General features: G+C 38.1%; 1 protein-coding gene and 2 pseudogenes across 1 annotated transcript; 2 read left to right on the top strand and 1 right to left on the bottom strand.

Moving 5' to 3' along the window:
* Positions 1-22,004: 22,004 nt before the first annotated feature.
* Positions 22,005-23,448, top strand: LOC111142925 (annotated as a pseudogene).
* A 7,242-nt stretch (positions 23,449-30,690) lies between these two features.
* LOC111142924 lies at positions 30,691-40,304 on the top strand (annotated as a pseudogene).
* Positions 40,305-40,799: 495 nt separating this feature from the next.
* On the bottom strand, positions 40,800-60,953 carry LOC111143068 (down-regulator of transcription 1). The gene is made up of 3 exons (XM_022496518.1): positions 60,022-60,953; positions 51,354-51,517; positions 40,800-43,330 (listed from the first exon to the last, which is right to left on the bottom strand). The coding sequence occupies exons 1-3, from the start codon at positions 60,239-60,241 to the stop codon at positions 43,187-43,189; spliced, it is 528 nt and encodes a 175-aa protein (XP_022352226.1). The 5' UTR covers positions 60,242-60,953; the 3' UTR covers positions 40,800-43,186.
* Between the last annotated feature and the right edge of the window lie 11,136 nt (positions 60,954-72,089).

Genomic DNA, 72,089 nt, shown 5'->3' with positions numbered 1-72,089 from the left:
CTGATACTTAATATTATCAGTCTTCCTAATTTTAACATTCTAGTGGGTATATGATGGTATCTCATTGGATTTTAAGTTTGCATTTCCCTGATGAACAATGATATTGAGCATTATGTCATGTACTTATTTGCCATCCATATAGTTTCTTTGGTGAGGCAACTATTTACATTTCCCTTGCCTATTTAAAAAAAATTGGTTTATCTTCTTCTCATTGATTTGTATGAGTTCTTTATGTATCTTAGATACCAATTTTTTATTGGAAATTTGTTTTGCAATTTTTTCCCAGTCCATAAGAGTGTCTTTTGAAGAGCAAAATTTCTTAATTTTTATAAAATCCAATTTGTTCTTTGTGGTAGTCAGTTTCTGAAATGGCTTCTAATGATCTCCACTTTCTGGCATTTTTGCCCTTGTGTCCTTGCCTTTTGAGTGTGAGCTGGACCTAATTTATTTCTAATGAAAAGCTTGAGGGGAAAGTGATGGAACTTCACTTTCAAGATTTTGTTATGAAAGTCCACGACCTCCTTCCTGTGTGTAGCTTCTTTCTGGCTTTTCTCTCATTCTTTGATGAAACAGGCTGCTCTGTTGTGGGCTTCCCTATTGAGAAGCCCACGTGGGCTGATGTTGGCCTCTGGCCAATAATCAGCAAGAAACTTAAGACTTTTTCAATACCGTTGAGAAACTGAATCCTGCCAACAACCATGTCAGTGAGCTTGAAAGTGATCATTACCCAGATGAGCGTTCAGATGAAACCACAGCCACATGGACAGCTTTGATTGCAGTCTTATGAGAGACTCTGAAGCAGAAGGCTCAGCTAAGTCATGCCTGGCTTCCTGACCCACAAAAGTCATACTGTATATTGTTTTAAAATCACTAAGACTGGAGGTAATTCTTACATAATAGCAAATAAATAATACAGTAGGCTTTTTTCTTTTATGCTTTTTGTGCTCTTTTAAAGAAATCTTTGCTAAACCCAAAGTCATGAAGATGTTCTCCCATGTTTGCCTTTAGAAATTTTAAAGTGATAACTATTTATTTATTTATTTATTTATTTATGAGAGAGAGAGAGAAAGAGATAGCAAGCAGGGGTGGGGGAGGAGGACAAAGGGAGGGGAAGAGAAGGTCCCAAGCAGACTCCAAGCTGAGCAGAGCCTGACTTGGGGCTTGATCTAATGACCTTGAGATCATGACCCGAGCTGAAACCAAGAGTCAGTGCTTAACTGACTGAGCCATCCAGGCACTCCTAAAGTATTAGCTCTTATGTTTAAGTCTACAATTCATTTTGAATTAATTTTGTATATAATGTGTATACAGTGTGAAGTAACAGTGTATGGCATGTGTGTAGTGTGAGGCTCATTACATCATATATGGCTATCCAATTGTTTTGGCATCATTTGTTTGAAAGATTACGCTTTCCCCAGTGAATTGCATTAATCCTTTGTGAAAGTCAATTGACCATATTATGTTTGGCTCTAATTACAAACTCTCTACCCTCTTCTATTGTCTATTTTTACACCAATACCATAGCAACTTGATTACTGTAGCTTTATAAGGCTGGAAATTAAATAGTATAAATCCTCCCCAACTTTATTCTTTTTCAAAGTTGTTTTGACTGTTTTAGATTTTTATTTACATATACATTTTAGGATCAGCTTGTCGGTTTCTACAAAAATTCTGTTGGCCTTTTTTTATTGGGATTGTATTGAATCTATAAGAAGAGAATTGACATCTTAACAATATTGAGCTATTGATCCATGAATAGGCTATATTTCCCCATTTATTTAGGTCTTACTTAATTTTTCTTAGCCGTGTTTTATCCTTATCAGCTTTCAACATCTTTCATCAGATTTATTTCTAAAAACTTCATATTTTTAATGCCATTAAGACTGGTAGAGATTTTTAAATTCTGAATCCTTACTATGGCTAGTATTTTTATATTTTTTCTATATCGACCTTGTATACTTCAATGACAATAACTCACTTCCTAGGTATAGGAGCTTTTTAAAAATAGTTCGTTAGGGCACCTGAGTGGCTCAGTCAGTTAAATGTCTGCCTTTGGATCAGGTCATGATCCCAGGGTCCTGGGATCAAGTCTCACATCTGGCTCCCTGTTCAATGGAGAGCCTGTACTATCCCTCTGCCTGCTGCTCCCCCTGCTTGTGTTCTCTCTCTTTCTCTCTCTCCCCCTCTGTCTCTGTTAAATAAATAAATAAAATCTTTTAGATAGTTCCTTAGGATTTCTTTTCTTTTTTAATTTTATTATTATTTTTTTAAAGTGAGGCTTGAACTTACAATCCCAAGATCAAGAGTCACATGCTCCAGCATCTGAGCCAGCCAGGAACTCCATCTCCTTAGGATTTTTTCAAAGATGAAAATGTTGTGTACAAATATAGTTTATGTTCTTCTTCTACAATTTACATGTTTTTGTTTCTTTTTATGGCCTTAATACAATGCTGAATTTAAAAAATGAGCATGGTATTTTTTGCCATGTTTGGAACCTTAGAGGGAAGGTATTCAGTCTTTTATGATTTTCCATGAGGCTAGCTATCATTTTGTTTGTTTTTAATGGACTTTGTCAGGTTGACAAATTCCTACTTTTTTGGAATGAATATAAGTTCTGTCAAATGATTTCTATCTATTGTGATGAATGTGTGGGTGTGTGTGATTTTCAAATGTTATACCAGCCTTACTTTCCCAGGATAAACTACTTTAGTCATAATATATTATCCTTTGTATCCATTACTGGATTTAACTTGCCAAATTTGTCTAAAGCACTTTGCATTTATGTTTATGAGGAATATTAGAAGGTACTTTTTTTCTCCTATTGTTTTTGTCTGGTACCAGGTTAGTGCTGGTCTCATACAATTAATTAAGAAGTATTCCTTCAAAAAAAAAAAAAAGAAGAAGTATTCTCTCCTCTTCAATTATCTGGAGGAATTTTTATACAATTTTAATTATTTCGCTTTTATTTATTTTTTTAAAATTTTTAAATTTTTAAATAAACATATAATGTATTTTTATCCCTAGGGGCACAGGTCTGTGAATCGCCAGGTTTACACATTTCACAGCACTCATCATAGCACACACCCTTCCCAATGTCCATTTCCCCACCACCCTCTCCCATCCCCCCTCCCCCCAGCAACCCTCAGTCTGTTTTTTGAGATTGAGTCTTTTATGGTTTGTCTCCCTCCCGATCCCATCTTCTTCCATTTTTTCTTTTCCTACCCCCCAAACCCCCCACATTGCATCTCCACTTCCTCATATCAGGGAGATCATAAGATAGTTGTCTTTCTCCAATTGACTTATTTCACTAAGCATAATACCCTCTAGTTCCATCCACGTCATTGCAAATGGCAAGATTTCATTTCTTTAGATAGCTGCATAGTATTCCATTGTATATATATATACCACCTCTTCTTTATCCATTCATCTGTTGATAGACATCTAGGTTCTTTCCATGGTTTGGCTAATGTGGACATTGCTGCTATAAACATTCGGGTGCTTGTGCCCCTTCGAGGCACCACGTTTGTATCTTTAGGATATATACCCAGTAGTGCAATCGCTAGGTCATAGGGTAGCTTTATTTTCAGTTTTTTGAGGAACCTCCACACTGTTTTCCAGAGTGGTTGTACCAGCTTGCATTCCCACCAACAATGTAGGGAGGTTCCCCTCTCTCCGTATCCTCGCCAGCATCTGTCATTTCTTGACTTGTTAATTTTAGCCATTCTGACTGGTGTGAGATGGTATCTCATTGTGGTTTTGATTTGTATTTCCCTGATGCCGAGTGATGTGGAGCATTTTTTTCATGTGTCTGTTGGCCATCTGGATGTCTTCTTTGCAGAAATGTCTGTTCATGCCCTCTGCCCATTTCTTTTTTTCCCCCAAAGATTTTATTTATTATTTATTTGACAGACAGAGATTACAAGTAGACAGAGAGAGAGAGGGAGGGAGAAGCAGGCTCACTGCTGAGCAGAGAGCCCGATGCGGGGCTCGATCCCAGGACCCTGAGATCATGACCTGAGCCAAAGGCAGAGGCTTTAACCCACTGAGCCACCCAGGCGCCCCTCCTCTGCCCATTTCCTGATTGGATTATTTGTTCTTTGGGTGTTGAGTATGATAAGTTCTTTATAGATTTTGGATACTAGCCCTTTATCTGATATGTCGTTTGCAAATATCTTCTCCCATTCTGTCAGTTGTCTTTTGGTTTTGTTAACTGTTTCCTTTGCTGTGCAAAAGCTTTTGATCTTGATAAAATCCCAATAGTTCATTTTTGCCCTTGCTTCTGTTGCCTTTGGCGATGTTCCTAGGAAGATGTTGCTGCGGTTGAGGTCAAAGAGGTTGCTGCCTGTGTTCTCCTCAAGGATTTTGATGGATTCCTTTCTCACATTGAGGTCCTTCATCCATTTTGAGTCTATTTTTGTGTGTGGTGTAAGGAAATAGTCCAATTTCATTTTTCTGCATGTGGCTGTCCAATTTTCCCAACACCATTTGTTGAAGAGGCTGTCTTTTTTCCATTGGACATTCTTTCCTGCTTTGTCGAAGATTAGTTGACCATAGAGTTGAGGGTCTATTTCTGGTCTCTCTATTCTGTTCCATTGATCTATGTGTCTGTTTTTGTGCCAGTACCATACTGTCTTGATGATGATAGCTTTGTAATAGAGCTTGAAGTCCAGAATTGTGATGCCACCAACTTTGGCTTTCTTTTTCAATATTCCTTTGGCTATTCGAGGTCTTTTCTGGTTCCATATAAATTTTTTTTTTTTTTGGTTCCATATAAATTTTAGGATTATTTGTTCTATTTCTTTGAAAACAATGAATGGGATTTTTATAGGGATTGCATTAAATGTGTAGATTGCTTTAGGTAGAATAGACATTTTCACAATATTTGTTCTTCCAATCCATGAATATGGAACATTTTTCCATTTCTTTGTGTCTTCCTCAATTTCTTTCATGAGTACTTTATAGTTTTCTGAGTATAGATTCTTAGCCTCTTTGGTTAGGTTTATTCCTAGGTATCTTATGGTTTTGGGTGCAATTGTAAATGGGATTGACTCCTTAATTTCTCTTTCTTCTGTCTTGTTGTTAGTGTAAAGAAATGCAACTGATTTCTGTGCATTGATTTTATATCCTGACACTTTACTGAATTCCTGTACAAGTTCTAGCAGTTTTGGAGTGGAGCCTTTTGGGTTTTCCACATATAGTATCATATCATCTGCAAAGAGTGATAGTTTGACTTCTTTGCCGATTTGGATGCCTTTAATTTCTTTTTGTTGTCTGATTGCTGAGGCTAGGACTTCTAGTACTATGTTGAATAGCAGTGGTGATAACGGACATCCCTGCCGTGTTCCTGACCTTAGTGGAAAAGCTTTCAGTTTTTCTCCATTGAGAATGATATTTGCAGTGGGTTTTTCATAGATGGCTTTGATAATATTGAGGTATGTGCCCTCTATCCCTACACTTTGAAGAGTTTTAATCAGGAAGGGATGCTGCACTTTGTCAAATGTTTTTTCAGCATCTATTGAGAGTATCATATGGTTCTTTTTCTTTCTTTTATTAATGTATTGTATCACATTGATTGATTTGCAAATGAACCAACCTTGCAGCCCTGAATAAATCCCACTTGTCGTGGTGAATAATCCTTTTAATGTACTTTTGGATCCTATTGGCCAGTACTTTGGTGAGAATTTTCGCATCTGTGTTCATCAAGGATATTGGTCTGTAATTCTCTTTTTTGATGGGATCCTTGTCTGGTTTTGGGATCAAGGTGATGCTGGCCTCATAAAATGAGTTTGGAATTTTCCTTCCATTTCTATTTTTTGGAACAGTTTCAGGAGAATAGGAATTAGTTCTTCTTTAAATGTTTGGTAGAATTCCCCCTGGGAAGCTGTCTGGCCCTGGACTTTTGTTTGTTTGGAGATTTTTGATGACTGTTTCAATCTTCTTACTGGTTATGGGTCTGTTCAGGTTTTCTATTTCTTCCTGGTTCAGTTGTGGTAGTTTATATGTCTCTAGAAATGTATCCATTTCTTCCAGATTGTCGAATTTGTTGGCATAGAGTTGCTCATAGTATGTTCTTACGATTGTTTGTATTTCTTTGGTGTTGGTTGTGATCTCTCCTCTTTCATTCATGGTTTTATTTATTTGGGTCCTTTCTCTTTTCTTTTTGATAAGTCTGGCCAGGGGTTTGTCAATCTTATTAATTCTTTCAAAGAACCAGCTCCTAGTTTCGTTGATTTGTTCTATTGTTTTTTTGGTTTCTATTTCATTGATTTCTGCTCTGATCTTTATGATTTCTCTTCTCCTGCTGGGTTTAGGGTTTCTTTCTTGTTCTTTCTCCAGCTCCTTTAGGTGTAGGGTTAGGTTGTGTACCTGAGACCTTTCTTGTTTCTTGAGAAAGGCTTGTACCACTATATATTTTCCTCTCAGGACTGCCTTTGTTGTGTCCCACAGATTTTGAACCATTGTGTTTTCATTATCATTTGTTTCCATGAATTTTTTCAATTCTTCTTTAATTTCCTGGTTGACCTATTCATTCTTTAGAAGGATGCTGTTTAGTCTCCATGTATTTGGGTTCTTTCCAAATTTTCTCTATTGAGTTCTAGCTTCAGAGCATTGTGGTCTGAAAATATGCAGGGAATGATCTCAATCTTTTGATACCGGTTGAGACCTGATTTATGACCCAGAATGTGGTCTATTCTGGAGAATGTTCCATGTGCACTAGAGAAGAATGTGTATTCTGTTATTTTGGGATGGAATGTTCTGAATATATCTGTGATGTCCATCTGGTCCAGTGTGTCATTTAAGGCCTTTATTTCCTTGTTGATCTTTTGCTTAGATGATCTGTCCATTTCAGTGAGGGGAGTGTTAAAGTCCCCTACCTACTATTATTGTATTATTGTCGATGTATTTCTTTGATTTTGTTATTAATTGCTTTATATAGTTGGCTGCTCCCATTTTAGGGGCATAGATATTTAAAATTGTTAGGTCTTTTTGTTGGACAGACCCTTTGAGTATGATATAGTATCCTTCCTCATCTCTTATTATAGTCTAATTGATCTGATATAAGGATTGCCACCCCAGCTTTCTTCTGATGTCCATTAGCATGGTACATTGTTTTCCACCCCATCACTTTAAATCTGGAGGTGTCTTCGGGTCTAAAATGAGTTTCTTGTAGGCAGCATATTGATGTTTGTTTTTTTTTTTAATCCATTCTGATACCCTGTGTCTTTTGATTGGGGCATTTAGTCCAGTAACATTCAGGGTAACTATTGAGAAATATGAATTTAGTGCCATTGTATTGCCTGTAAGGTGACTGTTACTGTATATTGTCTCTGTTTCTTTCTGATCTACTACTTTTAGGGTCTCTTTTTGCTTAGTGGACCCCTTTCAATATTTCCTGTAGAGCTGGTTTGGTTTTTGCAAATTCTTTCAGTTTTTGTTTTTCCTGGAAGCTTTTTATCTCTCCTTCTATTTTCAATGATAGCCTAGCTGGATATAGTATTCTTGGCTGCATGTTTTTCTCGTTTAGTGCTCTGAATATATCATGCCAGCTCTTTCTGGCCTGCCAGGTCTCTGTGGATAAGTCCACTGCCAATCTAATGTTTTTACCCTTGTATGTTACAGACTTCTTTTCCCAGGCTGCTTTCAGGATTTCTCTTTGTTGCTAAGACTTGTAAATTTTACTATCAGGTGATGGGGTGTGGACCTATTTTTATTGATTTTGAGGGGCATTCTTTGCATCTCCTGGATTTTGATGTTTGTTCCCTTTGCCATATTAGGGAAATTCTCTACAATAATTCTCTCCAACATACCTTCTGCTCCCCTCTCTCTTTCTTCTTCTTCTGGAATCCCAATTATTCTAATGTTGTGTCGTCTTATGGTGTCACTTATCTCTCGAATTCTCTCCTCGTGGTCCAGTATTTGTTTGTCTCTCTTTTGCTCAGCATCTTTATTCTCTGTCATTTGGTCTTCTATGTCACTAATTCTTTCTTCTGCCTCATTTATCCTAGCAGTAAGAGCTTCCATTTTTTATTGCACCACATTAATAGCTTTTTTGATTTCAACTTGGTTAGATTTTAGTTCTTTTATTTCTCCAGAAAGGGCTTTTATCTCTCCCAAGAGGGTTTATCTAATATCATCTATGCCTTTTTCGAGCCTGGCTAGAACCTTGAGAATCGTCATTCTGAACTCTAGATCTGTCATATTACCAATGTCCGTATTGATTAGGTCCCTAGCCTTCAGTACTGCCTCTTGTTCTTTTTTTTTGTGGTGAGTTTTTCCACCTTGTCATTTTGTCCAGATAAGAGAGAGAGAGAGAGAGAGAATGAATAGGGGAGGGGCAGAGGGAGGGGGAGAAGCAGAGTTCTTGCTCAATGGAGAGCCCTACAGGCAGCTGGATCCCAGGACCCCAGGATCACGACCTGAGCTGAAGTCACCCGCTTAACTGACTGAGCCACTCAGGTGCCCCAGGTTTTTTTAATTCTAAAAAAAAAAAAAAAAAAAAAAAAGGTCATTGAAATTTTGGTAGGGATTGCACTAAATCTGTAAATCACTTTGGGTAGTATTGATGGCTTAACAATAAAAAGTCTTCCAGTCTATCGACACAGGTATCTTTGGCTTATTTATGTTTTCTTAAAATTCTTACAGCAATGATTTGTAATTTTCATTATACAAATCTTTCACCTCCTTGGTTAAGTGAATTCCTAAGTATTTTTTATGTCATTGTAGATGGAATTGCTTTCTTAATCTCCATTTCAGATTGTTGTTACCATATAGAAATGCAACAGATTTTTATGGGTTGACTCTGTATCCTGCTGCTTTGCTGAATTTGTTTATTATTTCTCATAGGTTTTTTGGGGGGAATCTTTAGGGGTTTCCACATATAAGATCGTATCGTCTTTATACAGAGATAAATTTATTTCTTTCCTTTTAATTTGGATGCCTGCTATTTCTTTTTCTTGGATAGAACCTCCAGTACTATTTTGAGTAGAAGTGTTGGATGGGTCATCCTTATCTTGTTCCTGATCTTAGAAGAAAACTTTCAGTCCTTCACTATTGAGTATATTTGCTGTGAGTTTTTCATATGTGGCCTTCATTATGTTGAGGTAATTTTCTCCTATTCCTAGTTTTATTGTGAAAGGGTGCTGATGGATGTTTTTTCTACATCAGTGGCATATTACATTGATCATTTTTCATTTTTTTTGAAGGATCCTTACATTCCAGGAATATCTCCCACTTGATAATGTCATATACTCCTATTAATATGCTGCTGAATGAGAAGGTACTTACATTAAAATTTTTTATTTAACAAACACAAGTTATATTTTATGTAATCACTCTTCTAGATATTTTACAAATATTAAGTATTTTAATCTGCATAACAACTCTAAGAAGTAGGTATTATTTTTATCCCCATTTTATAAATGAGGAAAGTGAGTCACATGGAAGTCAAGCAAGTTTCGAAAAGTCACTTGGCCAAAAAAGGACAGGCTAAGATTTAGATACAGGTAGGCTTGGTTTCAGAATCCAAGTTCTTTACTATTGCTTTGTGCTGTCTCCCAGCAAGCCTTTTCATCAAATGCTATTTTGACCTAGATTTTCCTCCTGAATCAGTTTTAGGTTTATAATATTTATTTCCTTAAGTGTCCATTTGCAGGCTGCCATTCTGTTAAATAATAGATAAACCCATAATCAGCTTTCCTACACACCCTGGAGTGAGAGCCAGGCTGTTATTTCTATCATACATGACACATTCCACCCCTTTTCTCTAGTTGACTACAGATCTTTATCCTATTCTGGAGAACATTTGATCAGATAATTTTCACTTATAAATTCATAAATTACATGTAGTACCAAGACATTTATTATCAGTGTCTGAGTTGTCAGATAGATTCTGAGACCATATGTGTGAAAGCAATTTGTAAGCTGGGAAGTACTATGTGTCAGTTAATAATAAGGCATTATTATATTGCTCCAGGTTTTTCATTAAGTTCCGCTTTCGTTTTAGGATAAAAAATTTCAATTTCCTAACATCTTATAAAAATGAAAACTTTCTCAAGTTTTGAGGAAGCTTATTTTCACATGCCTGGATATTTAAAGACACCATAGAGATCATCTTATCAAATCTCTCCTTTTTTAATAAAGAAAGTGGGATCTAGAAAAGATAAGTGATTTTCTCTAGGTCTTATTGCTAAATAGGGACAGGTGCAAGATTAGAAAATCCTGCACTCCTTACCCCAAACCTAGGTTTCTTTCCATTATTGTACCAGCTCAACAAACATAGACTGGGCATTTACTATATTCCAGACATGTAATGTTTAGCTTATTTTTAATGTAAAAATGTAAAAAAATATAAAATCATATTTTTATTCATAATTTTCACAAAAAAATAAATATGCCTCTAATGCATAACTTTGTCATGTCCAATTTGACAGTCTAATATATGAGAAAATGGAAAGGAATCTCATTTGTTCAATATCATAGTAGAATTATAAATTTCTATAATTTTTCTAGGTAACAACTTATTCATTTTAAGTGCAAAATAAGCTTAATATTGCCATTTTAAGTATTATTTAAATTTTTCTCATATAGTTCAATAATTATTTTGTTGTATTTTCTTTTTTCTCTTTTTTCCATTTTTTAAAAAAATTTCAGTGTAGTTGACACTCAATGTTATATTAGTTCCAGCTGTACAACATAGTGATTCAACAAGTTTATACATTATGATGTTTACCACAAGTGTAGCTACCATCTACCCTAATATATCACTATATACTATTAGTATACTCCTTACATTGTGATTTTTATTCCTGTGACTTATTCATTCCATAAGGGGAAGCTTATTTCGCTCTCTCCCTTTTTCCATTTTCCCTACTTCTTTTTTCTCCCCCACTCTGGGAACCATCAGCTTGTTCTCTGTATTTATAATATCTAGCTATTTCAATAAGTATAGTTGAACTATCTACCATTGAAATGGCAGACAGTGGCAATAAGTGCCACCTGCATAAACTATGGTGTTTTTACCCTGCAGAAATTTATTACATAGGTATATACTGCCTCCAATCTGAAAGTTAAAACCATGGGTATTTATCATTTTTATTAAAACTTTATTAGGAAAAACTCCCCATATACAGAAAAATGAAAAAAAAACAACAACAACAGCAATTCAACACCATATACCTTCCATTAACATCTACCTGGAATAGACTTAACATTTGCCAACATTTTGTCATACTTTCTTTGCTTGGGCATAGCTTACTTTTTTTCTGAACCACTTAAAATTAGGTTGCAGGGGCACCTGGGTGGCTCAGTGGGTTAAGCGTCTGCCTTTGGCTCGGGTCATGATCTCAGGGTCCTGCCTGGGATCCAGGTCCCAGTCGGTCTCCCTGCTCAGCGGAGAGCTTGCTTCCCCTCCTCCCTTTGCTGTTCCCCCTGCTTATGCCCTCTCTCTCAGTCCATCAAATAAATAAATAAAATCTTTAAAAATGAATAAATAAATGAAAATAGGTTGCAAGAATCATGACACTTTACTCCTAAATTGTTCAGCAAGCATGTTCTAAGAGTAAGGATGTTCTCTTTGTTGTTGTTGTTTAAGTTGATTTGTTTATTTGTTTTTACATAATCTCTACACCCAATATGGGGCTTGAACTCATAACCCCGAGATTAAGAGTCTCATGCTCCAGCAACTGAGCCAGCCAGGTTCCCCTTTGATAGCTTGTCTTACCACACTTCTTTGCAACAAAAATAAGCACGTAAATTTTCATTACCAAAAGCATTTCTTTCCTCTGATCATAAGGCTCTAAATTTTGAAAAAAATTCTTTTGTATTTATTTATCACTCCAGTGATCCTAAGTATAAAACTTATGAAGACAATGAAAATATATTGCACATTTTTATAAGTAATTATTAAACATATAAATCCAATTTTATTGGAAATGCATTTCTTAATGAGTTGAATGGGTCATTTTAATTTTTTATGGATGAATATAACATTATTATAATGAGAGAGGATTTGGCATCAGTTTTTTTTGTTTGTTTGTTTGTTTAAGATTTTTATTTTACTTACTTATTTGAGAGAGAGAGCACAAGCAGGGGGAGCAGCAGGCAGAGGGAGAAGGAGAAGCAGGCTCCCTGCTGAGCAGAGAGCCCAATGTGGGACTCCATCCCAGGACCCTGGGGTCATGACCTGAGCCAAAGACAGATGCTTAACTGAGTGAGCCACGTAGGAGCCCCTCAGCATCAGTTTTATTCCTAGTTTTCTGTTTTAATAGATGTAAGCACTGAGAAACCAGTTTACATAAATAAGTAGCTGGGAATGGAAGGAGTTTTGTGAGAGTATTGCCACTCAATTCTTTGAACTTGAATTACAGGCAAAAAAAATCATATAATAATCTATCACCAAAAATAATTTTTAGAGGTGCTTGGGTGGCTCAGTCAGTTAAGATTCTAACTCTTGATTTCACCTCAGGTCATAATCTCAGGGTCATGGAATTGAGCTCTACGTCAGGTTCCATGCCCAGTATGGAACCTACTTGGGATTCTCTCTCTTTTTCCGCTCCTCTCCAGCCCCACCCCCACTAAAAGAAAAAAATATTCTAAAAAAGAATAATTTTTACATGAGGTGCCTGGCTGACGCCAGGTTAAGTATCTGAGTTTTGATTTCGGCTCAGATTACGATCTCAGGGTTATGGGATCCAACCCCTGTTCAGCTTCATGCTGGGTGCAGGGTCTGCTTGAGATTCTCTCTCTCCCTCTGCCTCTGCCCCTCCTCCCCCTCACACACACACACACACACACACACACTCTCTCTCTCTCTCTCAAAATAAATAAGTAAAATCTTTACTACTACTAATAATAATTTTTGCTGATTTCTCCACTGACAACTCAATTAAGTTCTCCTTTAAATTTCTGGAAAGAAAAAAAAAATTGAAACAACCTGACTTTTAAAGGATTTGCTCCCCCGTCATTCACTTTCTTCATATCAACAACCATATTCAAGTTTTCACTTTCTATGGCCTGTAAGTTTTTTGTTTGTTTTTAAGATTTATTTATTTATTTTAGGGAGAGAACTTGAAGGGGAAGGACAGAGGGGGAGGGAGAAACAGTCTTAAGCAGACTCTGCGCTGAGCGTGGAGCCTGAAGAAGGGTTTTATCTCACAACTTTGAGATTACAACCCTGAGATCATGACCTGAGCTGAAATCAGGAGTCAGACGCTTAACCTACTATGCCACTCAGGCGCCCCTATGGCATGGAAGTTTTTAATACCTTGGGAAGTACATCTAGAAGAATTTGAGATGTGAGGAAGATTTATTGTTATGGAATAAGAAAAAAATTGTAAAAGGAGAATCTACACTTCCATCACAAGCTCATATTCAAGCAGATTTTTTCTTTTTTTTTTTTTTCTTGACATATAATGTATTATTAGCCCCAGGGGTACAGGTCTGTGAATCATCAGGCTTACACACTTCACTGCACTCACCATAGCACATTCCTTCCCCAATGTTCATAACCCCACCACCCTCTCTCTACCCTCTCTTCCCCCAGGAACCCTCAGTTTGTTTCATGAGATTAAGAGTCTCTTATGGTTTGTCTCCCTCCCGATCCCATCTTGTTTCATTTTTTCCTTCCCTATCCCCAAACCCTCCACCCTGCCTCTCAACTTCCTCATATCAGGGAGATCATATGATAATTGTCTTTCTCTGATTAACTTATTTTGCTCAACATAATACCCTCTAGTTCCATCCACGTCATTGCAAATGGCAAGATTTCATTTCTTTTGATGGCTGCATAGTATTCCATTGTATATATATATACCACCTCTTCTTTATCCATTCATTTGTTGATGGACATCTAGGTTCTTTCCATAGTTTGGCTATTGTGGACGTTGCTGCTATAAACATTCGGGTGCACGTGCCCCTTCAGATCATTACATTTGTATCTTTAGGGTAAATACCCAGTAGCGCGATTGCTGGATTGTAAGGTAGCTCTATTTTCAAGTTTTTGAGGAACCTCCATGCTATTTTCCAGAGTGGCTGCACCAGCTTGCATTCCCACCAACAGTGTAGGAGGGTTCCCCTTTCTCCACATCCTCGCCAACATCTATCATTTTCTGACTTGTTAATTTTAGCCATTCTGACTGGTATGATGTGGTATCTCATTGTGGTTTTGATTTGTATTTCCCTGATCAGGCAGATCAATCTTTAAAAAGAGTCTGTATATTAGTTGAGGATGTAGAAATTGACTCCTTAAGATTTATCCTCCTGTGAACCTTGGGAAAGTCTTAGGTATCTCACAGGCTAAGCATCATATCTCTGGGAACACTGAGAGGTAGGCTACATGTCTGTTTGAGCAGCTCTGCTCCATCCTGTGACAACAGGTAACATGAGTGATAAAAAAATCTTTATAACAGCAAAATCTAGATCACAGATAGAAGCGAGAAATCTAAAGTGAGGTGCTATCACAAGAACCTAAAATATTTAAGAGACAGATGACAGGTAGCAAGAAAACAATTTTCAGAGGATGGAAAGATAGCAATCCATGTTATGAGGTGATAAAGCATTTCATAAAACTGTTTCCTACAGTTCATTTGGCAGACAGAGCATATAATAAATTTGTAGCTTAAACAGCAGATTGAAAAAAAAAAAGGAATTTTTAAAAAGATTTTATTTATTTATTTGACAGAGAGAGATCACCAGTAGGCAGAAAGGCAGGCAGAGGGGGCGGGGGAAGCAGACTTCCCACTGAGCAGAGAGCCTGATGCAGGGCTCAATTCCAGGACCCTGAGATCATGACCTGAGCCGAAGGCAAAGGCTTAACCCTATGAACCACCCAGGAACCCCCCAAAAGGAATGTTTTATGTTCATTCTTGTTGGCTTGCATTTGACAAGATATTACAAAAAAGAGATGAGGTGAAAAAAGAATTGACTGGTTTGCAAGAAAGAATGAAGAGAATAAAGAATCACCAATTTGAGGACTCATGGGGTTGAAATAGGCAACTACATCTCAACCTCAAATAGTTAAAGATAAAACTGAGATATGCTTGCAGTGACAAAGAATAACTAGAACTCAGCCTGAAGGCAATGCATCGAATTACGAGAATGGCTGTTTCATCAACTTCTTAAAACTCTGAATGGTTTAATAAGTCCCAGATCAAAAGTCCAACCAACCAAGGTTATATAGACACAATGGCTCAGAGAAAAGAGGCTAAGGAGGGGAAGTGACTCTCACATCAAGTCTGATAAAGTTATGTAATCACTATGAGAGACAAAGGGAGAGGAAGGGAGGCAGGGAGGGAGGGGGAGAAAGAGAGAGAGAGAGAGAATATGAATATGGATAGGGGTTAGAAAAACGAAGAATTTTACCAAATGAGAGTTGTGCCTTGGAAGGAAGTATGGAGGTGACTATTAACTTGTGAAGCTGATGAAAATGACTAGTTTTGGTTTCTTTCCCTTTTCATTAAGTTCCAAGAGAGTTGCAGTTTCAAAATAATTACTACACTGGACTAAATAAAAGAAATCATAACCATTCACCCTTAGGACTCCAATATCTCTGGGAAGAAAGGAGGAGGGCATATCCCTCCAACACCCATTCCAGATGTGGCCAAGGATAACGATGGAAAAAGTCATCCACAGAAAGAATCAGGAGCAACAGAGAACAGTGAACTATGGGGTCACTGCCAGGAGGCAGAGTCAGGGCTTCAAGAAGAAATATTCCTCATGCCCCAAGGTGATAAAAGATCCTCAAAAGAGCTGCCAAACAGAACTTCAGAACTGCCACAGATCAGTGTCTGCCTCAGCTACACATGTCCTTCTTGAAAGTAATCTTTACAGTGGTTATCTTTTCCATGGGACAGATAACTTGACTTTTCAGGCATAGGTTTTTATGTCAAAAGGAACCACATCTGTATCTCTTGTAGAGGTGACTGCACATCACTCAGAGATTCTGGGTTTTGATCTGGATGCCCTGAGTAGATAGAGCTTCAAGGATGTCTACCTTGGGAAGAGGGTGAGTGTATTTTGCATGCACGAGAGAGTATTAAATGAATATTTATTGATCACAAGAAAATATTGCTACTCCCCAATATTTCTGATTTTTTTCCTTTAGGCACATGGTAGGACTACACTTCCTTGCCCCTTTGAAGCTAGAAGTGGCCATGTGATTTCTTTTGGCCAATAAAACTGAATAGAATTCAAGAGCATCAGTTCCAAGAGGAAGACTTTAAGAGATGTTACACCATTTGCCCTTTTCCCTCCCCTTGCCATGGTTCCCAGTGATGTTTCAGAGAGTGAAGCCTCTGTGATTTTTGCATCTTTTAGTGAGAACAACATGGAGCAGAGCCCCTGCCAACCTAAGATGACACAGAGCATGAGTAAGAAATATACTCTTGCCATTTTAAGCTGCTAAGATTTTGAGGATGTTACTGAAGCAAAATTTTGCCTAACACAGAAAGAAACAAAAAAAGATAAACAGAATACAGCTTGCCTTAACTGAAAAAAAAAGAAAGAAAAGCATATTATCTTAAAATAATAAAATCTAAAAATAGTCTTTAAAATAAATTTCTTTTCAAAATTTGGCTGCAAACACCATCAGTGTCTAGCAGAAAATAAGGAAACCTTCTGTTCATTTTAGCCCTTAGAATTTGCAATGAATGTTTAAAAGAAACTTCATAATCTTAATACAGCCTGGCTAGAATTGCACTGTACTACAAAACACATTAAAAGTAATTATGATCGGGGGCACCTGGGTGGCTCAATTGGTTAAGTGTCTGCCTTTGCCTCAGGTCATGATCCCAGGATCCTGGGATCGAGTCCCGCTTTGGGCTCCTTGTTTAGTGGGGAGGCTGCTTCTCCCTCTCCTTCTGTCACTCCCCCTGCTTGTGCTCTCTCTCTCTCTCAAATACATAAATAGTCTTTAAAAAAAAAAAAACAGGGACGCCTGGGTGGCTCAGTCAGTTAAGTGGCTACCTTCGGCTCAGGTCATGATCCCCAGTGTCCTGGGATCCAGTCCCACATCGGGCTCCCTGCACGGCGGGGAGTCTGCTTCTTCCTCTGCCTCTGCCTGCCACTCTGCCGGCCTGTTTGCTCTCTCTCTGACAAATAAATAAAAATAAAATCTGTTAAAAAAAAAATCTGTGATCCCCAGTTTGCAAAGAGCCAAGGTGGAGCGGGATTGTTGCCAACAGATGAATGACTCTTTAAAATGGTAGCTGAGGTGATAATAACATTGAGGTTTCCACATCCTTTATGTATTCACTACAGAATCTAACAGTGCTTGACATGTAAGAGACACATGGTAAGTAATTGAAGTATTGGCTACAGCTAAACCCAGTTGCTCACTTAAAAATCTAGTCTCAGTTGGTTAAGTTCCCAACTCTTGATTTTGGATTTTGGATCACATCATGACCTCTGGATTGTGAGATCGAGCCCCATGTCAGGCTCCATGCTCAGCATGGAGTCTGCTTGAGATTCGTTCTCTCCCTCTCCCCCTGACCCTCTCCTGCTCTCTCTCTCACAAAAAAATAAATATTTTTAAAGAAAAAATAAATATAAAAAAATATTTTTAAAAATTTAATTGAGAAAAGCAGGGGGCATCTGGGTGGCTCTGTTGGTTAAGTGGCCAACTCTTGAGTTCAGCTCAGGTTAGGATCTTGGGGTTGTGGGGTTGGGCTCTGCATTCAGATCCCTCTCCTTCTGCCCCTCCCCCTGCTTGCACTCTTTCTTTTTTCTCACTAAAATAAATAATAAATAATAAAATAGGTGCACCTTGGTGGCTCCATCAGTTAAGTGTCTGCCTTCAGCTCAGATCATGGTCCCAGGGTCCTGGGGCTGAGTCCCACATCGAGCTCCTTGCTCAATGGGGAGCCTGCTTCTCCCTCTGCCTGCCACTCCCCCTGCTTGCTCTCTCTCTCTCTGACAAATAAATAAAACCTTTATAAATAAATAAATAAATAGATCTTCAAAAAGAAGAAAATTTACTCTCCAAAATCAGTCTGTGGAGCTGGGCTATCCCTGATGAGTGGTGCCAGTGAGGGTAGTGTAGAGGTACTGGGGGAAGTAATTCTGATATCATGGTAAAAGGCAAGCTAGGTTGTTAATCCCCAGATCTTTGTTCCAAGAATAACAAATAAAAAATCCTGGTCCCCTCTATTCATATTGCTAATGATTCCTCTGCCATTTAGTTTCATGAGTCAATAGATTCTTCTTTTTGCCTAAGGTAGTCATGTCAGAGTTTTGTCACCTACCAAAAAATGCCATCTACTATAATCCTTTCTCAAGGGATTAACATAACAGATATGAACAAATAATTAAAAACAGTGCCAATTGGTATTGTGGAGCATGTAAAAAGGCCAAACCTAGAAGTCTAACAAAGTCGTTGGGCATAGTGGGTAGACAGATGTAGGCAAGCAAACTTTGAGGCTCAGTGACTTGTTGACCCAGGGAAACATGTTTGAATATTCTTTCATCAGATCTATGAACATTAGTGAAAGAAGTCCAGAAGGGCAAGAAGAGTCTAAATCCAAGAGTGTCAAGGAAGGCAAGGAGAGCTAAAGGCTTCAGCTTTGGGGCTGGTATTGGGTTTCCTTTTTTGTGTCAGCAGGCAGTTTTGTGTTTGCAGCTGAGAAAACGGAGCGACTCACAGATGCTAGAAAACCCAATTACAGAAGGTGGGGGACTCCTGACACACCAGCCATAGTGAGGGCCACAGCAGCCCTAGGCTTGCTGGGCCATCTGTAAAATGTGTTTGGCCTGGTTCACTGACTAATTGGTTCAATCCCAAAAGAGCAATTAAAAGGTAGCTCAGCTCCCAGATCCCAGCCAGCTTGTACTATTGTGGAAACATTTTAGGGATGTCTGGGTGGCTCAGTTGGTTAAGTGTCTGCCCTTGGGTTGTGATCCCAAGGTCCTGGGATCGATGTGGGCATCGGGCTTCCTGCTCAGAGGGGAGTCTGCTTCTCCCTCTGCCTGCCACTCTCCCTGCTTGTGCTCTCATTCTCTCGCTCTGGGAAAAAAAGTATTTTTTAGAGCATACCTATGACTAGAAAGAATAGCTTAAGGTAAACAATTTTAAAACTAAAAACATTATTGGGGCGCCTGGGTGGCTCAGTCAGTTAAGCAGCTGCCTTCAGTTTATGTCATGATCCTGGAGCCCCAGGACTGAGCCCGGCTTTAGGCTTCCTCCTCAGAGGAGAATCTGCTTCTCCCTCTCCCTCTGCTTCCCCCATCCCCCGCTTGCGCTCCCTTTCTCACTCTCAAATAAATAAAATCTTTAAAACTAAAAACATTATTTTTGACAGATGTTCTCTAAATGAAATGATTTATATCTAGTTCCTGCAGGCAGCCCAACAGACGTATTTTCATTACTTAAATGTACATTAAAAATACTTTTATTGCAAAAAATTCTCATATACAGTAGAGAGTAGAAAGTAGAGAGGTTAGCATAATTAACTTCCACATACCCATGACTGATTCAATTATCACATTTTGCCATATTTGTTTTATCTCTCTTTTATGTTTTTTAATTAGTTTTATTTTTTAAAGATTTTAAATAATCTCTATACCCAGCATGGGGCTCGAACTCACAATCCAGAGATCAAGAGTCGCATGCTCCCCTGACTGAGCCAGTCAGGCGCTCCTCATCTGTCCCTTTTATTTTCTTCTTATTAAAGTATTTTAAGGGGGAACCTGGGTGGCACAGTCAGGTAAGTATCTGACTTCAGCTCAGGTTATGATCTCTTGGCGTCCTGGCATGGAGCCCCACTGAGCAAGGAGTAGCCTAGTCCCTCTCCTTCTGGCCCTCCCCACTCGTGCACGCTCTCTCAAATAAATAAATGAAATCTTAAAAAAGAAGATTTAAAGTAGTTTAAGGCAAATTCAGACATCACTTCACCCTCACATATTTCAGTACTCATTTTTAACGAAATGGCATGTTTTTACACTACCACCATGCTATTATCTCACTGTAGCAAGTGGTGTTGGTGCTTTTTCCCATACCACGTTGGCCCTTACCATTTCAGTGGATGTTCTTGGCTTGCAGGCTTTCTCTGGCCACTTAAGAGTCCACTCTGCCTCCCCCTCCCGTGGGCTCAGCTGAACCAATGCCTGATGGGAGCTGGTATAAAAGTAACCTGGGTCTCTTGACCTGGGGGTGGGGATTGGCTCCGAGGTATAGTCCATACTACTTCCCCAAGTACATCAGTGAGATCAAGTTCCACCTGTCCACAGTGGTTAAGTTGCTTAAGAGTGCAGCTTTTATTGGCTTCTAGTCCTTCCTCATTTCACTTCCTCTTCCTCTTCCAGTGTTTTCTGGGATCTTTCCTCAAATATACTACTTGTATTTGAATCTTATCTCTGGGTCTGGGAGAACCCAAACTATGAAACTCACCTAACCAGACTTACAGTAATTCTTTGGTATCATCTAATACCCAGATCTTATTTGAGATTTTCCTAATTATATCAAAATTACCTTTTTATAATTGGTTTGTTAAAATCAGATTTTTAAACTAATTGCATTTGGTTGTTTCTTAAGCCTCTTTAATCTAGAACAGTCTTCTTCCTCACCTCTTTTTGATGACATTGACCTGATCGCAGGGACCAGATCAATTGTCCTATTCAATTTACCACGTTTTGGATTTATTTGCTTCCTTGCTGTTCCTTTATCTCCTCTATTTCCTATAATGAAAGTTAGCTTTTAGAAACTTGCAGATTCAGGGGCACCTGAGTGGCTCATTCAGTTGAGTGTCTGACTCTTGGTTTCGACTGTCATGACCTCAGGGTCCACGCTGAATGGGGAGTCTGCTTGAGATCCTCTCTCTACCTTTCTGCCCCTTCCCCCGTGCTCTCTTTCTCTCAAATGAATAAATAAATCTTTAAAAAAAAAAAAAGAAACTTGCAGGTTTAACTTTTTTAGGGAGCAAGAATACTTCACAGGTAGTGTTAGCGTGATATCAATCCTTTTAGGAGACACAAAAAGCCTGGTTGTCCCGCTTGAAGTGACACTAAAATTGATAAGTGGGTTCAACTCGTTCATCTCAGAGGGTTTAACAGGAAGCTGTGCTGCTTAAAAACCCTGTTCCATGTGACATTACTAACACTGTTCTATGACTTCAGAGGACAGCTGCTAAGTTCACAGTGAACTTTTTGTAGGGTAAAATAATTTTAAACAGGCTTTAAACTATTAACTGCTTCATGTCTTGGAACATACTGCAAGCTATTTTCTAAGGAAAATTCTAGTCTCACTTACAGCTTGAATCATAACTCAATACATCGTTAAAATGGAAACTAGACCCACCCCGCATAAAATCTCATTAACATACTTACTCAACAAATACTGAATATTGCAATGTGCCAGACAATGGAATAGATAAGAAGGATACATAAGTAAACTAATCAGTCTTTGTGCTCAAAGAACTTACAGTCTTGTAGGGAATCTTACTAGCGATACACAGTGGTAAGCACAATAGTAGTAGTATCTAATCTGGAGGGAGGATGTCATTAGGGAACTCTTCTTGGGGGAAGCGATATCTAAATTGAAACCTATATGGCTATTTCTTAAAGAATAAACACCAGGAAAAGCAAAAAGCTTTCCTTTACTTGAAACTAATATGTTTTTTTCTTAAGGAAAACATGAATCGTATAATTGTTAACTCTTTTTGCTTTGAACCCTAATAATTTCAATTTTGCAACTTAACTCTAATTATGTAGGACCTGATAGTTTGCATATCTTTATTCCAAATGTCTCCTGGTCTTGCTTTTCTTTCTGTCCTTTTCCTGATTTTTAAAGATTATTTTTCTGTTCCAAATTATACGTGTTTCTGAAGCTACCTCAGATAGCAGTCTCTTTTGCTTATATTTGACCACAGGAACAAAAAAAGAGTCCCATATTGAGTTGGATCAGGGATGACTCTAACTTCATCAAAAATGGTCTTAAGGAGCTTTTCCACTTTACACATGGTGGGGTCCATATGGCATTGTTCTGCATTCCCATCACAGCTTAAAGGGAAACTTTCACAATGTCTGGAGCCCTTGATGTCCCGCAAATGAAGGAGTAGAATGTCCTCAAATTCCCTGCAGCAGGGACTCACTTATGTGGCACCAACCTTGACTTCCAAATGGAACAGTACAGCTACAAAAGGGAAAGTGATGGCATCTACATCATAAATCTGAAGAGAACCTGGGAGAAGCTTCTGCCAGCAGCTTGTGCCATTGTGGCCATTGAAAACCCAGCTGACTTCAGTGTCCTGTCCTCCAGGAATACTGGCCAGTGAGCTGTGCTGAATTTTGCTGCTGCTACAGGAACCACTCCCATTGCTGGAGGCTTCACTCCTGGAAGCTTCACTAACCAGATCCAGGCAGACTTTGGAGAGCCGAGACTGTTGGTGATTACTGATCCCAGGGCTGACCACCAGCCTCATACAGAGGCCTTATGTTAATCTGCCTATCGTTGCTCTGTGTAACACAGACTCTCCACTTCACTACGTGGACATCTCCATCCCTTGCTACACAAGGGAGCTCACTCAGTGAGTCTAATGTGTATGCTGGCCTGGGAAGTTCGGTGCATGTGTAGCAACATTTCTCGTGAGCACCCCTGGGAGGTCATGCCTGATCTCTACTTCTAAGAGATCCTGAAGAGATTGAAAAAGAAGGGCAGGTTGCTGCTGAGAACTCTGTGACCAAGAAGGGATTTCAGGGTGGATGGACTGTTCCAGCCCCTGAGCTCACTGCTACTCAACCCGAGGTTGCAAACTGGTCTGAAGGTGCCCTTGGTGCCTAGTCAGCAGTTCCCTGCTGAAGACAGGAGCGCCCACCCTGCCACGGAAGACTGGTCTGCAGCTCCCACTGCTCAGGCCACGGAATGGGTAGGAACGACCACTGAGTGGTCTTCCTCTTCCACAAAGGCAAACAAAATGGAAAGAAGGTTGATGGAAAATAAAGTTTCTAAAAAAAAAAAAAAGGTCTTAAGGAGTGTGTAACTTTCATCTCAGCTACCACCCATTAGTCCCTGAGGGAGAGTGATGTGGGAGAAGGTGAAGTGGAGTCAGAGATATGCTTAAATCCCAGATCTGACAACATCGATATCAATCTTAGTTTGAAATCCTGCGGAAAGAATTTCCAGGGACTCCAGGATCTTTTCCTGAATTATAACCAATACCTTTTTTTCATGTGTTTAGCTTGAACATAAAAATAATCATTATATTAATTAAGATATCTTTGGCTGCACACCAACAGAGATTTGACTCACCGTTTGTATTATTTCCCGATGCTGCCGTAATAAAGTGCCACAAACTAGATGTCTTAAAACAAGAGAAATTAATTTTCTCACAGTTCTGGAGGTCAAAACCCAAAATCAAAGTGTCAGCAGGGTCATTCTCCCTCCAGAAGCTTTTGAAGAGAACCCTTCCTTACCTCTTCCAGCTTCTGGTGGCTCCAGGCATTCCTCGGATTGTCACTGCATAATTCCAATCTCTGCCTCCAGGTTCACATTGCCTTCTCCAGTGCTTCTATTTTTCTCCTCTGTGCATCTCTCCTCTGTGTGTGAGTGTTGTTGTTGTTGTTTTTTTTAATGATTGGAGAACCCTGCTATACCGTTGTGGAACTACAAAATTTTTACTACGGCTGGAGTGGAGAACTGTGCAGGTAGCAGGAAGGCAGGTCAAGCCAGTAAGATGTGTGGGAGCTAGACGAAGAGGATGCTAAAATAAGATGACACTTGATACCAAAATCGATGGGGAGTTATTGAAGGGTTTCAATCAAAGGAATAATTAAATTAGACTGTTTTAGGATTACCCTGACAGTAGATGGATGTATCTGACTGCATTACCCGATAGATGGTGATGCCCTTCCTAAAAATGGCAAGTACAAATGGAGGAGGGTGTCTGCTTCTCTCCCTCTCCCTCTGCCCCTCCCCCTGCTCACATGTTCACTCTCTTTCTAAATAATTTTTTTAAAGATTTTATTCATTTGAGAGAGAGAGAGCATGCGTGCACATGCATGAGTTGGGGGAGGGGCACAGGAAAAGGGAAAGGAATAAGCAGACTCCCCGCTGAGCATGGATTCCCAATGATGTGAGGCTCTATCACAGTACCCCCAAATCATGACCTGAGCCAAAATCAGACACTTGATCAACTGAGCCACCCAGGGGCCCCAGTAAATAAATAAAGCTTTAAAAAAAAAAAAAAACACTCACACACAGAGGAGAGATGCACAGAGGAGAAAAATAGAAGCACTGGAGGAATAAGAATTGGGAAAAAGATACTGAGTTGAGGTGTGTGTTTTGAAGTTTGAAATACCTGGCCCAACGGATCCTTCTCTCTTTCACTCTCTCTCTCTCTCATTCTCTTTTTCTTGCCTTCTAATTTACATGCAATCTATCATGTCTTGTGGACTTATAGGCCTCATTTTTTTGTTTTATTTTCCTTGTTTTAAAAAATATGCCCTTGGATTAGGAACGAATACATCAAAATATTACCAGTGGCTGTCCCTGTTGTGAGATTACATGACTTCAAGAAAATACTTTTTGGTATTTCCCAAAGTGAGCACTTTACACACATTTAAAGACCAAGAAACCTTCAATTTTAACTGCCTGAGATGTATTCATTCCAGAGCCAGTATTTTTTCCCTGAGATATGGCATCTTCTTGAGTAACTTTAAGTAAATGTTAATGCTGAGTTTCTTATTGTAAATTAAATTTTAAAATTTCACCATTTGCTTATTTTTGGTCAACTTCCAAATTCTTAGCAACACACCACAATTTTGCGATCATTTGCTTATCATCAGTCTTTCCCCATGGATTAGGAATACCTCCTAGGGAAAAAAAATCTGGCCTTGTTCATCTCGGTAGACCCAAGACCTAAATATTCAGTGAATAGATATTTAATAAGTATTTGCTGAATTGGAATGTATAATATGCATCTTTGTGTTCCTAGTGCCAAGCACAGTGCCAATGTCCAATAGACATTAATGAAACTATATTTCAACTTTTGGGCAATATTCCACCAAAGTCATACTGTCACTGGGTGGCAAAAATGAAATTCCATTTTCTCAAACAGTATCTTTCTGTCTTTGTATCTTATGTGTATATCAATACATTTGCATACACGTATTTATATGTACACATACATAATTTTCTCATCTAATAAGCTTAAAGATCCTTCGACCTCTGTACCTTTGAAAGACTGCCAAGTCAGGAAATTTTTCTAATTTGCCATTAAGAAAACAGGCTGAGGGGCGCCTGGGTGGCTCAGTGGGTTAGGCCTCTGCCTTCGGCTCGGGTCATGATCTCAGGGTCCTGGGATCGAGCCCCGCATCGGGCTCTCTGCTCAGCGGGGAGCCTGCTTCCCCCTCTCTCTCTGCCTGACTCTCTGCCTGCTTGTGATCTCTCTCTGTCAAATAAATAAATAAATTCTTTAAAAAAAAAAAAAAAAGAAAATAGGCTGAAAGTTACCTAAGATCACTAGTACTCTAGTTTTAGACATTGGTTCAAAAAAAAGCTCTTATTTATTGTATCAACTATTTAAAAGCTTAAGATAGAAACTTCTCCATCCTAAAATTCTAGTCTGGGCACAACTATAGCGAGAGCTGTAATTACTATATTCCTTTTGGAAGCTATGGTTATAAGGCCATGTTCCAGATACTGTGATGTGTTCAGCATCATCCACACAATTTTATTGTATTGCAAGTTAGAAATTTCCTTGGACTCCCTAGCCAGCAGGAATCCTAGTCAGGATTCAGTCAACAGCAGGCATATGCAAAGAGACTGGAAAGCTAAAGGAAGATAGAAACAATCTTCTAGCTTGGGCAGTGGTGACATCAGACAAATTGCACCCTGTTGTCATTAACAGTCAGCTCTTCTAGCATCTGGATAGCAGCTAAACATGGGCTCCTAATAGTTTGCATCAGCAGCATGGAGCAGAGGAACACAATTCCTTTAAGTCATGGGGTCTTGCACATAGATCAATGGAACAGAATAGAGAGCCCAGAAATAGACCCTCAACTCTATGGTCAACTAATCTTCAACAAAGCAGGAAAGAATGTCCAATGGAAAAAAGACAGTCTCTTCAACAAATGGTGTTGGGAAAATTGGACAGCCACATGCAGAAGAATGAAACTGGACCATTTCCTAACACCACACACAAAAATAGACTCAAAATGGATGAAAGACCTCAATATGACACAGGAATCCATCAAAATCCTTAAGAACACAGGCAGCAACCTCTTCAACCTTAGTGGCAGCAACTTCTTCCTAGAAACATCACCAAAGGCAAGGGAAGCAAGGGCAAAAATGAACTATTGGGACTTTAACAAGATCTAAAGCTTTTGCACAGCAAAGGAAACAGTCAACAAAACCAAAAGACAACCGACAAAATGGGAGAAGATATTTGCAAATGACTATCAGATAAAGGGCTAGTATCCAAAATCTATAAAGAACTTATCAAACTCAACACCCAAAGAACGAATAATACAATCAAGAAATGGGCAGAGAACATGAACAGACATTTCTGCAAAGAAGACATCCAGATGGCCAACAGACACATGAAAATGTGCTCCACATCACTCCACATCAGGGAAATACAAATCAAAACCACAATGAGATACCACCTGACACCAGTCAGAATGGCTAAAATTAAGCCAGGAAACTACAGATGCTGATGAGGATGCAAAGAAAGGGGAACCCTCCTACACTGTTGGTGGGAATGCAAGCTGGAGCAGCCACTCTGGAAAACGGCATGGAGGTTCCTCAAAAACTTGAAAATAGAGCTACCCTACGACCCAGAAATCGCACTACTGGGTATTTACCCTAAAGATACAAATGTAATGATCTGAAGGGGCACATGCACCCGAATGTTTATAGCAGCAACGTCCACAATAGCCAAACTATGGAAAGAACCTAGATGTCCATCAACAAATGAATGGATAAAGAAGAGGTGGTATATATATACAATGGAATATTATGCAGCCATGGAAAGAAATGAAATCTTGCCATTTGCAATGACATGGATGGAACTAGAGGGTATTATGCTGAGCAAAATAAGTCAACCAGAGAAAGACAATTATCATATAATCTCCCTGATATGAGGAAGTTGAGAGGCAGGGTGGAGGGTTTGGGGATAGGGAAGGAAAAAATGAAACAAGATGGGATCGGGAGGGAGACAAACCATAAGAGACTCTTAATCTCATGAAACAAACTGAGGGTTCCTGGGGGAAGAGAGGGTAGGGAGAGGGTGGTTGGATTATGGACATTTGGGGTGTGTGTGATATAGTGTGTGCTGTGAAGTGTGTAAACCTGACGATTTGTAGACCTGTACCCCTTGGGCAAGTGGTGCATATGTTAATAAAAGCAATTAATAAAAATAAAAGTCACAGGGTCGTGGATGAGTTGAATTCTGCCAACAACTGTGGGCTTCAGGGAAAGAAGCAGCTTCTTATAGTTCTTCATCACTGGGCAACATGGACCTCCTTTAGCTTCTCCAGCCTTTCCAACAATTTCATTACCTAATTTCCGTATTAAATCCCTCCTGCCTAAAATACCTCAAGTAGCTCCCACTTCTTAAAAATTTTTATTTAAATTCAATTTAGTTAACATATAGTGTGTTATTAGTTTCAAAGGTAGAAATAAGTGATTCATCAGTTGCATACAACACCCAGTGCTCACTACATCAAATGCTCTCCTTAATGCCCATCAACCAACTACCCCATACCCCCAGCACCTCTCCTTCAGCAACCCTCAGTTTCTTTCCTATTGTTGAGTTTTTCATGGTTTCCTCCCCTCTGTTTATTTTATTTTAAATTATTTTTATTAACATATATTATTTGCCCCAGGGATACAGGTATGTGAATCATCAAGCTTACACGTTTCACAGCACTCACCATAGCCCATACCCTCCCCAATGTCCATAACCCAACCACCCTATCCCTAATCCCCCACCTCCAGCAACCCTCAGTTTGTTTCATGAGATTAAGAGTCTCTCATGGTTTGTCTCCCTCACGATCCCATCTTGCTCCCTCTCTGTTTTTATCTTATTTTATTTTCTTTCCCATCCCCTTGTTCACCTGTTTTCTTAATTTCCATATATGAGTGAAATAAAATGGTACTTCTCTTTCTCTCACTTACAATCTAGTTTCATCCATGTCGTTGCAAATGGCAAAGATTTCATTCTTTTTGATGGCTGAATAATATTCCAGTGTATATAAATACCACATCTTTTTTTCTGGGCTCTTTCCATATTTTGGCTATTGTGGACATTGCTACTATAAACATTGGGGTGCATGTGCCCCTTTGAATCACTATGTTCGTATCTTTTGGATAAATAGATAGCAGTATACTTGCTAGATTGTTGGATAATCCTATTTTTAACTTTCTGAGGAAATTCCATACTGTTTTCCAGAGTGGCTGCACAGTTTGCATTGCTAGAACAGTGTAAGATGATTCCCCTTTCTCCACATCCTTGTCAACATTTGTTGTTTCCTGAGTTAGTCATTTTAGCCATTCTGACCACTGTGAGGTGGTATCTCATTGTGGTTTTGATTTGTATTTCGCTGATGCAGGGTGATGTTGAGCATTTTTTCATGTGTCTGTTGGCGATTTGAATGTCTTCTTTGGAGAAATATCTGTTCATGTCTTCTGACCATTTCTTGACTGGATTTTTTGTTTCTTGGTTGTTAAGTCTGATAAGTTCTTTATAGATTTTGGATACTAGCCCTTTATCTGATACGACATTTGTGAATATCTTCTCCCATTCTGTAGGTTGCCTTTTAGTTTTATTGATTGTTTCCCTTACTGTACAAAAGATTATCTTGATGAAGTCCCAATGGTTCATTTTTGCTTTTGCTTCCTTTGCCTCTGGAGACATGTCTAGCAAGAAGTTGCTATGGCCAAAGTCAAAGATGTTGTTGCCTGTGTTCTCTTCTAGGATTTTTTTTTTTTTTTTTTAGAGTTCATTTATTTATTTGACAGACAGAGATCACAAGTAGGCAGAGCAGCAGGCAAGTGGGGGGGAGCAGGCTCCCTGCTGAGCAGAGAGCCTGATGCGGGGCTCAATCCCAGTACCCTGAGATCATGACCCCAGCCAAAGGCAGAGGCTTAACCCACTGAGCCACCCAGGCACCCCTCTTCTAGGATTTTGATGGATTAGTTCCCATTTTCTGATTATGTGGTGTAACATTTAATTTAGTGTTTCTAGAACCAGAGAATGTACTATGCTAGGAAAATTATTTGTCCAGAAAAGTTTAAAACTTTCAGGACTAAAACACCAATTTTCCTGAAAATCTTTATTATTAAATGATTCATACATGGTCCTTTCTTCCAAAACAGAATATTTAAAAGGCATTTTTTGTCCTTTTCCATTATTATTACCATTGAATATTCACTGAGTATCTCTCTTTAGGCCCCACATTGAAGCATCAAGAACAGATGGTGTAGGACACCAGACTAAATTAGTACTGACCACAAGCAGATATGTGTAAGTTCAATTGCAAAAACCTTTACTGTGACAGTTACTAGAGATATGGAGATGAAGATGACACAATGACATGAATGTCCCCTAGACATTTGCACAGAAAAACATGTAAGCAAACAAATTATAACAAGGAATGATAGACACAAAAATAGAAATATGTACTACAGGCAAAGACTATATGGAAAAAGCGGCTACTGACTGTGCATTGAAGGTATCAGGGAAGGCTCTAGATGTGGGCTGAAATATAAGCTGGGTCTTGTAGTTTGAGGGGAAGAAAAGAAAAAAAAGGCATTTCAGAGCAAAGAAGAAGCATGTGCAAAGACAAGTATGGCAGCTGGTCTCTAAAGACAGCTCCCAACAATTCATCCTCTTCCCATATGCTTATACAGGTCTCCTCTGCTATCTGAAAATAGAGTGTTCCCATGAAAACTTTTGGAAACTGAAATGCATGAGGTAAAGGAGCAATTACTATTAATTTAGGAGAAAAAAATTTTGAGCATTCCCAGACTGAAAAAATAACCTCTCTTAGGCTTTTCTGACACCTTGGGACACATCTTGCTAACAGATGCACAAAATAAATCACAGTAAAGCAGAGATGCTCACAGACTCAGTTCAAAGCTATGGTTGCTTGATGATGAGAAGCTAAGTGTAGTTTCCTGGGAAGGAGTTAGTGATGCTACTCTCTGCTCAGCGTGCTCACAGCCTGCTCTCTGACAAACAAACCTGAATGCTATTTTCCCTTTTCACTTTTTTTTGTAAAAGCAAAAAGCCCCTTCAGATTTCTTTTGGTTATGGATAACAGGTACTAATATAGGTCTTTTAAAATTTTATTTATTTGAGAGAGAGTGAGAATGAGAGTGATAACAGAGAGAGAGGGACAAGCAGTCTCACCGCTGAGCAGGGAGCCCAGTGTGCGGCTCAATCCCAGGACCCTGAGATCATGACCTGAGCTGAAGGCAGGTGCTTAACTGGCTGAGCCACCCAAGTGCTTCAGTGTAGGTCTTTCTCTAAAGTGAGTGGTGTAACTTGAACTTTTGAAAAGTGAGAGATACCTGTATCTTCTCTCTTTGAATCTGAATTGGCCCTGAAATTGCTCTGACCAATATAATGTGGTGGAAGTAATGTTCTGGGACTTCTGAGCCCAGGGCTTGAGAGGACTGGCAGTTTCTATTTTCTTCTCTTGGGAACACTCGTGAGACACTCCTTCTTAGAATCCCACCATGCTCTAAGAAGTTCAAGCCATATGGGGAATCAAGGCGCTGCAAATGACCCTCCAGCTGAGATTCCACCCGACAGTGCCAACTCCCAGCCATGTAAGTGAATTAGTTATCTTGGACATTTCATTCTGGTTGAGCCCTCAGATGACTGCAGCCTCAAACAGCATGTGAAGCAGAACCACTCAGCCAAGTCCAGCCAATTCACAGAACTGTGATAAATAATGATTGTTGTTTTAAGCTGCTGAGTTTTAAATGATTTCTGATGCAGTAATAGGGCTCCTGCATGAGTGAAAGTTGGTAGATGAGCAGAGGTTCTGGCGAGTTCTCATAGTTCCTCATCACTGGGCAATACTGTCTGCCTTTCTTTGCTGCTCTTCTAGTCTCCAGTAATTTATTGCCTAATAGCTTGTGTTATATCACTCTTTGCTTGAAATACCTTGAATGCCTTCTGTTTTTCTGGTTAATTACATGGTATAACATTTTGTTATCTTGTATTCCTAGGACCAGAGAATGTGCTATTCCTGGGGCAGGTATTGGGGAGGGGGCTGATAATTTCAGCACTTTTGGTACTGAAATACCTTATTCTTGACAGTTTTTCTTTCTTCTTGTTCTTCTTCTTCCTTCCTCCTCCCCCTCCTCCTCCTCCCCCCCGCTTCTTCTTCTTCTATCACCATAAATATTTATTTACTGAGTGACCTGCATATTGTGTTATGGCTCTAGGAGCAAATGGTATGGAGCATCAGGTGAAAGGAGGGCTGACCACAAGCAGATATTTATAAGTTCAATTGCAAAAAACTTTACTATATCAGTTTCTAGGGATACTGAAATAATGATGATACGGTCCTTGTTCTCTAGCACCTCCCACTGTAATACAAATAATTTGTAAACAAATAAATATAGTATGGTATCATGGGTTTGAATATAGAAATATGTATCACAGGCACAGATAGGCAGAGAAAGAGTATCTAGGCACTGAGGCATTAGGGAAAACTTTACATAGGATCCCAACTTTACATATGGATTCCATAAGATCCATAAGCTGGATCTTATGGAATGGTTAGACATTTGTCAGGTGAAGAAAAGGTCAATCCAGAGTAGGGAAGAAGCACATGAAAAGGTGGTAAAGCGTAAAAGAGATGACATTATTTAGCCAATATTCCAGTGCAACTGAGAAAGTGTAGAAAAGGTTGAATCATGTTATGAAACATACCTTATGCAATGCTTAGGAGGTTGAACTTAATACTACGGTCACTGAGGAGCAGAGGAGTCTCATACTCATATTTGTATTTTCAGAAATAACACTGTTAGCAATGTGATGGAGAGATCAGAACAAGGAGGGACTGGCAGCAAGGCCAGTTAGGAGGCTACAGCAAGATTCAGCGGAGAACATCAAGAGGATGTGAAGTAGGATTTACAGCTGCTCTATCTCTAAAATAGCATGACTGGAATACTATGAAATAATTCCTACATTAAAGGTAGAGGCAACACTTTCTCTAAGGCTTATCTGCATACATTAATAGCTGTTGATTAATCAGTAACATTAAGAACACAATCCTTAATTTCAAAATTCTAAATATTGGGCCACTATTACCAGATCTTATCTCCTATTTGTATACTAGTAAGCTTGTTATTGGGCTATAAACAAATAGGGGCCTTGCAATTAAATTTTTTAATTTGGCCTTGATTGAGAGCTTACTTCAAAGAATTCCAAATTTCTCCTACATTTGGATAAGATGAAATTCTAGAAACTTGATTCCAGGTCACATTTTCCTATAATCTTTGACTTATTTTGATCAGAAGAGAAGTCTTATATAAAACCTGTACAATAGCAGAGACTGGCTGGCTCTGTTGGCTAACATCCAACTCTTGATCTGACCTCAGATCTTAATCTCAAGGTTGTGAGTTGACCCTGCACTGGGCCCCACGCTGGGTGTGCAGCCTACTTAAAAAAAAAAAAAAAAAAAAAAAGCATGGGCTCCTGGGTGGCTCAGTTGGTTAAGCGACTGCCTTCGGCTCAGGTCATGATCCCAGAGTCCTGGGATTGAGTCCCACATCGGGCTCCCAGCTCCAAGGGGAGTCTGCTTCTCCCTTTGACTTCCCCTATCATGCTCTCTCTCACTGTCTCTCTCTCAAATAAATAAAATCTTTAAAAATTAAAAAAAAAAAAAAAGCAAAAAGCAAGTACCTGGTGGCTCAGTAGGTTAAACTTCTGACTTGATTTTAGCTCAGGTCAAGATCCCAGGGTCATGAGACTGAGCCCCATGCCCAGAGAGTTAAGATTCTCTCCCTTTCCCTTTGCCCCTCCCGCAGCTCATGCACACACACACACACACTCTCTCTCTCTCTCTTTAAAAAAAAAAAAAAAAAAAAAAAAAAAAAACCTATACAGTAAATCAACATTCTGAAATAGTTTCTCTAACAATATTTTGTATTCTGCATAACACTGAATCATTTGGACAACAGTATGCAGGAAAAGGGAGACAAAAACATTACCAGACATTACCTCTGCTTCCATACTATGTGCTCTGTAATTATCCTGCAATGGCACACAATTTGCAATCTTCAGGAAGGGTTATAATTTTTTAAATGACTTCAAATAAAGATATAAAGATTCATAAACCCAGTATCCCCAGAGTACTTCTGGAGGGAAAGAAGAATGATCTAGTGGAAGAAACATAGTCCTTAGAACTCCTTAGATCGGTGTTCAAATTCTGATGCCTCCACTTGGTACATATTATTGTATTACTTAATTTCTTTTAAACTTAGTTCCCTTATTTATAAAATGTTTATACTGAAGACAGAACAAAATTTGGCTACTATTACATGTATGATTCAACTATATATGCAAATCTTAGGCTTATAAAACATACCACATTCAGTGTAACATACCAAATAAATGTTTCTGAAATAAATAACACTGTTGTCTCTTAAGTATACTACTACACCCTACTACATAGATCTTGGAAGTTTATTAATGACATAAATATGATGTTAATGTTATCTTTTATAGGCACAATAAAGGGAAAAACGTAGGAAAAGCATCTTGCATCACCAAGCAACTCTGAGCCTGCCACATTTTCCTTCAGCAGTCAGAGGATCTTAAGCTGCCTTAACAGCAAGCATAGCTTCTTCTTCCATCACCAGATACATCCTTCCTAATACTATCACTTCCCCTCCACTTCCAATCTCTAGTAAAAAAACCTCTCAATCACATATTTTTCTGGAAAATCTCCTTCTAGCTCCACTACTGTATTTCATGTTAGTGACAAATAAATACTATTCATAAGAAGTATACAAAAGTAGGAAACTACTAGATCACATGAAATTGAAAGGAAATAGCTATGGACTATAATATTGTTCTTGACATCTATTATATTATGTATAAGATATAAAGTTTTGTAAGTAAAGTAAAATTCTATATATATCTATAAATATCTATATGTATCTTTTGATGGTACACCTGTGTTACCAGTCTGCCACCCTGGACTATCAAGACCTAACTCTCAGAGGTGATGAGAAAATGAAATAACATAGGTAAAGATCTAATACAAAAATGTCCCCTTCATTCATGTCGTACTTATCATATATTATAAACTATCTTTCTATGTGCATTTGTACTATACTTCTTGTTTCAATTCTCAAAATACAGATCTATATGCTCAAAAAAACAGGGACCAGATATTCGTACACCTATGTCCCCAGCAGCATTATTCACAATAGTCAAAAGGTGGAAGTGCTCCATTCATCAACAGATGAATAAACAGAATGTGGCATATACACGCCATGGAATATTATTCAGCTGTAAGAAGGAATGACATTCTGATACATGTTATGAACCTTCAAAGCATGATGCTAAGTGAAATAAGTCAGACACAAAAGGGCAAATATTGTATGATCCCACTTAAATGAGATTCCTAGAATCATCGAATTCATTAGAAATAGAAAGCAAAACAATGGTTACCAATGGCTGCAGGGGGAGAAGAATGGATTATTGTTTAATGGGTACAGTATTTTAGTGTGTGATAATGAAAACGTACTGGAGATACTGATGGTTGTACAACAATATCCATGTACTTAATGTCACTGAACTGGCCACTTAAAATGATTAAAATGGTACATTTTATATGTATATTCAAGCACAATAAAAGCAATTAAAAATACCTGTTAAAAGATATATACTGTATTGAGACAGATCTATTTTAAACTGGGTTTGGCTAGGATCTCTGGGTGAAAAGCAATGAGCAGGTAGATTTTTAAGAACTGGACCGGCTTTCTAGGGGCTAAAGGGATCTGCAGATGTGAAGTCAAGAGCCACCTTTAAGATTTTACTTTCCTCAGAATATATTTTAATCCTGGGCCTATTCTCTCCAAATCATGTTGCTTCTTTTTGTCTTTTTCAACTTATACCATGTGTTGCTTCCAAACAGAGGTTCAATTTCAGTCTTTCCCCAGTACTCTATCCTAAAAGTAAAAACCTAGATGTTGTAAGGCGGTGGTTCTCAAAACGGGGTGATTTTGCACCACCTCTCAAGACATCTAGGAGTGTCTGGAGGCATTTTTGGGTTGTCACAAGCGGTGCTACTGGACCCTAGTACATAGAAGCCAGGGATTCTACTAAACTCCTCACAACACACAGGACGGCCTCTCACAACAAAGAATAACTGACCTCAAATGCCAATAGCATGGGGTTGAGAAATCCTAAGGAGTTCTAAGAAATTCTAAGGTTCTACTAAGTTGCTTGATTTCTGGTAGAAATTGATTATAAGTTAAAAGTTGCTTTCTTTGCTTCCCTACTTTCTCTTTTCACTTATATCTTGTTTAGGGAAAAACCAAATTTAAGTATATATTTAAGAGTAGATCTTTTATTTTGAGGAAATAGGAGAAGGATCAGTAGTAATGCTGGGGTGGGGGAGTAGGTGAAGGGATGCTATTTATGCAACCATTCTCTTCACCCTGGCCAATCCTACCCATGATATTCTATGCCATGGTGCAAAGCAAAAAGAAGGGGCCAAGGTGTTGGGAACAGAGGAGAAGAAAAGAAACAAACACAGTCCAAGTGAAGCCAGTGGAAGGCAGTGTCTATGCTATCTGGATTAGATAGTTCTTGGTGGCCATTTGTGTATGGGGAAGTATCTGTATTTCCAAAACAGATTCTAATAAAAATGTTTTAATTCAATTAAAAACGTAAGTCATACATTTCCATAACTAAACATTCAATTTATAAACTCCACATACTATTTATGATTACCTAAAACTTGCATTTCTTCTGAGGAGCAATAATCTGAGTACACAATACTACTGTGTCTGTAACAAGAACAAATGCTTTTGCTTTTATTTTCATCTTGTGTGATATTAAATAACAACGGACCTGCTGTACCAAACATAACTCATTTGGTAAAATTTAGGTATTTTGAGAAATTCACTAACATTGTCAGGCCTCTAGACCTTTAGAGTAATTCATTATAATGGTACATATTAAAATAGTGCCCTTTTATAAGCCTTTGGAAAATTGACATACATACTAAAACCAAATATATGTATATCCCATGACCTAGCAATTCCATTCCCAGCTATATATTCAACAGAAGCGCATATATACAGTCACCAAAAGACATGTATAAGAATGTTCTCTACAGCATTATTCATGATAGCCATTTGATGATAGAAATTCATCAAATATCAAATTCATCAATGGTAGAATGGAAAAAATTTGGATATAATAAAAATGGTTGAATTAATGAAGTACTATTCAGTAATGAGAATAAATGACTACAATACACTCTGAGTAAATCTCACTCTAGCAAATTGAATAATGGCCTCCAAAGATATCTAGGATCTAACTAAGGGAACCTGTGAATGTTACCTTGTAGGCAAAAGAGGCTTGGCTGGTGTGATTAAATTAAGGATCTTGAACCGAGATTATCCTGGATCATCCAGGTGGGCCCTAAAGGGAGAGGCAGAGGAGGATTAGACTACAGAAGAAGAGAAGGTGACTGTGATGTTGAAAGCAGAGGATTTAACACGAAGTAAGGGCCACAAAAACTACAGGCAGCCACTGGAAGCTGAAAAAAGGCAAGGAAACAGATGTTCCCCTCACAACCTTCAGAATCAGATTCAGGAACAAACTCTGCTGATAGCTTGACTTTGGTCTAATAAAAATAGTTTGGGACTTCTGCTCTCCAGGACTATAAGAGAATGAATTTGTGTTAAGTCACTAAGTTTGTGGTAATCTGTTACAGTGGCATCAGAAAACCAGTACACTCACAAATAAAACAATGATCAAATAGAAAAGTACACTGTGGTAGGCGGGGCGGGGGGTGCCTGGGTGGCTCAATCAGTTAAATGTTTGTCTTGGGCTCAGGTCATGATCCCAGGGTCCTGGGATCGAGCCCCACATCGGGCTCTCTGCTCAGCAGGATGCCTAGTTCTCCCTCTCCCACTCCCCCTGCTTTTGTTCTCTAATAAATAAAATCTTTAAAAAAAAAAAGTACACTGGGGTGCTGAGTGAGGTGGCACTGGATTGGCATGCAGGCAGGGCTGCAGTCCATGATACTGGGCGAGCAGCTCCAGGGCCCAGAGCGTGAGGCAGAGGGTGAAAGAGCAGGGTCTGCCTTTGGCACCTATCATGGACTTCCTGGCCCAGGGCTGGGACTTCATGTACGACAGAGAGGCACCCGGAATGCTGGCAGCCCTTTCCTTTCCCCCATCTACCTTAATTCCTGTAAATTCAGAGCAGCAAGGTTCATCCTCTGAGTGAATTGGGCTGGATATGGGTTCAGTGCTGAGGTGGGGAAGGGGCAGCAGGAGGGCTCTCTGGAATCTGATGTTCCAGCAGAACTCCAGGTGTTAAAATGACCCTATGACAGTTGACTTTGCCTTTTGCAGTCGCAAACCAATTACTGCTTGTTGCTTTGCTGAAACACTTGAGCCATGTGCATGAATCTACTTTGTTCAAGATAGGTGTTTAAATTGCTTTTTCAGACCTTTATCAAAATGGAGCTGCTGGCAAGATCCACAATAGCCAAACTATGGAAAGAACCTAGATGTCCAACAACGGATGAATGGATAAAGCAGAGGTGGTATATATATATACAAATGGAATACTATGCAGCCATCAGAAGAAATGAAATCTTGCCATTTGTGACGACATGGATGGAACTAGAGGGTATTATGCTGAGCGAAATAAGTCAATCAAAGAAAGACAATTATCATATGATCTCCCTGATATGAAGAATTTGGGAGGCAACATGGGAGGTTTGGAGGGTAGGGAAGGAAAAAATGAAACAGGATGGGATCGGGAGGGAGACAAACCATAAGAACTCAATCTCACAAAACAAACTGAGGATTGCTGGGGGTAGGGGTTGGGGAGAGGGTGGTTGGGTTATGGACATTGGGGAGGGTATGTGCTATGGTGAGTGCTGTGAAGTGTGTAAGCCTGATGATTCACAGACCTGTACCCCTGGGGCTAATAATACATTATATGTCAATAAAAAATAAAAAATTTTAAAAAAAAGGAGCTGCTGGGGCGCCTGGGTAGCTCAGTCCATTAAGCGGCTGTCTTCGGCTCAGGTCATGATCCCAGGGTTCTGGAATCGAGTCCTGCACTGGGCTCCCTGCTGGGTGGAGACCCTAGTTTTCCCTCTCCCTCTGTCTGCCTCTCTACTTGTGCTCTCTGTCAAATAAATAAAATCTTAAAAAAAAAAATCGAGCTGCTGTCTTTTCACTTGTAGTGATGAGTTTAGCTCACAAAAGAACTACTGCTTTTTTTTTTTTTTTTTTTAAGATTTTAGTTTTTGAGCACCTGGGTAGCTCAGTCAGTTGAGTAGGACTCTTGATTTCCCCACAGGTAGTGTTCTCTGCTCATCAGATGGAGCCCAATGGTATTGAGGTCTATGCTCAGCAGGGACTCTGCTTCTCTTCCCCTCTCTCTCCCCCTACCCCCGCTTGTGTGCTCTCTCTTGTTTTCTAAAATAAATAAATAAATCTTAAAAAAAATATTTCAAAGTAATCTCTACACCCAACATGGGGCCTAAACTCACAACTCTAAGATCAAGAGTCACATGCTTTACTGACTCAGCCAGCCAGGTGCCCCAAGATATTGCTCATTTAATGAGGCCAGCTAAAGAAAGAGCTCCTCAAGATCCTTGTGAGGATAATTCTCACATCTAGAACATCAGATCAAGGGAAGTAGCTTTGAAGAACAAACTTCATGATACTTAAATGAATTACAACAGCTTGCCACCTTAGAAAAAGGAGGCTATAAAAGAGTATACAAGATCAGGAATAAATTAGATGGTCAGTATTTTGAAATTTAAAAAATCCTGATTAAGGGTGCAACTAAACAGACTGCATGAAGGTACTATGGTGAGTGAAGGTGTTGGCAGGTCTTTGGTATCCTAATATCGTAGGGCTATCATAATGCTTGAATAGAACATGCACGTGTGGCGTGAATGCAAGAATTTCTGTTCAGCTGCCATCTCTGGAATTGAGCTCCAACCAGGATGACAAAAATCAAAATACTGTTAAAAATGATTAAAGTAACAGCTCATCCATTATCCTCCCCAAATTTACCTTAGAAAAAGAAAAATCCTTAGGAAAACCTGGCATTGAAAATCAGACTAACAGATTGATGAACTGTATCACCAATTTAGTCACAAAGATGTCAGTGAATTTGAACCATTCATTTTACTCCAAGAAAATGGCTTGGGTGATTTGTCTTCCAGATTGTTGAACATCGGCTGCCACTTAGGCATGACTGCGACTCAGAAGAGAATTTCACATCCATCGAGGAATCTTCTCAAGAAAACTTAAAACTTGTTGGGGCAGACATCACCTGATGGTGTCACCTGATGTTGCATATCCAGATCCAGTTGTGGGACTCTCTGTGGGACTGGATAGCTGAGAGAAACTAGCAGGGCCAGGAGTGTGGGGACCAATCTGCATGTCCTTATGTTATGACCAGTGTTGCAATAAAAATCTTTCAAGAATTGGAGGAAGGTATATTTTATATTCATAACATGAGAATAGTACACAGTTATCCGAAGCCCAGAAATATTTTTCTCATGGCCCTGATCAGCAAGTAAAAATAGGAGACTGGTTTGACCTGCAGAGACATCACACAGAACACAGACTGGATCAACAGACATGGCAAGAGAACACCAATGCATACTTCCAGAGCAGGTACTTGTCTGTACCCCTTAACCTGAAGTTAGAAGGAACTGAGTGTGACACCATGTCAGATATGTATAGCTTCGGTGTGATCTTACTAGAGCTATTTAAGCCGCTTGGAACAAAAACAGACCAAGTACAAGTTTTAACAGGTTTAAGAACTGGTCAGATACTTGAATCCCTCAGTAAAACACAAGTCAAGTATACCTAGCATTTAACCAGAAAGAATGCAACTCAGACTGTCTGCTCTGTTCAGCTGATGTAAAATCCAGAATTTACAAAATTCTGGAAATTTTAATCTCACCCTACAAAGATACTAGAACAAGAAAAAGAAATTGAAGAACTGAAGAAACAGCTAAGACTCCTTTCTCAGGACAAAGGGGTTAAAGATGACATGGAAGATGCGAATGAGCCTGTCTAGCCTTAATTAGGCTCTATAAATGTGAAATCGGTCTTAAACTCTTTAAGCTAGTCAACTGGAATATAAATTTTCAATTTTTATTAGGGTATACAGAGTATAACACTTTTTAAAAAAAGATTTTATTTATTTATGACAGAGAGAGATAGCAAGAGAGGGAACACAAGCATGGGGAGCTGAAGAGGGAGAAGCAGCTCCCCGCTGAGCAGAGAGCTGTGGGGCTTGATCTTAGGATGCCAGGATCATGACCTGAGCCAAAGGCAGAGGCTTAACGACTGAGCCACCCAGGCGCCCCAACACTTTTCTTTAGTTAGCCCCTACAAGACTTAAAGTGAAGATGTAAAAGTTTAAAAAAAAAGTATATTATTTATGATTGCATTTACACAAAATAAAAGACAAAACTAATCAATGGTTTTAGAAAACAGAACAGGAGTTACTTCTGGGGAGAAAGAAGGCAGTATTAAAAGAGGAACAAGAGGGGCTTCTGGGGTGTTCATACCCCAGATCTGATCTGAGGGCCAGTGATAGGATTATGTTTAATTTGTCAAAACCCTCACTTATATACTCTTCTATATGTATGGTATATGCAGTTTTAAGAAAAATTGGTAACTTTTCAACATTTATCAGTCTGACAGTCTACTGAAAAAGACAGATATGTATTCAAGGAAATGGGGAAAATATTTACTAAACAATAACTTTATTTCTCAAGAACCCTAAAGATTTGTTTTTCTCTCCACAAGATTTAAAAAACCTCAACGGACAGTATAGTGACTTTTAAAATGTTAAAAAATAAGCTAAAAGTAAAACACTGCTTAATTAGCTTTGTTATGCCTAGATCCTAGGACCGTAAATTACAAAAGTACAAGTAAAACCATATTTTCTGAAATAATAAGAAACAAAGGAGAAAGTCAGGTACTATACAACAAATGATCAAAATATTTTCTGGGCCTAAGATTCTTGAAACTAGTAAAAATGTTAATAACAGAAATCTGCTGCTAATCTGTGTAGACTATTAAATGTAAAAACAATTTATAAAACACATCAGAATTTTATTGCTTGAAGAATACAGCATATGAAATCACAAGAATGTCAAAATGAAAAGTCACTAGGCTTCAAACATATAATACATTATCAGATGCAGTAAAATATTAATTAACCTGAACTCTGCATCAGGGAAAAAAAAGTGTGGAAAAATATCTAAGTTGTTTACTTAAGAAAAGGATAATCTTAAAATAGAAAGTATAAGGATGTTACAGTACAAATTAGAAAAGCCAACACTTATTAACTTACTATTTCTTAGACTAGACTACCTTTGGTACTTAAACTTTTAAAAAAACACCCCCTTCTATCTTGTCCAAAGCACTTCATGAATACAGTAGCAACTTCAACTTAAACATCCAACAAGATCAACCTTTTCATGGCATGGAGGAAGTGTATTTAATAAATGTATGCTAATATTTCATTTTTTCCAAAACTGCAAAATAAGATCATTAAGAAATCTAACACTTATAAACTTTACTTATTTAGCTCTTCAATTAAAATTGGAATCCCAGCAGCCACAATTTATCCTTGGGCCTGGTGAATATATAAAATTTAAATGATTTGGTAAATGACATAGGAATTTAGATTACTTTATACTATCTTAAGTGGCCTTTCCATTCTGTTTCCAAAATACAAACAATATGCCATTTCTTCAACTCACTGGATTCCTATAAAAATCACTACCATACTTTATTTATTGGAACCAAAATAGAGCTTCTCCCTTTTAATGAGTAGGTTGAAATTACTTATGTTTCATATAGGGCTGATCAGTTATGACATGCTTTCTTAAACAAAATAAAGCCAATCATTTTTAAAGCTATCACTCAATTATGATGGAGACAATGATGCCATTTCAAAAGGAAGCATTGGACACTCTAGGCCATCTAGTCAAGAAAATGTAAAAGTAATGCTAAAACAAACAATAAGTAAACTATAACTACAAGTTAAATTACAAAAAAAAAAATCCCTCTTTTACAGTAAGCATGCTTATTAACTTTCATTTCTTCCCCCAGCAAAGGCTGGAATATTCATGAATCTCCATTAAGCAACTGTTTCACAAGGTCCAACAAACATGGATGGACTAAGCAAGTAATACTATTAACAATTATTGGAGTGAAATAGTGAAATAGTAAGAATCATGACAATCCTCAAAATTGGGCAGTCTCTGAAATGTAAATAGCGTAGCTCAAGATGAATTATGCCGTAATAAAACTGTAGTTTTTACCTCTACATAAAACAAAAACAAAATCAAAAACATAACCCACTGAATTTATACAACTATTGGACACACTCCTTCCTAGTTTTTGAATGTTTTGAGATTTTTTTAAACAAGTATATTTATCTGAGCATATATATTTACTGCCTATATATATATATATATATATATATATACTCATTTTAAAAGACAAAAAATTCAGATACTACAAAACTGAACTCTTTGTTTTTTCACCAACCTGATCTAACATCTACTGCATCACACAACACCCTCCCCCCAATAATTTAAAATTCCCAATTTTTAGTTTAGTTAAAAGGGCAGAGGAAATGCAAATGCAGATTTAGAGTTTGTGTATGTATAAATTCACTGTATTTTATAAACCTGACGTTTTCTGTAACACTGTTTATTGATCAAATAAAGGACTCACTGCTATCTAAAATTTCATAAACACCATTAAAAATTCAAAATTGATATACTGAACCTTAAATTTTCAATAGTTCAAAGAGACAGTTTTTACATGAAGAGCACACAATAGATGAAACTTAACAACAGATATCCCTAGAATACCAATGGCAAGTCCACCAAAATGCATACAAAATTACAGATAAGCATTTCTTTCACTGTTTTCTTGTGCGGGGAGAAACATTTATAGAGGAAATAGAAACTCAGCTGGTAAATTTCAGATATCATCATCATCTTCTTCATCCTGAGAAGATCCTGCCTGGTTAGACGCACTGGCTGTGGCAGCAAGCTGTGCTTGTTGAGCAGCTTGCTGCATCTGAAGCCATTCCTGCTGGGCCAATTCTGCTTGTTGCTGTCTAGCCTAAACACCAAAAACATAAAAAATATACATATATTTTTTAAAACTCGTAACAAATACACTGTGGTTAAATACAAAGTAAGCCAATTACAGACTTAATCATCAAATTTGGATTATTTTCCAAACACTCTATAATTGTTATACATCTGGAAAACATGAACTATATAAGAAAATATAGATGACCGCCTCTCTGTCAAACAAGGACATTTTGCAATACTTGGTTCTTTTATAGACAGTCCCCTTTATGCCACGTAATTTTATGACCTTTGGCTCAACTGAAGTGGAAAATGCTGGTAGAAAAATCACAATGTCCTCTCTTTGGTTCCTTTTTCTGCTTCTCATTCCTTTTGTTTCACTTGATTCTTCTGACCTCTCAACTTACAGGTAACATGTAAACACTTTTCAATCTAAAAATTATTTCTGTGGCTTCAAAGTGTCTAGTATAGTACCTCTAACTTTTAAGGAGGAGTACTATACATGAATGCAATAGCTACCTTGATGTTTAAGGGTTTTTTGTATTTTTTTTTAAAGTATAGGGGCACCTGGGTGGCTCAGTGGGTTAAGCCACTGCCTTTGGCTCAGGTCATGATCTCGGGGTCCTGGGATCGAGTCCCGCATCGGGCTCTCTGCTCAGCAGGGAGCCTGCTTCTCTCTCTCTCTCTGCCTGCCTCTCTGCCTACTTGTGATCTCTGTCAAATAAATAAATAAAATTTAAAAAAAATTTCTTTAAAGTATTTATTTATTTGAGGCACTCAAGCCGGGGGAAGAGCAGAGGGAGAGGGATAAGTAGACTCTGTCCTGAGCACAGAGCTGACCAGGGTCTCTAATGACCCTGAGATCATGACCTGAGCCAAAATCAAGAGCTGGACACTTAACCGATTGAGACACTCAGGCACTCCGATGTTTGAGTTTCTCTCACAGTTCCCTACCCAACATATACATTTATCTTCTGTCCCCATCCCCATAAATACGTACACACATACACCCTTCCCATACACACACTAGAGAAAAGGCAATTATCCAGGACTGAATTTAAGTGAGAAAGTTAAAATCCATTCATATGATATATATAGCCCCAACAACCATCACAGAATTTTTAGAAACCAGGGCACCTGTCTGGCTCAATCTGTACAGCATGCAACTCTTTATCTCAGGATCAGGAGTTCAAGCCCCACACTGGGCATGGAGCCTACTTTGAATAAATAAATAGAGAGATTAAAAAATAAATAAATAAAGCTTTATATTCTAAAGCTTTATTCTTAGAATTTTATTTTATTTTATAAGATTTTATTTATTTATTTGAGAGAGAGACACACAGTGAGAGAGGGAACACAAGCAGGGGGAGTGGGAGAGGGATCAGCAGGCTTCCTGCTGAGCAGGGAACCCGATGTGGGGCTCGATCCCAGGACCTTGGGATCATGAGCTGAGCCAAAGGCAGACACTTAACTGACTGAGCCACCCAGGTGCCCCTATTCTTAATAATCTTAGAAACTAAGATACAAACATATGCATTACATGCACTGTTGCCAACAGCTAAAGCTCTTTCCCAACTTAATTTTATCCACTCACAGAAAAATCCCACAAGAGGAAAAAAATGAATGTGTTCTTGAAAGGATCACATAATTTCCCATTGGCTTCTACTAAAACAATGCTGTTTCTCCTTCTCTGCCTTTTCTCAAAATTGTTCCTTAAGCCTGGCTCATATCTTCCACCCTCCTTTATGCATGGCCAATTCCTAGTTATCATTTCAAATAGAAATTGGGCTTTCTTGATCCTTCTAGGTAATATTGTATATTCTATTTCATATGCTATAATCCTCTATGCATTCCTATACCTACCTACTCTATTCTTTAATTATCTGAGCATATTATCTTTTTTCTACACTAGACTTGAGAATAGACACTATTTTCATACTCTTTGTTGCATTACCAACACATAGGTCTCCACTATTTTCTGAATGAATATTTGGTGGGGAAATGCTAATACTCAGGATAACTCTAAGATTTTACCATGTACATTCCTAACTTTTCTTAATAATCTGTCATGAATTTATAATCTAAACATTTCTAAAGGAGAATTCTAATCAGGCCATTATTATACTTAAAAAAAAATCATTTGTTATACCAATTAAGTCCAATTTCTCAGCCTAGAGTTCAAGGTCCTCAAAATTACTGCCTGCCCCAACCTATCTTCAAAATCAACTTTTGTAATATATACTTGGTACTCCAAGAAAACTTAGAACATAAAATATTTCCCAGATACACCATATCCTCCCATTTTTCACTACCTTAACTCATGCTGATATTCATTCTATTTGAAATTTCATAATTTTCACCTACCAAAATTTCACTCTTCCTTCAACTCAAAATGAAATACTATTTTATCCATTAAGTTTTTTCCTGATTCCTAACTGTATCATTCAGAATCTAATCAAGATGGAAATCACACTAGTTAGGGGAATAGAGAGAAGGAAATATAAAGGATTGTTAACTAAGTATAAAGCTGGTAACTACATCATTGAAAAGGCAAGAAAAGAACACTAAGACATCATGTGACTGGCAACTACCAAAACCAGCCACCATCCCTAAAACTAGGGCAACAAAGGAAGAGGCTGGAATTTTTAAAACTCAGAATCTTAAAGGAACAATTATTGGAACTGAAACTTAGACCTTTGAAGAAGGGGCATAGATTGGCTGCTAAAAGCATTTCTGAGCTTCGCAGAATGCCTCAAGGTTTGAGACCCACATCCCTGAAGAAGAGAATGAATGTTTAGGCTGACTCTGTAACAATTAAAGAACTGGATCCAGTTCCTGCTACAGGGGGAAAAAAAAAAAAACAAAAAACTGATGCAGCCAGAAGGAAGAAGCACTAGTATGTTATTGAGCTTGAAGCCAACAGGAAGTAAAAGAAAGGAGTTCAAGTGCTGCCTTCTCCTCCAGCCTGGCAATCTCCCTCCAGAACCCCCTACTGGCAGCAGAGTCTGTAACGAAGTCTGCAAGAAAAGCAGAAATTTAGTTTGCAACGTACTAGGCCTGGTCACAAATCAAATCATAGAAAGGTAGGTTTCAGCCCAAGAAAACTGTTTAGCAACTGGCGCATGATGTTTTTTCTTTTTAAAACTTTAAACGTAATTATGTTTATAAAAATACACTCATATTGGGTAACAGAATGCAATAAATATAACTTACTCTACTTAATTTGGACCAAAACCTTAGGGTTTTTTTTTTAAAGATTTTATTTATTTATTTGACAGAGAGAGAGAGCTTGAGAGAGCATGGGCAGGGGAGAGGGGCAGAGGGAGAAGCAGACTCTCCACTAAGCAGGGAGCCTGATGCAAGACTCAATCCCCAGAACCCTGGGATCATGACCAGAGCTGAAGGCAAATGCTTATTTGACTGAGCCACCCAGGCACCCCAAAACCTTAGTATTATAGTTTGAGATTCAAGGATTAAAAAAAGGATTTGCAATTTGGTTTATTTCTCACCTACAAGTGTATATAAAAGATTCTCCATCAAATGCTACAATAAAACATTGTAATGTTTCAATGCCAGTTTACAAAGTTCAATAACTAATGGATATTTTTTTTTTTTAAAGATTTTATTTATTTATTTGTCAGAGAGAGAGAGAGGGAGAGAGAGCAAGCACAGGCAGACAGAATGGCAGGCAGAGGCAGAGGGAGAAGCAGGCTCCCTGCTGAGCAAGAAGCCCGATGCGGAACTCGATCCCAGGACACTGGGATCATGACCTGAGCCGAAGGCAGCTGCCCAACCAACTGAGCCACCCAGGCGTCCCAATAACTAATGGATATTGAAGAGTGAAAATGTAAAAGCTATCCAAAAATTTTTTTTTAAAGATTTACTTATTTTTCAGAGAGAGAGACTATAAGCAGAAGGAGTGACAGGCAGTGGGAGAAGCAGGCTTTCTGCTGAGCAGGGAGCCCGATGTGGGATTTGATCCCAGGACAAACGGACACAAAGACAGACGCTTAACAGACTGAGCCACCCTGGAGTCCCAAAAGCTATCTAATTTAGTTAATATTGCATGCGGATTACAAATCTGCATAAATCAAGATTCAGATAATTTCTTGAATGTGAATTAACACCATCAGCTCAGTTCATCTGCTGAGGTCAACAAGAAAACTGCACACTAGCTGTTTTTCTGAGTTACGCAAAAAAGAAAATTTTCTTCCCCAGCTTTTTAGTCCAGAACTGATATTATACTACAGGCAAGGTATTCCTTCCATTGTCAACATTCATAAGGAAACATGTGATGAAATCGTCTTGGGTTTAAATTTGTATTAGCATTCACATACAAAATAACTGGCACACTCTTACACCACCAAAATCTAATGTGATGTCTCTGTACTTGGGATCTTTTTACACCTTCTTCATGAAACAGTCAGCCTTATTATAGTTGTTAGTGTACCTATATACCTGTCCTACAAGACAAAAACTTTTTTTGTTTAGAAAATCAGATATTCTCATCACCACTTTCATCCATTTTTATTTAAAAAGTATGGAAAATAGTTATTCTAACACCCAGGCATATTTATTTTTACAGCAGGAGTACCTGGAGTGTAAAACAGACTAAGAGTGCTTCATAAAAAACATTTTAAGAGTTCATAATGGGGCACCTTGGTGGCTTGGCCAGTTAAGCATCTGCCTTTGGCTCAGGTCATGATCCCAGGGTCCTGGGATGGAGTTCCACATCAGGCTCCCTGCTCAGTAGGAAGTCTGCTTCTCCCCTCCCTCTGCCCCCCTTTCCCCACTTGCATTCTTTCTCGCTCATGCACACTCTCTCTCAAATAAATCAACAAATAAATAAAACCTTAAAAAAAAAAAAGAGTTCATAAGAAAATTATAGGACAAACCAAATATTTGAATTTAATAAACTTAGGAATACCTACTCTGTGCCTTAATCAACTATAAATAGGTATAATTTTGTAGCACAGGAAAAAAACTCAAATAATTTCAGGTCTCTACATAGGTTTAATTGCAAAAGGCGCTGATCTCGTAGTTTATTCAGTGATCTGCAAAGACATGTAGTGGTTACAATTAAAATTTAACTGACTTTTAAGTACCAAGGCCCCATATTAGCAACCGTACTTTGCTGTCTGTACATTAAAACATTTCTGTGCCTTTAAAATCTTTGTTGACTGATAAATTTTATTTATATTCATTTTCATAAATTAAAATTTTCAGTGGTGCTTTGTCTAATTTTTTTTCCCTCTTGCCTCTTATTCAATGTACCCCAAGTATTTTTTTTTCTAAAACAGGAGTGAGAAAGAGAGTAGGTGTCTACTTCCTAATTTACTTCTTCCTTTGGAGAGTTTCACTATGTTTAAAGAATCTCACTCCCAAATACTAAAATGATTCATTTATAATTTACAGTTAACCTTAATTTCAGTACACTAATGGTTCCCCCTTTCCAAATACTTGTTGCCAGCAGGTAGAAGACAGCTTCAAATGAGGTTGCTATTGTTTTAGTATTTAAAATAAAGTCTAAAAGATGAAATGAAATGAAACTGATGAAAAATATACTATATTTACTTAACAGTTCCTTTCATATTTTGGACTGAATTGCTTTGTGCTTTGGGGAAGAAGTACTAGATAGGTGTTATAATTTTCTCTCTCTGATGATCTTCTCACAAGAGCAAAGAAATACTAAGGGATCATGACTCCACAGATGAGGGCAAGAAAGAAGGGAAATAAGGAAGAGGAAAAAAACAGATGACAAGGATAGAAAAGTAAAGACAGATTTGGCAGATTTATTTTATTCTTTTTGCCCTGGACAGGATAAGGCATATTTCAATTAAAAGTTCCAAAATAAAGTTAAGCAGACAAAATAGTGGCTAGAACATTAGCATGGTAATGAAGAAAGAGCAAGTTTTTGGAGTCAGAAGACATGAGTTTTGAATTTAGACTCCAACACTTCCTAACTATATGAACTTACTTGTTCTATTTATTTAACTCAATCCTTTCCAGTAAACTACGTTTCAGAATAGCAAGAACCATGTCCCTTTTTTATACTATTATAAGCCTAGCATTTAGCACGAGGTCTGGTAAGTAGTGAGGACTTCAGTAATTATATGTAGAACAAATGAATGTACAACCTCATGCAAGTTTCTCCATCTCTGAATCTGTTTCTTAATGTGTAAATGGGTATAATAAAATTTACATTTATTTTATTCATATTTATAAAAAGTCTGCAAAGTATGTAAATTATCTAACAGAGAATCTTTTTCCTTTCATCAAATACCTAATTTCGGGGGGGCATGTGGGTGGCTTAGTTGGTTAAGCATCTTGATTTTGGCTCAGGTCATGATCTCAAGAGTTGTGAAAAGGAGATCGGAGTCAGGCTTCGCGCTGTCATGGAACCTATTTAAGATTCTCTCCCTCCCTCCCCTTCTGTCCCTCCCCCATGCTCTCTCCCTCTCTTAAAAAAAAAAGTCTAATTTGGAACTCTCTAGGTGATCTGCAATAGCAGTAAATCAATAAAAAATAGCCATTAATTTTTTTAATCATCATCTTTGTAACCTCATATTCATATGGATTATAAATTGCTTATGTTCATGCCTGCATCAAAAGCTTTTAGTACTCTTTAGTACTTACCTTGTAGGTTGTTTTGAGGATTAAAAAAACACAGGTAACTTAATTAGCAACATGATTAACACATGGTTAGAACTCAATAAATGTTGGTAAACTTTTATTTTTCTTATGAATTTAAATCATTTCTAGTGCCTAGTACCTGACAACACTTAAAATTCAAGTGCTATTTGATTCAAGCCCAACTGATTGTTATTACTACAAAGAGATCAGGTATGGTGCCAACCTGGAAGAGATTACCTAAAATGGTACTTTCTCAGTTCTAATGGTAATTACATGGTTCTAACGGTAGGAAATCTTACCTTTTCTATTCAACCCAAAATTGCCTTACAATTTCAAATGAGAGGCTAAAACTTAGTGGGGGAAAAAAAAACTTCATCCTCTCCCTTACTTTTTTATTTTTATTTTAAATTTTTTTTCCTTTTTTAATTTTTAAATAGAAGAATATTAAAAAATAAAATAGAGGAATATTAGTACCCGGTGCTAATCCTTTACAAACTGGTAATTAGAACTTTAATAATAAAAAAAAAATTTTCTCCCTTTCTCTGTTCTACGAGTCCTTCAATTTTTTAGGATTAGAATGTTTTATTGTTTTTTTTAAAGATTTTATTTATTTATTTGTCAGAGAGAGAGAGAGAGCACAAAGCAGGGGGAGTGGCAGGCAGAGGGAGAAGCAGGCTCCTCATTGAGTAAGGCGCCCAGGGTGGGACTGATCCCAGGACCCTGGGATCCTGATCTGAGCCAAAGGCACACACTAAACCGACTGAGCCACCTAGGCATCCCCAGAATGTTTGTTTTAAAGGTGTGTTAAAAACCTAAATTAACTAGGATGACATTAAGGAGGGCACGTGATGTGATGAACACTGGGTGTTACATGCAACTGATGAAATTACTGAATTCTACGTCTGAAACTAATGATGGATTCTACATCTGAAACTGTATGTTGATTAACTGAATTTAAACTTAAAAAACTTACTTTAACTATAAAATAGATATTTATCAAATTTCTCTCATATGCTACTCATTATAAAGTTTGATATAGTATTCTCTCACCAGTCCATCATTTTAAAATTTTACAAATGTTTAAGTATACTTTTCATGCTTTTAAGTGGTTAGTAGTCTGAAAAGGGAAAAAAAAAAAAAAAAAACCATCAAAGTAAAATCTCAGTAGTTATTTGAAGTTATTCTCCTTAGAAAACAGGTTGCTACAAATATTTACTTTTATATGAAGTAAATAACTGACCAGAGTCAAACCGGTTAGTTAGATCTAAACATCAGACTATGATCAAACAATCAGCCACAGAAAGAAAATCCTCTGGGTATGTATGTTGATTTTAGGAAATGATTTCAGAAACCAGTAAGATTTCCGTTAGCAAACAGGGTAGGACTCAGGTGAAAATAATTTAAAATGCATTACTTACTTTTGCAAATAACTCTTGTTGCTGTCTTAATAATTCTTCTTCAGGAATGCCAAGGTTTTCCAAACGAGAACTGGCCTTTCTTCTTTTTAACGCTACAGTCTTGCATTCTTGTAAGACTTCCTTTACTTCACTGATGTAGGAGCCAAAGCCCAAACTTTCTAGTGCTAGGGAAAGGAAAATAGGAAAACATGAAAGAACGATGAAATTTAGTCTTTTTCCCATCTATAGAACATTAACTTTTGTTAATGTTAATGTAACATTAACTTTTTGTGGGTTTTTTTTGGTGGGGGGAGCGGGTAGCTTTCTCTTAATAATTTTACCTATTTTATAGTTGCACAGCAACTAGCTGAATGGCTAAATCTATTTTATCAACTTTCTTAATATTAAATTGCAAATTAGATAAAATTTGAGGAACATTTAACAGCATAGGCCTTTTACTTTTTCTTTTTCTTTTCTTTCTAATTTTTTAAAAACCAAAACACTTCCTATGCAAAAAAAGTCCAATGTAAGAACATGTGCTTTTAGTAAGAAAACCTTTTTCCTATACCACTCACAGTAAATCAAACATCAGTAACTCAGTCACTTTGTCAAAGAATACAAAAAAAGGGAAATAATTGGAATCTATTTGTTAATAACATATTTTGTGCCATTTGGCTTAGAAAAAGTAGGCCGATAACACATGTTCTAAGTTTTAGTAGGATAGGATTGAAAGAATAGATAAGTTCTTTTGTACAATATATCAACAGAAAACTATTTTTAGCAAAAACACTTAAACTGCCAAGTTTAAGAAATCCTGGTAGAAATCACTTGTGAAATTCAGCATTTATATTCAACCAACAAGTTTCCCTTGAAAATAAAACTTAACGGGAAGCACTATAAAAACATTTCAAGTGATGTGGTAGAAAATTGGGATAAAGGAAAACTATAAAGATAGAAGCATTAACAAAAAATTCTCATTTTTTCAAATTTAGAAAGAAAATTTTACAATAATGCACTTTCTAAATGCCTTCTGTAATCACGACAAAGCATTAAATTTCCTTTTGGCTTAGAGTAATCAAAGTTATATTTTATAGTTTTCTATCTATTGATAAGTGCCCCAAAGGCACTTTTGTTTTCTGACCCAATGATAAAATATAGGTAGTGAAAAACATAGCACATGAACTTAAATTAGTTCATCAGTTCTTATAGTTTTTCAACAATTATGATGTTGTGAACCAGAGTGACCTCAGTAAAGATGCCCTGAATTCTAACATCAGGGATTTGCTTTTCAGGAAGGATACCAAATACACCTTTATGAATACACATTCCCTCCTGTGTAAGCTGTGGTTTTTAAGACATTTTGAAATGATAAATAACTTTAATTACTTCAAATATTAAGCTGTTTGCATCAACCTTCTTTAGAAATAATCTGATGCCAAAAAGCATAGTACTATTATTTGAATTTTAATTATATTAAGTTATTGCCCCTCTTCATCCCCCACCCCCCAAAAAAACTTCAGTAATGCATTACTCTGAGTTCTGTATATCAAAGTAACCACACCACATAATTCTTGGCCTCAAGGAGCTTGGGGTATAGCAAAAAATTAAGTGAAGATTAGGCAACTTGCATTTTTTACCTGAATTGACAGATAGATTATTGTCAGTGATAGAAGCCAAAGTTTTTCTTTTATTCTTTTTAAAATTAATTAATTAATTTATTTGACAGAGAGAGATCACAAGTAGGCAGAGAGGCAGGCAGAGAGAGAGTGAGAGGAAGGGAAGCAGGCTCCCCACTGAGCAGAGAGCCAGATGTGGGGCTTGATCCCAGGACCCTGGGATCATGACCTGAGCGGAAGGCAGAGGCCTTAACCCACTGAGCCACCCAGGCACCCCTATTCTCTTTTTTAAAGGCATGAACATAATAGTATATTTTCAGTAATATTGGCTGGAGACAATACCAAAAGAAACCAAAAATGGCTTACAATTTCCTCTCATATTCTGAAGAAAGGCTTATTTCCTAAGTAGCCCCATCTTTATTTCTACCATTAAGTCCCTACATACTTATGCTAAATCTGACAGCTCAGTGTTTCCCAGCAGACCTCAGTTTCCCACTTTCATACTGATAGTAATGCATTCATGGCTCAAATCAAGTTTGCCTGATCCTCCTAAACAGAATTAATCTCCCCATTGTAAAATCAGACAGATATCTTAGAATTAGAAATTTGGTTGTCAATATATTCATATAACCTTGGATATATATCTCTAAGCTTCAGTTTTCCTTCTTTGAGAGTAGCATCTATTTAATACCTTCCTAAAACATATGCAATACAGTGGTTATACACGCAGGCCCTAAGGCTACCAGAGACTGATCCCAGCTCTGCCTCTTATCAGCTGTGTGACCCTAGATAAGTACCTTCATCTGTGCCTCATCACATCAGGTTACTGTGAAGAATAAATGAATTAATATAAACAAAGAGCCTAGACCAAAAGATGGCTCATATTATTTTATTTTTATTATTTTTGGACTGTGAGATCAACAAGTAATCTAAGGCATTTAACAGTGTCTAGCACATAAGATTTGCTTAACCACTTGGACTATATATTATTCATCTTTTTTTTTCTTACATTTAAAAGAGTGCTCTACCAAAAAAAAATTAATTAAAAAAATAAGAGTGCCCTGATAAGTGTACAAGACATAATTATACGTAGAGATATGCATTATTACACTAAATTCAAGTTGAATGAATATATTCATTATATAAAATATTAAATTTATAAAATTAATAAATACAATGGAGACAACTCTTCAAAATATCATAAATTACTATACTAGACATCAAAAAAATCCAATCCAAACTATGTTTAACCATGGACGGCTTGAGTTAAAATTAAAAAGAAAACAAAGAACTCACCTTTAAAAACATCTAAGGTTGAGAGCACTGCCTTCAAAAAATTTTTGAGTGAATCCAAGGTTAATATTTAATATTATTCAAAGAACTTCCATATACAAATCTATACTCTCAACAAAATGGCTCAAAAAGAAGAGCCATAACTTTCATTTCAAAAACTACATTGACTTTAATCCAAATTTTAAGTACATTTTGGCTAACAGATAGCCATAAGTGGTTATAGTACCTTTTAAACAAGGAGATATTTTACATCATTTGTTACCACGTAGTAATAATTATTCCTATTTTACACAAAAGAGAATCTTGAAGGATAAGGGAAATGACTTATAAGCAGGGCCATCATTTGTAGTGGTGCAGGTTATTCAGTGCTCTATAGTACCATATCTAAGGAGGGCCATTCCTACTGTAAACATGGATTTGTATGTTTATTATGGCAGTTTTCTGGCAGATGGTAGTAAAGGTTTTTAAGGAAAAAGTGCCTTTTTCTAGTTTGTATAGAGACTTAATGGACTGTTATGGCCCTGGCTCTAGGGATCTCAGAGTAAAACCCAGAAAAGAAAAATTAAAAAAAAAAAAAAAAGTGGTTAAAATACATACATCGCTTGCTCCTTAGAGGTCTGTCTGCTATCCTCTGTCATGTATTTTAAAACTACACCCAGGGGCTGGGTGGCTCAGTGGGTTAAGCCTCTGCCTGCAGCTCAGGTCATGATCTCAGGGTTGTGGGATCAAGCCCCGAATCGGGCTCTCTGCTCAGCAGGGAGCCTGCTTCCTCCTCTCTCTCTGCCTTCCTCTCTACTTGTGATCTCTATCTGTCAAATAAATAAATAAATAAATAAAACTACACCCAGAAAAATGTATGGTATATTAGGGGAAAAAATACTTGGCACATTTTCAATTTGAAAGACAGATGTTAACAAGATAACCACGTTTTAAAAAAAAAAAAAAAAAAGTAAAGCTTCCACCCAGCAACAATAATTCTAACAGTCTTTCTTATTTTATAAAAAAGTGATATAATCTTATAAAATTTTATTATAAGACTTTGCGTGACTTACTTTGTACTTCACATGTATAATGCGAGTTTTTCATTAAAAAATTAAAATACACAAAATAGCATTCTCAAATTTCTCTATTTTCTTTTGTTTACATGTTAAAGGAAGGGGGGGTGATGTAGTTCACTCAAATACATTAAGAGGATAATATAGGCCAAAGTGACTTCTTGGCTCATTAGCCTGGCAAAGGTTTCTGAAGACCCTTAACTATGTCCTCTATGGATCACTATTCCTGGGAATCTGGGAAAATAACGAGACTGATGGTAGAGCAGGAACCAAATATCATCCAGCTTTCTTTCTTTCTTTTTTTTTTTAAGATTTTGTTTATTTATTTGACAGAGAAGGAGATTACAAGTAGGCAGAGCGGCAGGCAGAGAGAGAGGGGGAAGCAGGCTCCCTGCTAAGCAGAGAGCCCGATGCAGGGCTCGATCCCAGGACCCTGAGATCATGACCCGAGCCGAAGACAGTGGCTTAACCCACCGAACCACCCAGGTGCCCCCCATCTTTCTATCCTTAGCAGTACCTAATACAATGCCAAGTACTTAGTATTCAAAACTAATTGTTGGGTGGCACAAGGAAAATAAAAACAAAGATGTATCAGTTTTATGGAAAATAATAAAATCCTAACTTGAACTAATTTATGTGATAAATGGTACAATGCCATATACAATGTGTCCCTTTGGAAAAAATATGAGTATGCATGATTATTTAGGTAATATTGTATCATTCTCATTCCCATTATTATTACAACTTCTCTGCAATCACTCAGATTCTCTGATTTAAAAACTACTTCACACCCACTTTCTAAAATAGACTATGGTTTAGGATTTAGAGCAAATCCACTCAAACTGTGGTCCACACACTTGTGCTAGAATTGCTTATAATGATCTGCAATGGGTTAAATATGAAAATCAAAGTAAGCATTTTGGAACATTCACAGCAAAACTGTAACCATGTGGGATGATGAATGTGTTAGCCAACCTTACTGTGGCATCATTTCACAATTTATATATATATCAAATCATTATGTTGTATACCTTAACCTTACACAATGTTATGTCAATTATATCTCAATAAAGCTGGAAAAAAAAAGAACCTTCATAGTAAATTGACAGTAATTTTATGTCTATTGAATCTAACAACAAAAATTGAACTTTTACTTATGTCTTTTTACAATTTTGTTTTCCTAGTGATCCATTTTTATTGTGTTTTCAAAAGTACTAGTGTGAGAGGGATTGGAATTTTTAAAAATCCTTCAACATAGATAGCTTGGAACAACTCAATTGCTGAAAATGCAGATCTTCAGAGACTTTTTCAAACTTCCACTACTTTCAATTACTATTGTTATAAATGTTGGGGGGGGGGTAGAATTTAGCAGGAGATTAAAAATGCAAAAAAAATAGTATCACTTAAAATATCCTTACTTACCCTTTGGCTTAACAAATGGCATCATGCTCTAAGGTTAAACATAACAGACTTCCAGCTTTATGTTTCAATCAGTACCACTATACATTTAAAAAATTATTATTTATTACAGCATATCATGTAAGGTTCTCAACCTCAACTGACTCTCAATAACTGCAAGTAATACCTGAAACAATTAGGTATTATTCATACATAAATGGGGAACCTTTCAACAGATTTGCATAAGCCCAAAGACTTTCCAGTGTAGAACCTGCCACTCTAAACTCTCAATGTCAGTTCTTTCCATAATACAACAAACTATGCTAAAATTCATTTAAAAATATGTGTTCACAGGGGTGCCTGGGTGGCTCAGTTGGTTAAGCATCTGACTCTCCATTTTGGCTCAGGTCACGATATCAAGCCCCACAATGGGGCCTGTCTCCTCCCCTGCACTCTCTCTCTAAAATAAATACACTAAGGAAAAAAAAAAAAAAAAAGAATACGTGTTCACAGAAACCAGCAATGAAATAAAAGGAACACCTTTTGTAGCTTAAAACGCCTCTGTATATCTGTGATCTTCAATACCGAGTCCACTTTCTTAAAATAAGCTGTTTAACATTTAGAAATTTTTTTTAAAAATTTAAGTTTTTCAAAGATTTTCTGGCAATAAAATTATTTCTACTTTAGTAACTTGCATTCTACAGAACTGCCTCAGATGCTTAATTTGCTCTGATAAGGTAAAGCAAAGTAGCAAGTGAAAAAGTGACATGTCCTGAAGCAAAATCTAGTTCATTAAATTTTTTACTAGAAAATCTGAACATCAACATGTGAGATCATACAACTTTAAATATATATTATTTCACTTGGATCTATCCTACAAACTAAATTAATCAATGCTTACAGAAAAGCATAAAAAATGTCATAGTTACCATGATTTCACAAGCTTTCCAGAATTATTCTGTAAAAACACATTTTATTTTTTATTTTTATTTATTTTATTTTATCTATTTATTTGACAGAGAACACAAGTAGGCAGAGAGGCAGGCAGAGAGAAAGAGATGGGGAAGCAGGCTCCCTGCTGAGCAGAGAGCACGATGCAGGGATGCAGGGCTCCATCCCAGGACCCTGGGATCATGACCTGAGCCGAAGACAGAGGCTTTAACCCAATGAGCCACCCACGCACCCCTAAAAACACATTTAAATACCTAAGAAAATACACACCTTAAGGATTTCTTTTTAAAAATGTAACCACTTAAGACAAAAATTCTTTAAATGATTAAGCAATGTGAGATTAATAAAAGATTATCATGTATAAATTTTATTCCCCTAACTGGAGAGAATTGGGGCAACAGCAATGTTACCAAGAAAACTTTAATTTATAACAGTATAACAGGTCAATGGATGATTTATTTTTCCCCCAATGAATGACTTTTTAAAAATTATTCAATCATCCTCAGTACACAAAGGAAAATGCTTTCACTGGAACTTTCTGACTCACACCTTAAACTGAATTTAGCATATTCCAAAGTTGAGCTATTTAGCATACTACATGCTACAGCTGCTGCATTTTTTATTCCATCATGTCAATCAGAAATCTAAATATACTCTAGAAAAGAACAAACTCCCCAAGAAGACAGAGTGTAATGTGTTATCAGATTTTTGGAATGATCCCCACTTCTGTGTTGTAAACAAATGTTAGGCAGGTCCTTTAGAAATCTTACGGAATTTTTATGAAAAAGGCAGTGTTGATAAAAGATTCTTTTTCTTTTTTATGAGTTGTAAAGGGAAATTGTAGCTATCTGTGTTGGATAATCTTACGAAAGACTTATGACAATTGTACATACAATGTAAAAACAGAACACTAGACAAAAAAAATAAAGAACTTGACTTTCATTGTACTTCCCAGAGTATTCAGCACACCAAACAGGGAGAAAAAAATACTAGCTTTAAAATCAAATATGGCTTTTCCTAGAGACTTTTTTCCTTCCTCATGTACTGAAATGGAAATAGCAGAGTGTATTTAAATCTACCTGGCACACATCATTAAGGACCAAAAATGAATCATTTAATTCTTGTCAATATTGACAGTAAAATACTGGACATGGCAAATATGAGCAGATGTGTTCACACTTCAGAATAACAGTTAAGTCACCTTTAAAAAGTTAAATTATAAGAAATAAAATAGTAGACAACCGTCTGCCTACTAAAATGATTAAAATTAATCATGATTTTTTGGCTTCAAAAGCAATCAAGAAATTGTTAGAATTTTATAAAAGGCAAATTATCCCCTCAAATTGAATACAACTTTTTCATAAAGAGTATTTGTAAGTGGTTTCAAAACATTAGGACTAGTAAATATGTCTCCCTATGCCTGAAACACACCATAAGAATGTGGTCCCCCAGATCCCTACCACTGGACTAATTCCTTTGAAGATCAGAAACAGTTGAAACTTTCAGAAATGCTGTTCAATAAAAGCTTAAGCATATACATCTAAATAGGAATGGCAGCAGGAAAGGACAGGGAAATGTTCCATGAAAAAAAAAATCTCTTACAACCTTCCAATGCAAGTTTTAAAAATTTATCTCCATAGAGCAAAGCAAAAGAAAAAGAAAGAGAGAAAAAAAGAAGGAAAAAAGGAAGAAGAAACGATAAAGATAATTCTTCCTTTTCTTACAGAATAGAACTGGAGAGTTTTATTAACTTGATGAATGGTAGAACCACTGAATCATTTTTAAAGCAGAAAATAAACTATCTCTATTCAACATCACCAAACTTTCCAACATTGAACACATTCATGTTCCAAATTCTTTTACTCATGTGTAAAAATTTCTCTCTTCCTCTACACTGGTAAAAAGGGCAGGTGGGGAAAGGGTGCTGCCTCCACTCACGCTTGAAGTTCCTGTCTGAATTTTCACTTTCCAAGGGAGAACTCTGGGTTCCTCTCCCAGATGCCATGATCGAGGTTCCACTTTAGGCAGACAACTTCTCAGTTGTCATGCCTCGGTTCAACTTTAGGCAGGCAAAATTCTTGTTGCTTCGGCTTACCTGGCCGTAAACTGAGACGGCAGCTAATACTTTATCTTTGGAGGAAGTGAGCTGACCTAAACGCTTGCCATCCTTACTGGTATTCGCTGGATGGAAAGCACCACCACGATAATACGACACAGGAGTTTCTCAAGGGACCGGCTGCTTCCATGCCCGCGTGGCTTTTTCGTCTGCCAGTACTTATCGGGGGAGAGGAATGAAGGCTTTGACATGAATGGGTCACGCGACCAGCAGGCTGTCCCCAACTCTCATTTAAACAAAACCCCACACCTACCACTTACCTTGTATGACGTGCTCGGGTGAAATGGTCTTCTTTTCTGATTTGTTGCAAATTTCATTGGCTTCAGAAGATATAAGGTGAATGAATTCAGTGCAGCAGTTCACCACCAGCTCCCGGGCATCGTTGGCCACCCGGACGTTGGGGAGAGTCTCTTTGATCATCTTATTGATAGCAGCTCTAGGTATAGTGAGATCATCATCGTTGCCAGAGGAGGAAGCCATCGTATCTCCCTCTCGCGCGCGCCCCGACTTTTAAAAACTCCCCAGCTCTGGTCCACTATTCCGCGAAGATTTTTCAAAGGCTGCCCTCAAAAGTGTGATCCCAGGAGCGCGAAAAGAGGGTGCAGAAAATGAAGGGGGTTGGGGGGTGGGGAGGAGCCAGTTCGTGAGGGTGGGAAACACCCGTGTGAGAGATTTAGGCGAAATTGGGAAGGAGGTCGGGGGGCTGGGGACTGCAGGGACAGCACTGCCCAGGTTGGAGAGGAGAAAGCAAAGGTGGTCCGGAAATCTGAGCACTGGGGAACCACCTTCGTGTCCCCTCAGAGGAGCGGGCGCTGTCGCCTAACCGGTCCCCAACCGCGCCGGAGCAGAGGCAAGGTCCAGGGGCACTGGCCTCACCGCGGTACCGGGCGGACACTCAGCGGGCTTGGCTCTAAAGAGCCGCAGCCCTCGCTGCCGCCGCCGCCAGCAGCCGCTGCCGCCGCCTCTGCCAAACCATCCTTCAGACACCCGCGCCGCCGCCTCACAACATGTCGGCCGCGGCCGCTGCTGGAACCGAGACGGCCTCCTGGGAACGAATACTGACAGAGCCGGGCACAACGGGAGCGACAGTAGCGGCCGCCGTGGCCGTTTGCCCGAACGCAGATCGTGGAAGCCGAAGCCGCGGCAACGGTGGTCCCTCCAGAGGCCAAGGAAGAAGGTTTGCTGGAAGCCTCTCCCGACACCCTCTGCGCTACCGGAAGCCTCACCCCCCCCTTATCCCCCCCCCCCCCTTGCAGACCGACTTCCGGGTGTGGCTGCAGCCCTTCCCCCACTAGCCCCGGAGAGATCGGTCGGTCTTCGCCGCCAGCCGCTTCCGCTTGCTGTAGTCTCGGCACGCGCTTCAGAATCCCAACCTTTACACTGGGAGCGCAGCCCGGCGAGCGCGCGCCTCGTGGTACCGGAGATTCGCTCAGCATGCGCTTGCTCTCCGGCTGCGGCGCCAGACGGGATGGGGCGAGGGTGGGTCACCTCTACCATCTCTACCAGCTGAGGCCTCAAAACCCCCTCCCAGCCTTGTTTGAGGACACGGGAGCACTGGATTTTGTCTGAGGAACTCTGTTTGCTATCCCTTAAGGAGGGATTGGGATTGAAAGAAAGAGGCCTGGGTTCAGGAATGAGATGGGGGAAAGCAGAACGTTGTGTGCCTAACCCCATCGTCCGGAAGAAAGGCTTTGGATATCTGATTGACATTGTTCGGATCAAAGCTCTTTATGGTCCTTTACCCATTTCCTTGTGTTATGTGAAATGAAACATTCAGAGAAGTGACCTGCTAATAACTAAGGGAGAAACTAGAAGTAAGATCCAACGTAGTGGAAATGAGTGGCATGCAATGAGCCACGTTAAGAGGTTCCAACCCAACCGTTTTTCATGGTGTAGTGCACGTTGGCTTCTGGAAAGGCTGTTTCCGAAAAAGTATGTTAAAGTATCAAGCAGCTCTTATCTTTGCTTCTCTCCAGGGTGGCTTGTAGTATATGTCATGGTCTTCACAAAATTTGCCGTACTGTCATTTGGAAGAAGAGGCTATGTTGTAAATAGTGGGGTGTTGCAATTTCTAAAAGTTAAAAGATCCCATTTAAGTCACTTTGGGCACTTTATTTATTTATTTATTTATTTATTTATTTACTTTGGGCCCTTTAGATACATTGTTCTTGATACATTGGACAGCAACTGGTTTGCTTGAAATGTTGCCTTAAAACGTTTTATTTCCTTCTAAGAGCTAGATGTGGCACCTGGAGATCTTGGTTAACTACACTTTTTTCATTTAGCGATTTTTCCAGTACACTTGTGGTTTCTGTAATTTGTAAAGTACTGATGCTTGTTTTTCGGTGATACTAAGTTTAGGCAAAACAAAATTTCCTTGATAAAACCGTATTTTTAAATGTTTTCAAAATAGGAATGTGAAACTCTTGGCTCAGATGTTGGCACTTCATGAAGTGTTTTTGTTAAGTCAGTTTACTTTCCATTTAAACACTCATATTGTCTAAATTTATCTTGGCCTTACCAAGTGTATTAGTCTGAAAAACCTAGCTAGCAAAAAATTCCCCAGAGTTACCAGCGTTGTTGCTGACCCAAATCTCATTTCTGAAAAAAAAAGTCATAATTACAATCTTGCTTTTTTATATAACATTTATGCTGCATAGACTTATAGGCTAATGATACATGGATCCAGAGAGCACATGTGAAGTTCTTATTCCAGTAATAGTTTATTACCACAGAGTTCTGTGATGGCACAAGCATGAAATATGTAGTAAAGAGACCTAGGTTGCAGTCCCAGTTTTTGTTACTTTAGACAGGTAACTGTCTGAGTGTCAATTTCTTCAACTAGAAATGGAAATATTATATAACTCGCAGGATTCAAAGTCAAATGAGACTGTATGTAAAAGCACTTTTAACATTATGATGAATTAAGATAGATTTTAGTGCTCATTATTATCTTTATGAGGTCTGGGCAGCCTTCAACCAATAGTAAACCATACATAATATGGCTAGAGAGAAAATTTTTTTTTTTTAAAGATTTTATTTATTTGAGAGAGAGAGAGAGAGCATGAAAGGGGCGAGGAGCAGAGGGAGAAGCCAGCTCCCTGATGAGCAGAGGGCATGATGTGGGACTTGATCCCGGGACTCCAGGATCACGACCTGAGCCGAAGGCAGTTGCTTAACCAACTGAGCCACCCAGGTGCCCTAGAGAGAAAATTTAATTAAATTTAATAGTGCAAGATGTCAGGGCGCCTGGGTGGCTCAGTTGGTTGAATGTCTAACTTGATTTCAGTTTAGGTCATGATCTCGGGGCTGTGGGATCAAGCCCCTCCTCAGGCTCCACACTCAGCATGGAATCTGCTTATCCCTCTCCTTCTGCTCCTCCCTTTACCCCCTTTACTCTCCCTCCCTCCCTCTCTTTCAAATAAATAAATGAATAGAATCTTTTTAAAAATAGCGTGAGATGTCATGAAATATGCCAACCTAGATCCCATATTTAAATTGTTATTTATAGTACAATATATCCCTAGTGTAAATAGGGTTTTGAAAACAAGGATAATGTCCATAATAAGCTTGAGAGTTTTAGAGTGCATATATATGAAACATTATTATTTTTCATGGTACTCCAAGATTTATTTAAAAAAAAGGATATGCAAAAATATAAAAAATATGAAATATATAAATATATAAGATATATAAATATGTATATAAAAATAAGAGCTATTCTTATAATGAGGTAAACTCTATAGTAGTTATCTTAAAATGTGTTCATTCATAGCTGCCCAGGTTTTCAGCTAAAATTACTGACAATAATCTACAACATTTGGAATTTGAAGGTTAACATTTAAAAAAGCAGTAACACTCTTCATTATGTTCATTTGTCATTGCTAACAGACCAATTGCTAATTGGTGATAATGCAAATTTTAAAAAATAACTAACGTCATTATATACTTATTCCTTAGCACTGTGCTGAGTGCTTTTATCTGTATATAACATAAGTACTTTTTTTTTAAGATTTTATTTATTTATTTGACAGAGACAGAGACATAGTGAGAGAAGGAACACAAGCAGAGGGAGTGGGAGAAGGAGAAAGCTTCCAGCTGAGCAGGTAGCCCGTGGCTGGCCGGGTCCCAGGAACAACTGACGGGAGCTGAAGGCAGGTATCCCTTAACTTAAGTACTTTTATTTGTATTATCTCATTTAATCCTCAGATCGACTTTATTTGCTAGATACCGTTTTAATCTCCATTTTTCAGATAAGATTTTTTGATAAATCTCAAAAGATTTATTTCTTACTCATGTTGTGGGTTCATCATGGGTCAGCAAAAGGTTTTAACACATAGTAATCACTCAAGAATCCACTGGAGCTATTGGGAAGAAGTAATGAAGGAGTCTTGAAAGATAGAGAGAAAGGGAGGAAGTATGTGTGTTCAACAAAGTTGTAGAGACAAATTGTTTTGGAACAGTGAGGGGATCGCCTTAATTGGAGTAAAGCATTTGTGTTATACATTAGTGAGAGAGAAGTGAGAGAGTCAAACACATAAGGAAGAAGAAGTTAGGAAATAACAGCAAGAGAAATAAGGAGAAAAGCTTTAGGGCCTCAAACACTCATGTCAGAGAGCCCAACAAAATAACTGGATTGCTAGAATGTTAGTGTATTCTGCTTTCAAAATAGACAGTAGACCTTCATGAAACAGTTTCCTGTGGTTCTTTATTTTTTGTATATATTTATAATATTCTTCTAAAAAACCTTATTTTTTCTACTCAACTTTTGTTCTACTCAACTGAAAAATCCCAACTCATTCGAAGGCTTTGGCTTAAGATCTGGGTTTAGTTCCCACTCTGCCACTCAACTAACTGTAACTTAGGCAGTGTATCTAAGCTGTATCTTGATTTTTCTGATCTATAAAATAAGGATAAGAATAGCTGCTTCACAGGGTGTTTTAAAGATCAAATGGCAGAATGTATACAAAGTCTTTATCCCAAAACTACAATGCTCATAAATGGTCACAGTTGTTAAAAACAATCATCATTACACTGAAGGAATGGCAAAACAGGATTGAAAAGAAAAGTGATTCCAAGAACTATTTCACAGAAAGAGCTGGGAGAGCCTGATAGTTTGACTCCTAGATAGTCAAGAGAACAAATTAGTCAAATACAATTGTTTGATTTTTAACCTCAGAAACAGATTAGGAATTAGGGTAGGACTTAAGAGTGGTCTCAACATTTTAACTAAGCCTTGAAGAAATGAGCACGTCCTCATGATGAAGCAGAAACTTTTTATTCATTGATCTGTTTATCGTGCAGTACACTGTCTCAATTGGGAAAATTCAAGTAGCCTCTGTTTAATAGGGTTTGTAAGGAGGCAGAGTGGAATATGCTGCAGGAAAAGGAGGTTGGGCCCAAAAGATAACAAATCAGTGCCTTTTATGAATTAATGCACTGCCAGAAGTTTTTGTATTCCCTGCTTCACGTAATTTTCAGATATCCATACAAAAAGGTGTTTTGACAGATACAAAACAGTCTTAGAGAGATTTACTAATTTGTTCTAAATCTCACAGATAATAAGTAATGGAGCTGGAATTTAAAAATAGGCTGTTATTTAACTCTGAAGCTTAGGCCATTTTCAGTATGGTAACTACCAATTAAAAAGGAAAAAAAAAACCATATACACTCTAACACTTAAAAAATATGAAGCACTTTCATATGTATTTGGTTTTCATCACCACTCATTAATCGCATCTTATAGATGGGAAAAATCAAAGCTCAGCAAATTTATTCAAGGTCACAGAATGAGTAAAGGCAGATTGGGAATGCAACCTAAGTTTTCTGACTCCAAAGCCTAAGGTCTTTCCAACATCCTTTTAAGGAGCCTGGAGTTTCTTCTATAGACAGTGGAAAGAGCCAGTGAGCATTTTTGAGAAGGAGAATAACATAAATGTTTAAAAAGATTAGTTTGGGATATCATGTCAGATGGACTAGAAATGGAGAGAGACAGGACACTGGTTACTACCCTATTTCAAAAACAAGCTAATAATCATGTAGACCTGAACAAGAGATTCAGTGGTAATAAGAGAGAGGAAATAGATCAGAGGGATTTGGAAACAGAATTTATAGGATTGCATCTGCAGTGAAGAAGGAGAAGTAAATAGTATAGTCAGTGAGTTTCTGATTTGTTCATTTCTGCATCCCCCGGGCCAGCATAGTTCCCAGTACATGTTAGGCACTTAATAAATATTTGTTAACTCTAGAAGTAAATAAAGACTTTTAACAATGGTAGAGTAAAATAGAAGTCCAAAAATAAAAAGCAGAAAGAAGACAATATCTCAGGAAATTCTTGATTGAAATAAAAAAGCATAGTACAAAAGAAACTATGAAGGGGGCGCCTGGATGGCTAAGTCAGTTAAGTGTCTGACTATTGATTTCATCTCAAATCATTATCCCTAGGTCGTGAGATAGAGCCCAGCATTGAGCTCCACGCTGGATATGGAGCCTGCTTAAGACTCTGTTTCTCTTCCTCTCCCTCTGCCCCTCCCCTCACTCTCTTTCTCTCTATCTCTAAAAAATAAATTAATAAATTAAAAAAAATTATTTTAAAGAAACCATGGAAGAGTTCCAAGAGTGTGAAATGCCACAGAGAGGAGTTGTTGGAAGGAGATCAAATGTAGGGTCACCAACAGAAATGACCAATAGGAGAGAGCAGATGTCAACATGTAAACAATTAAAAGAGTGGACTAAGGGGAAGAACTGGAGCCAAGGAGCATAGAGCACACCTTCTAAATTTGTAAGTAAATTGAAAGAGGGCAATGGGATGATAGCTTGAGGGAGAAGCAAGGTCAAGGAAGAATTGCAAAGGCTAGAAGACATGTGAGGTTCAAGGGAAAAAGAGCCAGTGACGGGGATACATGGAAAATATAAGCAAAATAAGGTCTTAGGAAATGGAGGTGGATGAGCTTTAAAAAGCACAGATGAAGTGGTCAGGCTTAGATACACAGCTCGGGCACATTTCACAGAGAAGAGAGGTTGAAGACAATATTATAGGCGAGTGATTATAAACAGTGATTGCAAAAGGAGATTCGCAAAAGACTAAGGAAATCTTTGGAGAATGATCACAGGCAAGGCAAAGGAGTGGTCAGAAACATAGCAAGAAAGTTGTATAAATTCACGGTCACGTAAACCAATATACAACGGACTGAATTTGAGAAAAGTAAGAAGTCCCAAAAGTGTCTAGTGTTGCAGAGTAAGAAATGAGGACTTGGAATAGATGCTGTTCAACCAATGATATTTGTACAAGCATTTCATGAACGAAACCTTGGGAGTCCTTCTTTGCCTATTCAGTTAAAACTGATAAATTTCCATGGGTAAACTTTACAACTAACTGAAACTTTTTAGAGTGAATAAACAAATCCTTTTGTTTGTAAGTGATACATTTAAAACATGATGCAAATAAAGTTTTCTTTCAAAATGATGTGAATTTGGGGTCCAATTTATTTATTTATTTATTTAATATTTTATTTATTTTACAAGTAGGCAGAGAGGCAGGCAGAGAGAGAGAGAGAGAGGAGGAAGCAGGCTACCTGCTGAGCAGAGAGCCCGATGTAGGGCTCGATCCCAGGACCCTGAGATCATGACCTGAGCTGAAGTCAGAGGCTTTAACCCACTGAGCCACCCAGGCGCCCTGGGGTCCAATTTAATCATGATAATACGATTTAAAAAGCATTTGAAGCAATTGAAACTAGGAAGCCTATTTCTGTAAATCCCATTTGTTCATTCATAGATTGCTTTCATCCAACAAATGTTTATTAGGTGTCTACTGTATACTTTACTAAGTACTGGGAACCTGGGCAATAAACAAGAAAGACACCATCCTGATCTTCATCCTAAAAATAAAAATACCAAAGGAAAAAAAAAAGCTATATTTTATCACGTTGTTGATAACAACGACAACAACCACAAAATAACCTAATTGAGAAATGATTAATTATAACTATTTGAAGAGCTATTATGTAGCCATTAAGATAATTATGTATTAATAGGGTACTTTCTTCTAATATTAACACAAAATACAACAGTTGTTGTTATTGGAACTCTATGAAAATACATATGCATTTGGGCAAGCATAGAAATATGCAAAAATTAACATAGGTGTGTTGGAATAAAGAGGTTATTGGTAATTTTACTTTTGACTTTCCTTTAAAGTATTTTTAAAATGTTAGTTTTTAAAATGTCTTATAGCAAGTAATGAGAAATTTCATTTCTACTGATATATAAATATATCCAATCTTCACATTTACAGTGGGACTCGTAAAGGCTGTCCTTGGATTTTAAATCTCTTTTTTAGCTAGCAAAGCTCTCAAGTTGGTGATCCCCAGGTCACAGATATTGTACCAGTTATTTATCGCCACAAAAATGCTGCCTAACAAGCCACCCTAAAGGTCAGTGGGTTAAATAATAATCATTTATTATTTCTTATGAGTCAGTGTTAGTTGGGTAGCTCTTCTAGAATTAACTGGGTTTACTCATTTTTTGAGTTAGCTATGGGCTTGGTAGGTGGATCTACTCATTTTAGCTGAACTCTCATGTTTGTGAATCAGCTCTCTGTCCTTTGGTCTAGAAAGGCCTTGACTGTTTTCCATAATCTCTCACATTCTTCCAGTAAGTGAGCCTGAATATGTTCTCATGATGAAGCAAAAATTGTTTACTCATTTATCCATTTACTTACTGGGTCTCCTATGTTCCAGGCACTGAAACAAGGAACTAAAGAAATGAAGTCAAATGAGAACTTGCCCCTTCTATGAAGGCGCTTGCCATTGAATGGGAGAGACAGGCAAGTCAACCAGGGACCACAGTGCAGAGTGGTAAGTGCTATGACTGTGGCATAATAGGTGCCATGGGCACAGTGGAGGAACTTTCAAGTCAAAACAGACTTAAGTATGGAGAGATGATTGAAAGTATCACAGAGGGTTGAAGGCACCTGGGTGGCTCAGTTGGTTGAGCATCTGCCTTTGGCTCAGGTCATGATCTCAGGGCCCTGCAATGGAGCCCCGCTTTGGCTCTCTAATCAACGAGGAATCTGCTTCTCCCTCTCCCTCTGCCCTTCCCCTGGCTCCTGAGTTCATGCTCTTTCTCTCTCTCAAATAAATAAATAGAATCTTAAAAGAAAGAAAGTATCACAGAGGGGGTAATCCTTGAGCAGGTTTTCAGGGGAATAGGTAAACCTCAGTGAGCTAGAACATTGTGGCTTCTTGATGAACTTTGACATTGGGGGGGGGCGTGTTGTAGGGAAAGGAACATATGAAGAAATAGCACGAGAGAAAGCTATTCAGGCAAGTATAGTAGTTAAGGTTCTTCTGATTGCAAATAACAGATCCAGCAAGTTGACTTTATCAGAATGCTATTCGGGTATCTTACAGACTTTGGGGATTGTATAGCCAGGGAAATTATGTAGTAGGAATCCTAAAACTCTTCCTGGTGGACTGTAAACAACTCCCTGTCTCTTTGCATCTCAGTTCAAAATTTCAGTTTTCCAGGGGAGCAAGTCTGTTTGGCCAGTTTGGGTCAGATTTCTGCCCCCCATCCCTTAGCCATGACTAGATTCTAAGTCATGTATGTGGACGTTTGCTGCTGCTCCACCCCTGTGCTGGGGAGGGAGGTGTGCCTGTGAGCTGTTGTGGCTGGCCTAAGGGGAATCTGTTGTGTTTTATTATTTTATTTGCCTTTCCCCACATGTGCAGTGAAAAAATGCCTCCAGCTTCTTGACCTAGCCATTCTAGTACAAAAAGCCCCTGAACTTGCCCAAAGGCAAGTTCTTTCCAAGCCCAAAGATACCTCCAACTAAAGGAAGGAATGTCCTGGGGTTATCTCTTTCCTGGTCCTGATCTCTGGATGTAGAATGCCCATTCCTTCAGTTCTGGCAGTTTCATCCAGGTGTGGTTCTCATGGTCTTGCAATATGAGGACTAAATGGTCAGTATAAGTATACCAGTATACCCTATAAATAATTGTTGGAGACAGGGGTGGCAATGGTTGCTACAGAAAGAAAGGAAGAAGAAAACAAGGATAGTTCTTCATTTAAAAGGGAAAAAGTAGAGCAATTTTTTAGTCTCAGACATTCCAGCAATGTATATGCAGACTACTCATTCCTGCTACTGTTAATGAGAGTATAACTGGCCCATTCCAAACTTCCTTGCTTGCAGCTAATGTCTCAGCTGCCTGAGGATTTTGCCTGCTAGGATGATTTAGACCTTCATTTCTGGAGGTCTTAGCTCTTGGTGATCATCAGCATGGATTGTGTCAAACCAAACAAAGAATGCAGCAAACTGAAGACAACCCTGAGGTGGAAGGACAGGGAACCAATGTGTATTTGTTCCATAAATAGTCTCCATTTTACAGATGATGAAACTGAAGCACAGAGAGTTCAGATTAACTCTTAAGTGATAGTCAGCATTTAAACTCACGCTGTCTGGCTCTAGAACAACCCTTCTCCATACTTATGTTATATTGACTGCACTGGGTGTGCGAATTGAGTCTGGGTCCTGAGCCTTTTATATCCAGGATTACATCATGTCTTGGCTCAAAAAAAAAAAAAAATCATGTCTTGGCTCTTCAACTTTAGCTAGACTTGTGACCAAGAACAAGTTGCTTAATTTTTCTAAGTCTTTTCATCTATAAAATGAAGATAGCCTTGTGCATGGTAGAATACCTGTCATTTGATAAGCAGATCTGTAAAATAGTGGCTGTTATTATTATTACTATTTTTTTTTTTTTTAAGAGAGGAAGAGAACAGGGGAGGGGCAGAGAGAAAGAATCCTAAGCAGGCTCCATGCCCAGTGCTGAGCCCAATGTGGGGCTTTAAGGATTCTGAGATCATGACCTGACCCGAAATCAAGAGTCAGATGCTTAAGGGGCTAAACCACCCAGGCACCCCAGTGGCCATTATCATTAATTCAATAAAAATGTGTTAAGCATACCATAATAGGCACTGGATTTATAGTGGTGCATAAGATGGACATAACTGCATAATTCCTGTATTTCTGGATCTTTCAATAAAAAGGATCTGAACTAAGCCATTAAATGAAAATAGCAATGTGTGGTCCACAGATCTGTCTCCATCACTTTGGATTATGAACACCAGGAGTGATATACAAGAACATAACAAAGACTATGAACTGAAGAAGACAGGTCAGGAAAGATTGTTCTAAGCCTGAAACAATCCAAAGGAAAGCATCATCACCTACTTAAGACTGGCAGGTAAATCTGAATTTTTTTTTTCTTAAGATTTTATTTATTTTTTTGAGAGAGAGTGAGAGTAGGAAGGTGAGCACAAGTGGGGAGGGGGGAGGGGAAGAGAAGGAAGGTGGGAGAAGCAGACTCCCCGCTCATCAGGGAGCCCCATGCAGGGTTCAGTGTGGGCCTGGATCCCAGCACCCTAAGATCATGACCTGAGCAGCTGCCTAACTGATTAAGCCACCCAGGCACCTCAGAAGTCTGGATTTTATAAGAAAAGTGGAGGCAATTGATCAAGCGATTCTTGTCATGGAACAGAAAGTTAGAGTAGGCAAAATAGAAACGATCTGTGAGAGTCCTATGGAGATTGAGTGGTAGATAGTCTCAATAATCCATAGAAAGCATGATTAAAGGGAAGGAAATTAGAAACATACATTTAAAAAAAAATCCTCAAGTCCTGATTTGGAAAAGAGCCACAATTTGTAATTTGAGCCAACAGATAAAATCAAATTTGTCTCTCAGGAGAGGCAAAATAAGCCTTTTTCAGGCTAAATTCCCCAAGGACCTGGCTTGTTTTCTTTACTGTAAATGAGCACTGGGAAAAGAACAGGCTTTAGACATTCTGCCCAAACTATTCACAGGCCATTTTCTTGGTAATCACTGTGTAGCTCTTTTTTCAGTCAGGCTCACACACAGGATTTATTCTTGGTGTTTGATAGCAAGTATTATTTTTAACATTTATCAAATATATCAAAATATCTCTAAAAGTGCCTTAGAATATGTATAAGGGAAGAAAAGTGTGTGTGTGTGTGTGTGTGTGTGTGTGTGTATATATATATATATATATATATATCCATCCTTGAAGTGACCTAATATAAATTCTGCAGATTTATCCTTATGACTGTGGTTATGTAATATGACCTAAATCACTGTCATGGTTAAAGTCAACATTTACCACAATGAGATCCTACATGGATTAAATGACCAATTACAGTATTTTTAGGAACATCTGATCATAACTGACTTAATTGTGGCTATATGACAGGAAAAGTGGTTGAAAAAGTCATTGTTTCCAAGTAAATCCCAGTTTACAGTGTTCACCATCA

Source organism: Enhydra lutris, unplaced genomic scaffold, assembly GCF_002288905.1.
Source record: "Enhydra lutris kenyoni isolate GAN:26980312 unplaced genomic scaffold, ASM228890v2 scaffoldscaffold9, whole genome shotgun sequence".
NCBI lineage: Eukaryota > Metazoa > Chordata > Mammalia > Carnivora > Mustelidae > Enhydra > Enhydra lutris.
The sequence above is the reverse complement of the archived record's forward strand: the minus strand, read 5'-3'. Positions and strand labels throughout refer to the sequence as shown.

Coding starts and splice junctions, on each gene's coding strand:
- LOC111143068 (XM_022496518.1), bottom strand. CDS start 60,241: ATGGCTTCCTCCTCTGGCAACGATGATGATCTCACTATACCTAGAGCT. Junction 51,518..60,021: donor ACCCGAGCACGTCATACAAG/GTAAGTGGTAGG, acceptor TCCTTTCCCTAG/CACTAGAAAGTTTGGGCTTT. Junction 43,331..51,353: donor AACAAGAGTTATTTGCAAAA/GTAAGTAATGCA, acceptor TTTGGTGTTTAG/GCTAGACAGCAACAAGCAGA.